General features: G+C 39.4%; 3 protein-coding genes and 2 pseudogenes across 3 annotated transcripts; 4 read left to right on the forward strand and 1 right to left on the reverse strand.

Annotated features, from left to right (window-relative positions):
* The first annotated feature begins 12,483 nt into the window (after positions 1 to 12,483).
* LOC100676493 (olfactory receptor 1L8-like) lies at positions 12,484 to 13,705 on the forward strand. The gene has a single exon (XM_003407488.3). The coding sequence runs from the start codon at positions 12,614 to 12,616 to the stop codon at positions 13,589 to 13,591; it is 978 nt and encodes a 325-aa protein (XP_003407536.2). The 5' UTR covers positions 12,484 to 12,613; the 3' UTR covers positions 13,592 to 13,705.
* Positions 13,706 to 22,594: 8,889 nt separating this feature from the next.
* On the forward strand, positions 22,595 to 23,679 carry LOC100676778 (olfactory receptor 1L8-like). Its single transcript, XM_003407489.3, has one exon. The coding sequence runs from the start codon at positions 22,750 to 22,752 to the stop codon at positions 23,677 to 23,679; it is 930 nt and encodes a 309-aa protein (XP_003407537.2). The 5' UTR covers positions 22,595 to 22,749.
* An 18,931-nt stretch (positions 23,680 to 42,610) lies between these two features.
* On the reverse strand, positions 42,611 to 43,509 carry LOC100677059 (olfactory receptor 1J4-like; annotated as a pseudogene).
* Positions 43,510 to 56,382: 12,873 nt separating this feature from the next.
* LOC100677345 (olfactory receptor 1L8-like) lies at positions 56,383 to 57,767 on the forward strand. The gene has a single exon (XM_064290891.1). The coding sequence runs from the start codon at positions 56,563 to 56,565 to the stop codon at positions 57,499 to 57,501; it is 939 nt and encodes a 312-aa protein (XP_064146961.1). The 5' UTR covers positions 56,383 to 56,562; the 3' UTR covers positions 57,502 to 57,767.
* A 6,366-nt stretch (positions 57,768 to 64,133) lies between these two features.
* On the forward strand, positions 64,134 to 65,297 carry LOC100673075 (olfactory receptor 1L8-like; annotated as a pseudogene).
* Positions 65,298 to 72,089: the final 6,792 nt, after the last annotated feature.

Below are 72,089 nucleotides of genomic sequence, written 5' to 3' on the forward strand. Positions count from 1 at the left end.
TCAATTTCAGTTTCTGCATGTATAATTTCATTTTGTACTTTTGATAGTGGTTCTTTTTCCTCTCAAAGTCAGGGTGATGATAAGGTATGCTATCACAGAGCTCAGTTCACAGCGATGAAAATGACAGAGTTCAGGTAGCAGCACTACCTCATAAAAACAGATCCAATTTTTACAATGAATGGTATCTTAGTCACCTCGTGCTGCCATAACAGAAAATACCACAACTGGGTGGCTTTAAAGGACAGAAATTTATTTTATCACAGTTTAGAAGGCTAGAAGTCCCTTCCACAGGTGTTAGTCCCAACGGCACCACTTAATAAACATTCTGCAGGCTGATCTCCATTTCTAAGTCAGTTTCCCAGAGAACCCAACCTGAAACACTCCCTGTTCACCAAACACACACACACACACACACACACACACACAATATTCCACCACCTTAGACTACCAACAGTTCAGGAAATGAAGCATGCACTGGAGATGTTATGGTAAGTTCGAAAGCTCTGAAAATAGCCTCAGTATTCATAAGAAGGCCCCAGAAAGCCCTTGCCCCCAGAGGGCAGCAGCACTCAATTCTGATATCCATTGTGATTTCTGCACATAGGGAGTTCACAGCGGAAACTCTCCTGAGGGATCAAAATGATGTAGCTCAGCACAGTTCCCTCAGCTCATCAAGGACCCCAAGGAGGTTGGAAAAGCAGACTTCAAATCCATAAGAAACTAGTGGGGCTTTTCCACCCAAAAGAGTTCTTGCCACATGAATCTGGGCATTTCTGCCTTCTGTGATGGGAAGCAGAAAAAGATGGAATAATGCTGGGAGTCTAAGGTTGAGAAAGACAGGGCTATGAAGCAGTATCAGGAAAATGCTTTATCCCTCTGAAATCTAGATCAATCCATCTGCGCTTTCCTCTCTTATCTTACACTTCTTGTTTGTCACTGACTAGAAGGTCAGAAAGGTAAGGGAAAAAATGTGAGAAACCTTTGATCATTTTGGCTGAGATGTAGAACCAACTTGAAGAAGTGGTTCAGGAGAAAGATCAGTTTTAAAGAAACTGGGGAAAAAAAGATGTCTATATGGGGGGAGTAAATATCAGCACATTGTATGCCACTTACTTGGCCATCTCACCTCAATCAGGTCCTTATTTCAGCCTCCTTGGCAGTGAAGGTACCGGGTGGTATAAAAGGTTTGCTCTTGACCACTAACAGAAAGGCTGGTGGTTTGGATCCACCCAGCTGTGTCACTCAAGAAAGGACCTGGTTAAGAAACATTCTGCAGACTGATCTCCATCTCAAAGTTGGTTTCCCAAAGAACTCAACCTTCTGTAAGATGACAGCCAAGAAAACCCAGTGATGCCCAGTTCTACTCTGAATCACATGAAATCACCATGACTTGGGATTGACTTGATGGCAACAGGTTTGGTTTCTGGTTTTCATTTGGCAGTTCCGATCACACGGACACAGCTTGTCACAGAATTTAGCTTAACATTTAATTCAACATTTCAGTTTTATGTCCATCCTTCTTGATCACGGGGGCCAGCATGTGTCATTATCCCATGGTTTTAGAGGAAGTAGGATTCCTATAATCGGGTACTTGGAACTCAGTAAAAGAGACAAAAATAATAGACCCCATTCCACACACACACCAGGCTTTTACAATTGTATGCTTGGATTCTCACTTCCAAAACTGCCTTCCATTTTCCTATGTCTTCAGCACTGATGAGACATGGGAGTATCCAGCCTTACTTGATCACTCCAAAGATTCTTCTTCATTTTGCATTCCTTTCACAAATTATTCATGTTTGCTGCTATATGGTTTGTAAACTACAGCATGGTATTTCATTGGCTCTCCCTAAAACAAGATAACATCACTGAGTGAGCAAGTAATGGAGGTCAGATATAAACCCTCATCTTCTGCCTCCAAGTCCAGTGCACTTTCTATCAACCCACAACTCCATACACACAGACATGCTTCAGCCATCCAACATTAAATTGCCCTTATTGTTGACATGCAATCACATAAATTAGAATTTTCAAATTTCACAATCCATTCAACACAGATAGATTTTCCCGTTGAACAAAAAGGTCTATACTTTTTTTTACTCTTTTATAATTTAGTTTATCTTTTTTTTTGTAGTTGTTGAGACTATTCATAGCAAAACATACACAAATTCAACCATTTCTACATGTACACTTCAGTGACAGTGATTATATTCTTCAAGTTGTGAAACCATTCTCATCTTTCTTTTCTGAGTTGTTCCTCCCCCATTAACATAAAATTCACTACCCCCTAAGTTTCCTAGCTAATCTTTCAAGTTGCTGTTGTCACTTTGATCCTGTATAGATAGATCTTAACACCGAGTTGTGCTCAAGGCAGACATTTTTACTAGTTAAGCTAAACTATTGTTTAGTTTTAAGATTGCAGGAGATGTTTTTGGATTAAGTTTTAAATATTTTCTCAGGGCTGTGGTTTTGGGGGTTTATCCAGCCTGCAGTGCTCCAGAAAGTCTGAATTCTATGGGAATTTGAATTTTTATTTTATTTTATTGTGCTTTAGGTGAAAGTTTACAGCAGAAATTAGTTTCTCATTCAAAAAATTATACATGACCTTGGTGAAGGGTAATGTTGCCTGGTGAAAACCCCAGGTTTTGCTCAGTGTGATTTGTTATAGCCAATAAACAAGAAGCTGAGGTAGGAGGTCAGAAAGACACCTTTACTTCCTTGTACAGGGGAAGGAGCAATCCAGACTGCTGCCTCCAAGGCTCCTTGCAGGCAGCTTGGGGAGGTGGGCTTTCATGAGTATTCAGGATTGAACTTCACGCAGGTCCTCAGAGCTTGGGGATGACTATGCATTTTCTTTAGACATGGGTTCAATCTCCCAGGATAGAGGAAGGGATGAATTTTTCTTCATTAGGTTGTTAAGTCTCTACCCAGTGGCAGGTTGAGGCATCTATGGCCCACTCTGTGGTTATCTTGTCAAGGACAATTTCAGAAGAAAGGGCAGCTTATCTTGCTAGGTGTAGGAGGATAAGTGAGAGTATGTGTCTCTTAGAAGGGTTGGGCTCCAAGGCTGCCTGCTTCAGTAAGACAATACACAATACTGGGGAAGCCAGCACAACTTGTACAAGACAAGGTCATGGAAGCTCCATAGATACATCCAGTCTCCCTGAGGGATGGAATTGCTGGACTGAGGGCTGTGGAGACCATGGTCTTGGGGAATATCTAGCTCAATTGGCATAACATAGTTTATAAAGAAAATGTTCTACATTCTACTTTGGTGAGTAGCATCTGATGTCTTAAAAGCCTGTGAGCAGCCCTCTAGGATATTCCACTGGTCTCACTCCTTTGGGAGCAAGGGAGGCTAAAGAAAACTAAAGATAAAAAGGAAAAATTAATCCAAAGGACTAATGGACGACATTTACCATGGCCTCCACCAGGCTGAGTCCAGTACAACCAGATGGTGCCTGGCTACACCACTGACTCCTCTGACAGGGATCACAATAGAGGTTCCCGGACAGAGCTGGAGAAAAATGTCAAACAAAATTCTAACTCAAAAAGAAAGACCAGCTTGATGGCCTGACGGAGACTGGAGAAACCCTGAGATTATGACCCCCGGACACCCTTCCAGCTCAGTAATGAAGTCACTCTTGAGGTTTACCCTTCAGCCAAGGATTGGACAGGCTTGTAAAACAAAACGAGACTAAAGGGGCACACCCGCCCATGGGCAAGGACTAGGAGGCAGGAGGGAACAGGAAAGCTGGTAATAGGGAACCCAAGGTTGAGAAGGGAGAGTTTTGACATGTCATGGGGTTGTTAAACAATGTCATAAAACAATATGTGTACTAACTGTTTAAACCTTCATCTGATGTACAATAAAAAAAAATTATACACAAAATGTTTTGTGACATTTTTTGCAATTCCTGTATTGTGTCAGTATTCTCAGTATTCTCCCCCTCACCCTTTCCACCCCAGGTTCTCCATGTCCATTCAACCAGTTTTTCTGTCCCTTCCTGCCTTCTTGTCTTTCCTTTGGGCAGGTGATGCCCATTTGGTCTCCTGATGGATCTAAGAAGCATGTTCCTCACATGTATTATTGTTTGTTTTATAAACCTGTCTAATTTTTGGCTGAAAGGTGGACTTCGGGAGCAGCTTCCAATCTGAGGTAGCATAGTGTCCAGGGGTCGTAGTATGAGAGGTTCCACCAGTCTATGTAAGACCAGTAAAACTGGTCTCTTTTTTTTGTAAATTTGAATTTTGTTCTACATTTTTCCCCTGCTTTACTTGGGATTCTCTACTGTGAGCCCTATCAGATGGTCAGTGGTGATAGCTGGACACCATCTAGTTCTTCTGGGCTCAGGCTGATGGAAGCTGTGGTTCATTCCACTCCAATAATCCCTTGGACTAATATTTTCTTGTGTCTTTGGTTTTCTTCATTCTCCTTTGCTCAGGACAAATCAGACAAATAGATGTATTTTACTTGGCTGCTCCCAGGCTTTTAAGACCCCAGATGCTACTCTACCAAAGTAGGATGTAAAATGTTTTCTTTATGAACTACGTTATGCCAGTTGGCCTAGATGCTCCCCGAGACCATGGTCCCTAACCTTCAGCCCCAGAAACTCAGTCCCTCAAGGTGTTTGGGTGTGTCTAGGAAGCTTCTATGACTTTGCCTTGATCAAGTTGTGCTCACTTCCCCTATATTGTGTGTTGTCATTCCCTTTACCAAAATTAACACTTGTCTACCATCTAGTTAGGGGTTTTCCCTCCCTACCCGTCCCCTCCCAAGTAACCATCAAAAATTGTTTTTTTCTGTGTGTAAACCTTTTCTTGTGTTTTTATAACCGTGGTCTCATACAATATTTGTCCTTTTGTGATTGACTTCTTTCACTCAGCATAATGCCCTCCAGATTCAACCATGTTATAAGATGTTTCACAAATTCATCGTTGTTGATTATCATTGCATAGTATTTCCTTGTGTATACATACCATAGTTTGTTTATCCATTCATCTGTTGACCGGCACTTAGTTTGCACTTTTTACCATTGTGAATAATGCTGCAATGAACATGGATATGCGTGAGTCTATTCATGTGATGGCTCTTATTTTTCTAGGATATGTTCCTACAAGTAGGATTGCTGGGTTATATGGTATTCCTATTTCTAGCTTTTTAAGGAGGCACCATAATAGCATTTTCCATACTGGTTATACCATTTTACATTCCCACCAGAAGTACATAAAAGTTCCAATCTCCCTGAAGTCTTTCCAGCATTTGTTATTTTCTGCTTTTTTTAATTAGTGCTCATAATGTCAGGGTTAGATGGTATCTCATTGTAGTTTTGATTTGCATTTCTCTAATTACTAATGATTGTGAGCATTTCCTCATGTGTCTGTTACCGACTGAATGTCTTCTTGGTGAAGTGTCTGTTTATATCCTTTGCCCATTTTTAATTGGATTATTTGTCTTTTTGTTGTTGAGATGTTGAAGTATTCTACAGATTTTAGAGATTAAACTTTGTCAGATATGTCATAGCCAAAACTTTTTTCCCAGTCTTTAGGTTCTCTTTTTACTCTTTTGGTGCACTGTTTTATTTCTTATACTTTTTGATGAGCTTAAGTGTTTAATTTTTAGGAGCTTCCAGTTATCTAGCTTATCTTCTGATGTTTGTGCATCGTTAGTTATGGTTTATATTCTATTTAAGCCATGTACTAGGGTCCCCAGCATAGTCCTTATTTTTTCTTATATGATCTTTATCATTTTAAGTTTTATATTTAGGCCTGATCTGTTTTGAGCTAGTTTTTATGTATGGCGTGAGGGAAGGGACCTGTTTCATTTTTTTAAAAAGACTGTCTTTTCTCCATTTAATGGACAGGATCCTTTGTCAGTGATCAGCTTATCACAGGTGGATAGATTTACGTCTGGGTTCTTGATATTCTTCCATCAGTCTTTGTGCCTGTCATTGTGCCAGTACCATGGCTGTTTAGTAGGTTCTGAGATCAGGTAGTGTGAAGCCTCCTACTTTTTTCTTTTTTTTTTTTTTTAATAAATAATGCTTTGCTTATCCAGGGCCTCTTTCCTTTCCATATAAAATTGATAATTACTTTTTCCATCTCATTAAAGAATGCTGCTGGTATTTGGATCAGGATTGCATTGTATCTGTAGATTGCTTTTCACAATGTTGAGTCTTCCTGTTCATGAGAATGTTAGGTTTTTCTATTTATGTAGGTCTCTTTTGGTTTCTTACAACACTGTTTTGTAGTTTTCTTTGTCTAGGTCTTTTATGTCTCTGATTAGATTTATTCCTAAGTATTTTATCTTTTTAGAGCTATTATAAATGGTATTGTTTTCCTGATTTCCATTTCAAAGTTCTTTTTGTTGGTGTATAGGAATCCAACTGATTTTTGTATGTTGGTCTTGTATCCTGCTACTCTGCTAAATCTACTATTAGTTCCAGTAGTTTTCTTGTGAAATCTTTGTGGTTCTCAGTGTAGGACCATATCATCTATGAATAGGGATAGTTTTACTTCTTCCTTTCCAATGTGGACACCTTTATTTCTTTTTTCTTGCCTTTTTGCTCTAGCTAGGACTTCCAGCTCAATGTTAAATACGAGTGGGAATAAAGGGCATCCTTGTCTTGTTCCCATTCTCAGGGGCAACGTTTTCTGCCTCTCTCCAATGAGAATGGTGTTGGCTGTTCATTTTGTATAGATGGCCTTTATTAAGTTCAGAAATTTCCCTCCTATTCCTATTTTATTGAGTTTTTATCAGAAATGGTCGCTGAACTTTCTCAAATGTCTTTTCTATGTCAATTGAGACGATCAAGTGATTTTTTTCTTCTGTTGTTTTATCTGGTGGATTATGTTGTTTGATTTTCTAATGTTGAACGTCCTTGTATACCTCATAGGAATTCAACCTGGTCATTGTGCATTTTTTTATATATATGTAGATAGATGATATAAATATAGAGATAGAGATATGATGCTAAATTCTATTGGCTAGAATTTTTGCATCTATATTCGAGAGACAGATTCACCTGGAATTTTCTTTTTTTTCTTTTTTGTGGTGTCTTTGCCCAGCTTTGGTATCAGGTTTGTGCTAGATTCATAGAATGAATTCAGAGTATTCCTTCCTTTTCTGTGTTCTGAAATGGTTTGAGTAGTACTATTATGAGCTTTTCTCTGAATGTTTAGTAGAATTCTCCAGTATAGCTGTCCAGACCAGGGCTTTTGTTGGGAGTTTTTTTTTATTACCTCTTCAGTCTCTTCTCTTGTTATGGGTCTGTTCAGATTTTCTATCTCAGTTTGTGTTAGTTTAGGTAGGTAGTGTGTTTCGAGAATTTTGTCCATTTCCTCTACGTTCTCAAATTTGTTTGGAAAGGTCTATTCTTAACGTTGGATTAAAAAAAAAAAAATTCAGGGAGGAAGTGTATCGTGTGTCCAAGTAGAAAATAATCAAAGTGGAAAAAAATATAGCCAATGTTTATATCTGAAGCAGGTTTGTTTGAGATGTAAACATTTATAGCTTTTCAAAAACATTATAAGATGTAGCACAGTGGTTAAAAGAATGAGCTTCAGAATTAGAACTGCGTTTAAATCCTATTTCTGCTACTTTCTTGATGTGTGAAATCATTTTGTCTCTATTTCTCAGTTTTCTCTTAAGAAAAATAGGAAGAATAGTAGCTTATACTTGATAAGGTTGTCGTGAGGAGTAAACAAGACACTGCCTACCAGAAGCTAAATGATTAATTACTGGTTTACCCTCAGATTATTCCAACCACGGAAAAAAATGAACCTTCTAAAACAACTTTGTAAACTCCTATAAAGGTTAATCTGACAAAGTGTGAGGGTGTGGGCTTTGTTAATATTCACATCACTTACTTTTGAGAACATCCCAAATATTTGATGGAGGGAAAAAGCATCAGCAATGATTATGGGAGGAGAAGGTTGTGGTATCAAATATTTGCTTTGTGCCTGGACCATTCTAAGGGCTTTAAAAACATTATGTCATTAAAGCCTCGTAAAAATCTTATGAGGTATATATTAGTATCCCTTTTTTACACAGGAGAAAATTGAAGTTTAAACATATTTAATAATTTCGTTGTTGTTGTAGGTGCCGTCAAGTTGGTTCCAACTCATAGTGAACCTATGCACAACAGAATGAAACACTGCCTGGTCCTGCGCCATCCTTACAATCGTTGTTATGCTTGAGCTCATTGTTGCAGCCACTGTGTCAATCCACCTTGTTGAGGGTCTTCCTCTTTTCCGCTGACCCTGTACTCTGCCAAGCATGATGTCCTTCTCCAGGAACTCATCCCTCCTGACAACATGTCCAAAGTATGTAAGACGCAGTCTTGCCATCCTTGCCTCTAAGGAGCATTCTGGCCACACTTCCTCCAAGACAGATTTGTTCATTCTTTTGGCAGTCCATGGTATATTCAATATTCTTCGCCAACACCACAATTCAAAGGCGTCAACTCTTCTTTGGTCTTCCTTATTCATCGTCCAGCTTTCACATGCATATGATGCAACTGAAAATACCATGGCTTGGGTCAGGCTCACCTTAGTCTTCAGGGTGAAATCTTTGCTCTTCAACACTTTGAAGAGGTTCTTTGCAGCAGATTTGCCCAATGCAATGCATCTTTTCATTTCTTGACTGCTGCTTCCATGGCTATTGATTGTGGATCCAAGTAAAATGAAATCCTTGACAACTTCAATCTTTTCTCCATTTATCATGATGTTGCTCATTGGTCCAGTTGTGAGGATTTTTATTTTCTTTATGTTGAGGTGTAATCCATACTGAAGGCTGTAATCTTTGATCTTCAGTAGTAAGTGCTTCAAGTCCTCTTCACTTTCAGCAAGTAAGGTTGTGTCATCTGCGTAACGCAGGTTGTTAATGAGTCTTCCTCCAATCCTGGTGCCCCGTTCTTCTTCATATAGTCCAGCTTCTCATATTATTTGTTCAGCATACAGATTAAACAGGTATGGCGAAAGAATACAACCCTGACACACACCTTTCCTGACTTGAAACCAATCAGTATCCCCTTGTTCTGTCTGAACAACTGCCTCTTGATCTATGTAAAGGTTCTTCATGAGCACAATTAAGTGTTCTGGAATTCCCATTCTTCACAATGTTACCCATAATTTGTTATGATCCACGCAGTCAAATGCCTTTGCATAGTCAATAAAACACAGGTAAACATCCTTCTGGTATTTTCTGCTTTCAGCCAGGATCCATCTGACATCAGCAATAATATCCCTGGTTCCACGTCCTCTTCTGAAACAGGCCTGAATTTCTGGCAGTTCCCTGTCGATATACTGCTGCAGCTGTTTTTTAATGATCTTCAGCAAAATTTTGCTTGCGTGTGATATTAATGATATTGTTCTATAATTTTCCACATTCAGTTGGATCACCTTTCTTGGGAATACACATAAATATGGATCTCTTCCAGTCAGTTGGCCAGGAAGCTGTCTCCCATATTTCTTGGAATGGACAAGTAAGCACCTCCATTGCTGCATCTGTTTGTTCAAACATCTCAACTGATATTCCATCAATTCCTGGAGCCTTGTTTTTCACCAATGCCTTCAGAGCAGTTTGGACTTCTTCCTTCAGTACCATCGGTTCCTGATCATATGCCACCTCTTGAAATGGTTGAATATGACTAATTCTTTTTGGTATAATGACTCTGTGTATTCCTTCCATCTTCTTTTGATGCTTCCTGCGTCATTTAATATTTTCCCCCTGGAATCCTTCACTATTGCAACTCGAGGCTTGAATTTTATCTTCAGTTCTTTCAGCTTGAGAAATGCCGAGCGTGTTCTTCCCTTTTGGTTTTCCATCTCCAGCTCTTTGTACATGTCATTATAATACTTTTTCTTCTCAAGAGGCCCTTTGAAATCTTCTGTTCAGTTCTTTTACTTCATCAATTCTTCCTTTTGCTTTAGCTGCTCGACGCTCAAGAGCAAGTTTCAGAGTCTACTCTGACATCCATCTTGGTCTTTTCTTTCTTTCCTGTCTTTTCAGTGACCTCTTGCTTTCTTCATGGATGATATCCTTGATGTCATTCCACACTCATCTGTTCTGCGGTCGCTAGTGTTCAATGCATCAAATCTATTCTTCAGGTGGTCTCTAAATTGAGGTGGTATAGTCAAGGTCATATTTTGGCTCTCGTGGACTTGCTCTGATTTTCTTCAGTTTCAGCTTCAACTTGCGTATGAGTAATTGATGGTCTATTCCACAGTCGGGCCCTAGCCTTGTTCTGACTGACGAGATTGAGCTTTTCCATCGTCTCTTTCCACAGATGTAGTCCATTTGACTTCTGTGTGTTCCATCCGGCAAGGTCCATGTGTACAGTTGCCGTTTATGTTGGTGAAAGAAGGTATTTGCAATGAAGAAGTTGTTGATCTTGCAAAATTCTATCATTCGATCTCCAGCATTGTTTCTATCACCAAGGCCATATTTTCCAACTACTGATCCTTCGTCTTTGTTTCCAACTTTTGCATTCCAATCACCAGTAATTATCAATGCATCTTGATTGCATGTTCGATCAATTTCAGACTGTAGCAGCTGATAAAAATCTTCTTTTTCTTCATCTTTGGCCCTAGTGGTTGGTGCGTAAATTTGAGTAATAGTCGTATTAACTGGTCTTCCTTGTAGGCGTATGGATATTATCCTATCACTGACAGGGTTGTGCTTCAGGATAGATTCTGAAATGTTCTTTTTAACGATGAATGCAGCACCATTCCTCTTCAAGTTGTCATTCCCAGCATAATAGACTATATGATTGTCTGATTCAAAATGGCCAATACCAGTCGATTTCAGCTCACTAATGCCTAGGATATCAATGCTTATGCGTTCCATTTCATTTTTGGCGGTTTTCAATTTTCCTAGATTCATACTTCATACATTCCAGGTTCCAATTATTAATGGATGTTTGCAGCTGTTTCTTCTCATTTTGAGTCAGGCCACGTTAGCAAATGAAGGTCCCGAAAGCTTAACTCCATCCACATCATTAAGGTAGACTCTACTTTGAGGAGGCAGCTCTTCCCCAGTCATCTTTTGAGTGCCTTCCAACCTGGGAGGCTCATCTTCCAGCACTATATCAGACAATGTTTTGCTGCTATTCATAAGGTTTTCACTGGCTAATGCTTTTCAGAAATAGACTGCCGGGTCCTTTTTCCTAGTCTGTCTTAGTCTGGAAGCTCAGCTGAAGCCTGTCCTCCATGGGTGACCCTGCTGGTATCTGAATACCAGTGGCATAGCTTCCAGCATCACAGCAACACACAAGCCCCCACAGTACGACAAACTGACAGACACGTGGGGGTATTTAATAACTTACTTAATGTTAAATATCTGGAAGGCAGGCATTTAAATGTTGAACGAATGAGTAAATTGTCATTTCTTGAACTGCTAAGAAAAATGCTGATGCAATATACTCATTCTCAGGGTTTGAATGAATAACATAAAACACCTTGTGGACATGAAGATGCCTGAATCGGTTTTATCCATGGTAGCAAAGAGTTATAGGACATCTAGGGAGTAGAATTAAGTCAAGAGTGGTGCATGCATACAACGAAAGGGGTAAAAAGAAATGAACTAGGACATATATCTCAAAAATTTGTGTGGTTAAAAAAACAAAACAAAAGCAGAATGAGATATATACCACAGTATTGTTTATGTAAATGGAAAAATGCACATAAACAAAGAAAGAAACAAGTTTTTCAAGGATTTATACAAAGGTAAGTGAACAAATGGAAAATGGCATGGCAGAACATATTCTTAGTGGTGGGTGTCCACAATGTAGGACCATGATGAACTCTGGGGAAATTAGAGCAAAATAATAAGTAAAAAGTAAGTTTAAAGTTATAATTTTCTTCTAATTTACTTTTTCTTATTATTTATTTGACATTCACTAAGGAGTATGAACTTCTAAATAAGTGCCTCTGAGGATAAAACAAGCAACGAGAACAAAACTGTTGACCTGGGTTCATTATTCCTCTGATTGCCCTGCTGATTATTTTAGCAAGCCTCTTTTACTGCCAAGGAAGTTCAGAGATAAACCTTACCAGGACATAACTGAAAATTTGCTTTGATACAGAAAGAGAAAAATATAACCACCTGGTCTAAAACAGTTTCACTCACCCTACTGTTGTCAGCCTCTATTCTCTTACACTGCTTTTTTTTTTTTCCCATAAAATGTAGATTTACACACCCACACTCACCTATGCATATGTATGTATGCACACTTGTGTGTGTGTGGTCTCCCACATTAGAATACATGACCCACAAAGCCAGGCCTTTCTCTGTATACTTATAGTTGTGATCCCACCCCCAGAACAGTGTTTTTCACAGAGTAGATGTTCAATACACATTTATGATTTAAATTAAACTGAATGAGAGAGTTTCAACTCTGTTCCTGAAAGAAAGGTCTCCTGCCCAAGTCCATATTATCAACAGAAGAAGTTTGTGAAGAGTTAGCATTGGAAGGGGACGACAACATCAAAAAGCATCAGGCTGGCAAGTTGCTCACATGGTGGCTAATCATGAACCTAAGGATGGAAAGTAGAGGTAGGAAGAAGGATACATTTATTGGCTTGTTTGTGATTGAAGTTATAAAAGAGATTTATGTCAAACAGAAGAATCTTCTCTATTCTAGCTGGCTCCATGACCATGGAAACAGTCAACCAAACCACCAGTGTCTCTGAGTTCATCCTCCTGGGACTGTCCTCACGGCCCGAGGACCAGAAGCCACTCTTTGTCCTCTTCCTCACCATGTACCTCATCACCATAACAGGAAACCTGCTCATCATTCTGGCCATCTACTCTGATCCCCAGCTCCAGACATCCATGTATTTCTTCTTGAGTTTCCTGTCTTTCACTGACATTTGCTTCACAACTACCATTGTTCCCAAAATGCTGGTGAACTTCTTGTCCACTAAGAAGACCATCTCCTATGCTGGATGTCTGACACAGATGTATTTTCTCTATGCTTTTGGCAACACTGACAGTTGCCTTCTGGCAGCCATGGCCATTGACCGCTATATAGCCATCTGTAACCCTCTCCACTATGTTACCATCATGAGCCATCATCACTGCTTCCTGCTGTTGGCCTTCTGCTGCTCATTTCCTCACCTTCACTCCCTCCTGCATATACTTCTGCTGAATCTTCTCACCTTCTGTGACTCCAATGTTATCCAGCACTTCCTCTGTGACATCAACCCTCTCCTGAAATTGTCTTGCTCTTCCACATTTCTCAAAGATATCACAATAAAAACAGAAGAAGTGGTTATTTTAGTGACTCCCTTTCTATGCATTTCTTTCTCTTATATAGGAATCCTTATTGCGGTTCTCAAAATTCCCTCAGCTGCTGGAAAATGCAAAGCCTTCTCCACTTGTGGTTCTCACTTCACCGTAGTGACCATCTTTTATGGAAGTATCTTCTATGTCTACTTACAGCCCTTTTCTAGCTACACTGTCAGGGACCAGGTGGCAACAATTGGCTACACCATTTTGTCCTCCATGCTAAACCCTTTTATCTACAGCCTGAGGAACAAAGACATGAAGAGGGGCCTGGGGAAGCTGATGTGCAGGAGGAAATTCTAGCTAGCACCTCCAGGGACAAGTTCTTGAGTCCCCTACTCCTCTTGGCCCTGTCTCTGCTTGTTCCTGATAAGCATAACAAAATTTGTAAGTCAGCAGGCATAGTCCACATGAGTTGTGGATATTGGGTTGTACCCATTTGTTTATACTTGCAACTATCAACTATTAAGGCCTTATTATGTCTTCATCAGCAGCGTATTCTTGGCTTTGTAGTGAAAAAAAAAAACAGCTTTTTGCCCTTATTAACTAGGTGATGTAGCAGCGCAGCACAGAACTGCCCTGATGGTCAGGCCAGTGCAGGGTGGTGGTGGTGGTCAGTTCCTTATAGTTCTCTACCTTTGTCATCTGTTATTTGTCCTTCAAAAGCACTCACTCCTCTTCAGCTCCCTCTTACCTGCAGGGATTCCCACCATCACTACCATTCAGCAGTCTGTATGGTTTCCAGAGAAAGATTGAAGTATGTGCTTAGAATTATTTACATTATCTTTTGAAGAGAGAATTAAAGCCCGTATGTGGACATTGAAGACAGATATAACCCAGAGCCTCTGGAACCACACAGAGGTATATTGGGCCTCTCTTGGAAGTGAATTGGCCAAGACAACAGGCAAGGACTTCACTCTGCTAGCTTTTGTTTTCATTCGATAGTCTCTAATTTTCTCTCAGAGATTTTAGATTTTACTATAATTTACATCTTAATGCTTTTATCATTATTATCCTCCTATTTTTATCCCACTCCCATGGATATTATTCAGTAAGTCTCATGTGTAGCCTGAGAATCTGCATTTTAATAAGCACCCCTAGCAGTCCTTGAACAACACCTAGAGAAAACTACCTTGGCTCTTATATGAGAAGTTGCATGCTTGAAAATCTCTGATCATTCCTCATGTCTCAGTGGTTTATTTCTAGAATTCATGCCTATAATAATACTCCATTAAGTGCATAGAGACCTGGTGGCGTAGTGGCTAAGAGCTTGGCTGCTAACCAAAAGGTTAGCAGTTTGAATCTACCAGCCACTCCTTGGAAACCCTGTGGGGCAGGTCTACTCTGTCCCATAGGGTCACTATGAGTCAGAATGGACTCAGTAGCAACAGGTAAGTGCATACGGCAATATGTACACAGCCATTCATTATAGTGCTGTTTGTAATAGCAAAAAATAGAAGGGTTATAAACAAATGCCTATCAGTAGGAAAATGCATAAATAAATGATGATTCAATACTTCTATAGACTGGAACAATATGAAGTAGTTATAAATAATGGAGTAGATCTCTATCGCTAAGCTGAAAAGGCATTACGGATGAAAAACAAGTTGCAAAATAAAATGTTTAAGAATAAATATATTAGGGTAAAAAAACTTATATGAGTGTATATGTGTATATTATAAATAGATGAGAATATATATACACACACACATATATATAATCTGCAGAAAGGAAACCTCCAATTAAAAATGATTAATTCTTGGAAGTGACAATGGAATAGGGAAGAAGATAATATTTGCTTTTTATTTTATATGAACCTGCAATATTTGAATTTGTTAAAAGGAAATATGTACTGTTTGTAGAATAAAACTGATAATTATTAGGAAAAAGATTAATACAATCTGTTGTTCATTGCCATTCAGTTTTGTCTAAATAGTAATAATATCATTTTATAATAGGAAAGAGGTCAGACACCCGAAAAGACTCTCAATTCAATTGTCCAAATTCTTACTCTGGGGAAGAACCAGATAAAGAAGAGCCACGCCATGGGTGAAGCTACACAGTCGTAGGTCTGTGGCCAGCTTCTTGTGCACAGTCCTTAGAAAAAGTAGAAAGATTAGGGTCTCCTCTTCCAAGACCAAAGTGGTAGTAGCAATACGAGATCTCTATATGTTGTGTGGAGTTCCTGGGTGGTGTAAACAGTTAATGTGTTTGGCTGCTAACTGAAAGGATGGTGGTTTGAGTCTACCCAGAGGTGCCTCAAAAGAAAAGTTTGATGACCTATTTCCAAAAAAATCAACCATTGAATACCCTATGTATCACAGTTCTACTCTGACACATATGAGGGTGCCGTGAGTTGGTATCAACTCAACAGCAACAGGGTATTTTTTCAAATAGATTGTGTGGGAAGACATGTTGCCTACAAAAATGAAAGGCAGATTAAACTAAAATTTCTCATTGAAAATTATGATCCTCCAGACTTACTAGTCAGCAGAAACTGGAGAAACACAGAGAGTATGGCCCCCAGATGCCCTTTTAGCTCAGTAATGAAGTCTATCCTGGGTTCACCCTTCAGCCAAAGATTACACAGGCCCATAAAACAAAAGTAGACTAAATGGGCTCACCAGCCCAGAGGCGAGCAACAGAAGGCAGGAGGGGGCAGGAAAGCTAGTAATAGGGAATCCAAAGTGGAGAAGGGGAGAGTGTTGACATGTTGTAGGGTTGGTAACCAATGTCACAAAACAATATGTGTACTATTGTTTAATGAAAAGCTAGTTCTGTAAAACTTCACTTAAAGTACAATTGAAAAAGAAATTATGATCCATTCATTTATTCAGCAAATATTTGTGGAATGCCCACTCTGTACCAGTCTTGTGTGCTCTTGGGGATGGATCAGTTGCCAAAACTGATTTTTTGAAGCTTACATGGTAGCAGAGGGATACAGACACTAAACAACAGACGAAATAAATAGGTAAACTATATAATAGGATAAAAGGAGGGAAGTGCTACGAAAATGTAGAACAAGGTATGGGAGATCCGAAGTACTGGGGTAGAATAGGAAAACAATTTTAAAAAGAGTGATAAGACATTTAACAATATTTGAATATGGTGAGAGTGTTAGTCTTTGGAGCATCGGGGAGAAGAGCTTTCCAGTGCAATGAAACAACCAGTACAAAGACCTTAAAGTAGGGATACACCTAGCACATTCTCGGAGCAACAAGAAGGCCAGTGTGGCTGGAAAAGAGCCACAGGGGGAGTAGTTAGGATTGTGTTCAGAAGATAAAGGAAAACCAAATCACATAGGACCTTTTGGGCCATTGTAATTACTTGGCTTTTACTGAAAATTTTGGGAATGCATTAGATGGTTTTGAGCAGAGGATTGACATGATCAGAATTTAAGTTTAAAAAGCATTACTCTGGCTGCTATATTGAGAACATTCTGGGGTGACAAAGAGAAGCAGGGAGACAAGTTAGGAAGTTAATGCAATATGTCATGCAAGAGATGATGTTGGCAAAGACCAAGGTAGTAAAAGCAGATGTAATGAGAAGTGGTCAAATTCTGAATGTATTTTAAGAAAGAGTCAATGGAATTTCCTGACAGATTAAATGTGGAATATGAGGGAAAAAGAATAGACAAGTATGTTTCCAATGTCTTTAGTTAATGCAACTAGAAGGCTGAAGGTCCATCAACTGAGGGAAAGAATGCTGCAGATGGAGCAGGTTTTGGGGGAAGATCAGGAGTTCAGTGTACACAGGGTAAGGTTAAGATGTCAATTAATACAATCAGGTAGCAATATTCAGTATGCAATTGCACATAAGAATTAGGAGAAAGATCAGACCCAAAGATAGAAATACAGGTGTTTATCAATATATAGGTGGCAGTTAAAGCCATGAGATTAGATGAGATCACATAATAGGCACTCAATAAATATTTGTGAAAGAATGAATAGAAAGAAGGAAGGCCACATAAAAAGTAATTAGAGAAGTCAGGATGAAAATCATGGACTTTTTGTCTCTGTAGCACATACTTTTCATGAAAAAATTAAACTCAAGACTAAGGGAAAAAGTCACATGTGTATTTTGTGAGGCAGTGGTTTACATTGTGGGCAACAGCAGAATGTGTTTATATTTACCATAAGACATTGTGGATGATGTTCACCATAATAAGGAAATAAAAATCAAACAGTAATTTTCTCTTCATAAAAATCAAACAGTAATTTTCTCTTCGACTCCAGTGCCAGGGATAGTTGTTATTTTCATTTTTTGAAAGAAGAACTTGAGGCCTATAGAAGTTAATTTGTTAAAAGCAACTAGAAAATGACAAGCCCAGCACTGTAATAAATACCTTGTTTCCCCAACACTAGTCGTCAAAACACTGCTCTGGAACTAAACTATGAAAACACTACATTATTTTTCTAATATAAATACATATATATACATGTATATAAATATGAACATAATCTTTGCCTGACCCTTTGCTTTGAACACATACAAACTAACACCTTAGTTCCACAACGAAAAAGCTAATCTGCGTGCTTTCCCCGACACTGGAATACACATCCACACCGTGAACCTACTAAATCCCCTAAAAAACATGGCCCTCCCTCCCATATTGAATTATTACCTACCCAATTCCAGAATATACCTCTATTCACATCTCAATTCCCAAACATAAAAACATTCACCCAAATAAACTTTCATCCACTTTCAATGACCCATTCTTGGGGAAACTGAACAATGCCCTTGAGATGTTGCAGTGAGGTTAAGAGGCTCTAAGAACAGCCCCAACGAATGGGGAGCCTCAGAGGTTCCATGTCTCCTTGGAGTCAGCTGTGCTAGCTGTAATGCCCATTCATTTTCTCTACTTGGCGAGCTCACAGAATAAATTCCCTGGAGGAATCAGCCAGTCCACAACTACCTCAGCCCAGCAAAGGTCCCATATGCCAGGTGAGCAGAACTCAAAACTATGAGAAGCTGAGAGGGCTTCCGCAATCAAGAGAGTCCTTGCACTTAGTTCAGAACATCTCTGCCTTTTGAGACGTGGAGGTAGAAGAAACAGGATCATGGTAGGGCCAGAGTTTAAGAAAGAGACAGGGGTTTGAGACCAGAGGGAAGAACTGTGTTATTTCTCTTTTGTTGTTTTTAAGTGCTGTCGAGTCAATTCCAACTCATAGTGACCTTATGTACAACAGAACAAAATACTGCCTGGTCCTGCACCAACCTCACAATCATTCCTATGCTTGAGCCCATTGTGGCAGTCACTGTGTCAAACCATCTCACCAAAGGTGTTCTTTTTTTTCACTGACCGGGTACCAAACATGATGTCCTTCTTCAGGGACTGGTCACTACTGATGACGTGTCCAAAGTATTTGAGACGAAATCTCACCATCCTCACTTCTAGTGAGCATTCTGGCTGTACTTCTTCCGAGACAGATTTGTTCATTCTTTTGGGAGTCCATGGTATATTCAATACTCTTTGTCAACACCATAATTCAGAGGCATCTATTCTTCTTTGGTCTTCCTTATTCATTGTCAAGTTTTCATATGCATATAAGGTAATTGAAAACACCATGGCTTGGGTCAGGGGGACCTTAGTTCTTAAAGTGACATCTTCTGCTTTTTAACACTTTAAAGAGATCTTCTGCAGCTTAGTTTCCACTATCACAACAACATGCAAGCCCCCACGTTATGACAAACTGACAGATGTGTGGGGTTATTTCTCTAGAACAATGTATTAATTCCTCCCTCCTTTCCTACCCTTCTTCTTGCTAAACAGTCCAGAAATTGAAAGGAGGAACATGAAGAAACTGAGCTAATGCTGAGAAATAGACTTGGAGCTAATTAGCAAATGTGGTCCAGGAGAAAGGTCAGCTGCTGGAGAAACTGGAAATGAAAGAAAAGCTTCTGGATATGGAGGTAAGCTTCAGTAAGCTAGTCAGTTACCCACCCACTCGGCTATTTCAACCTGACATGTCACTTGCTCTTCCCTTCTTGATAGTTTTAAATATATGATGGATTAAGAATTCATAGAGTCTAACTGTGAGTCCCTGGGTGACACAAACAGTTAAGCACTCTGATACTAGCCAAAAGGTTGGCAGTTCCAAGCCCCCCCAGAAGCACCTTGAAAGAAAGGCCTGATGATCTACTTTCAAAAGATTACAGCCATTGAAACCACTATGGAGCACAGTTCTACTCTGAAATGTATGGGGTCTCCATGATTCGGATTTGGTTTGAAGGCAACTAGTTTTACTGGTTCAGTTAGAGTCCAAATGAAACCTCCATCTGGTTTTTGGTTTTAGGTCCATCCACCTTGATCTCTAGAGCAGAAATTGTTTTGGAAGAAACAAACCTCATCAGTAGTAAAGGGAAAAAAAGATTCTATTTTCGGGCTTTCCACTCACCCTTTGCTTTTATAGCTGTTCTCCCTGATTCTCACTTCCAAAACCTCCTTCCTTTTTCCTAGTCATCAACACGGATGACCTCACATTTGCGTCCTGGAGCACCCAACCTTGCCTAATTAAGCCAAGTCCCCACTAATTTTTTCTATTCTTCGTTACCCAGGTAACCTTTTCACAATCAACTTGTTTTTGAATACTGATCTGTTTTTGACAAACTGTCTTCAGACATGATGTCTCACTTGCTCTTTATAAAGCACCAGAGAATTGGCTTGTGAGCAGGTGGTGAAGGACAAATCACAACCCCATCTTCTGCCTCAAGTCCAGAACATCGTCCACGGTGCTACCTCAGCTCCACACCCCAGACACGCCCCAGCCATGCAAGGCCAATTGTTTCCACCTGAGTGTTGCCAGTAAGGGATAAATATTCAAAATTTCAAAGTCTACCACCCGCACAGCACAGAGGAATAAGTGGCTTCAACTATAAGAGTTGATTCCTAACATGGAAGGAAAAAAGCTTGTTATTCAAGGGGGAAAAGTAAGTTCATGTGGAAAATTACGAGAGAAGTGCCTGTGCCTGACTGTGACAGACAAAAATAATTGTGTCTTTGACATGAGGAGGTGTGGGCTTCAGAGCAAGTCAACTCAAAGTTCATATTCTGGTTGCTTTTTACCTTCTCAGGGACCTTAGGTAAATCACTTCACCTCTCTAAGCCTCAGTCTCCTGATATATAAAATGGCAATAACAGAACATGCCTCATAATCCTTTATGAGATTTAGTGAGATGCTTAGCATTGCCTTAAACAGAGTAAATTTTCAATAAATATTGGCTCTTACTATTGTTATTAACCTTAATAATTGATTCACTAAAATTGTTCAACATATAAACAAATATTCCTTCTATAAAATCTTGAAAAGTCATGAAATTGACAATTAGGCGGTGAGGGGTATGAATATTTAAAATACGTGCATTAATTAATTTTGAGAATATCCAGAAAGAGCAGATAAGGAAAGATGACAATGAAGATGATGGTGATCAACAGCTTATTCTGAGTATTTACAACACCTGCCTCTTTGAAGCACTGTACTTTAAATGTATTATCTCATTAAATCCTCATGACAGGATATTAATGATACAAGAATCCTCATTGCAGAATTTGTTGTGGTAGCAAGGAATGGAGGCCACTTTGATGTCCATCACTAGTTATATTAGTTTCCTAGGTCTGCCATAACAATGTCTCATAAAATGGGTGGCTTTAAAGAACAGGAATTTATTCTCTCACAGTTCTGGAGCCCAGAATTCTGAAATCAAGATGTCAGCAGGGTCAAGTTCCCTCCAAAGGCTCTAGGGAGAATCCTTCTGTCTTAGTTATCTAGTGCTACTGTAACAGAAATACCACAAGTGGATGGCTTTAACAAAGAGAAATTTATTTTTTCATAGAAAAGTAGGCTAGAAGTCCAGATTCAGGGTGTCAGCTCCAGGGGAAGGCTTTTCCTCTCTGTCGGCTCTGGAGAAAGGTCCTTGTCCTCAATCTTGCCCTGGTTGAGGAGCTTCTCAGGAGCAGGGACCCTAGATCCAAAGCATGCACTTGCTCCTGGCACTGCTTTCTTGGTGGCTTGAGGTCCCTCTGTGTCTCTGCTCGCTTCTCTCTTTTATATCTCAAGAGATTGCCTCAAGACACAATCCAATCTTGTAGATTGGGTCCTGCCTCACTAACACAACTGCCACCCATCCTCCCTCATTCACTTCATAGATGCAGGATTTTCAACATATAGGAAAATCACACAATACCAGGAATATGGTCCAGCCAAGTTGATACACACATTTTTGGGGGGACATAATTCAATCCATGGCACTTTCCTTTACTCTTCCAGCTCTTGGTGGCTCCTGGTACTCCTTGCTTTATGACAGCATTACTCCAGTCTTTGCCGCTGTCTTTACATGCCCTTCTTCCCTCCTGTGTCTCTGTTTCATCTCCTCTTCTTGTAAGGACAAGGGTCGTTGAATTTAGGGCCCACCCTAAATCCAGGATGATTCTCTCTTGAGACCCTTAACTAATTATATCTGCAAAGATCCCACGTCCAAATAAGGTCACATTCTGAAGTTTTCAATGGACATGAATTTTGGAGGGATGCTATTGAATCCACTATACTAGGTAACTGGATATAACTGGAAAAAATATACGTGCAAAAAATACATGTTTCTCATAGATATTTCTGGAGAAATATATGAAAGATGACTAGAAGAACGAAACTGAATACTTAACATTGGGTGGCCATCCTGTACCAATGCGAGTTAACATGGGGGATTAATGAGGGGAAAACAACTTATTAAAAAGGGGGCCTTGTGCAGATTGATCATTATAGATAGCATGCCATGAGCTAAGGAGAAGGAGCCTCTCATTCTGTGTTCTAGGGGCATGGGAGAATCACTTTATAAACAGGATTCAACATTACTCTTAGATTTATCCTGCTGTTTATTTTTGCAAACTCTTCCCTCCCCCCAAGGACAGATAGACTTCAGTGTGATAGAAATGAATTTGCTTTGATAGGAAAAAAGAATCCTACAACCTTCTTATCTAAAATATTCCCACCCCCAGTCCCCATCAATCTCCATTCCTCTCTACTATTTATTTTGTTCATAAAAGTAGTCCCTACCTGATATAATACTATATATTTTATGTGTTTGTGATCTATCTCCCCAACTACACTATAAACTTCACAAAGACAGGCATTTCCCTGCTGAATTGTTATGTCCGCATAGGAGAACGATGTTTTTTACAGGAAAGGAACTAATGAACCTACATTAGAGAGTTCTATCTCTGATGGTTTCTAAAGAAAAACTCTTCTGTTGCTCCAGCTTTCAACACATGGCCCTCGTGATGCTCATGGATTTTAGAAGGGAGTAAATCATCAAGAACCATGAGGTTGACAAGTTCTCTGTCCACAGGGGTTAATTGTAACCACATAGAGGAAACAAAGACTTGCGGGATTCTCATGATTTGGGTTATGGAGTCGTAAAGTATTAAATAATAACGCATCTTCTACATAACTGGGTCCAGGTCAATGGAAAGAGTCAACCAAACCACCAGTGTCTCTGAGTTCATCCTCCTGGGACTGTCCTCATGGCCCGAGGACCAGAAGCCACTCTTTGTCCTCTTTCTCACCATGTACCTCATCACCATAACAGGAAATCTCATCATTCTGGCCATCCACTCTGATCCCCAGCTTCAGACACCCATGTATTTCTTCTTGAGTTTCCTCTCTTTCACTGACATTTGCTTCACAACAACCATTGTTCCCAAGATGCTGAGGAACTTCTTGTCTGAGAAAAAGACCATCTCCTATGCTGGGTGTCTAACACAGATGTATTTTTTCTATGCTTTGGGCAACACTGACAGTTACATCTTGGCAGCCATGGCCTTTGACCGTTATGTGGCCATCTGTGATCCCTTCCACTATGTCACGACCATGAGCCACCACTACTGTGTCCTGCTGCTGATCTTCTCCTGTTCCATCTCTCACCTCCATTCCCTTCTGCACATTCTCCTGCTGAATCTTCTCACCTTCTGTGACTCCAATGCTATACACCACTTTCTCTGTGATATCAATCCTTTGCTGAAATTGTCCTGCACCTCCACATTTGTCAATGAAATTGTGATAAAGACAGAAGGGCTGGTTATTTTGGTGACCCCCTTTTTATGCATTTCTTTCTCTTATATACAAATCTTCATCACAGTTATCAAGATTCCCTCTGCTGCAGGGAAACACAAAGCTTTCTCCACCTGTGGTTCTCACCTCACTGTGGTAACCCTATTTTATGGAAGCATCTTCTATGTCTATTTACAGCCCCTGTCCAGCTACACTGTTGGGGACCAAGTGGTAACAATCGTCTACACAGTTTTATCCTCCATGCTAAACCCTTTTATTTACAGCTTGAGAAACAAAGACTTGAAACGGGGCCTAAAGAAGCTAATGAGCAGGAGGCAATCCTAGCCAGCTCCCTCTTGACAAGCACAGGAATGGGATCTGCTTCACTTGGATCCGCTTGTCACTGGCTCTTGGTGTACATGTCAACCTGTTGGAGATTAGCATGTTTATTCCACATGAAGCAAGGCTGTCATGGGCACTTATAACCATTTTTCATGGCTCATAAATTGACCCCACATCTGCTACAATTTTTGTTTTCTTCCTCACTTCTTCTCCCCTTTCTCTTCTTCCAAATACTGCTGTAAACTAATCCTTTTGCCACAAATATTTCCTGAACAAATTTCTCTGTTAAGACTGATCCTTTAAAATTCTTCACATTTCGGCATACTGATGAAAATAATTACTCAATATGTAGCTGTTTGACTGTCTTTTTGAACATTTGAACAGCGGGAAGAATGGAGGGAGAAAAAAAAAGAAGGGAGATGGAAGAGCATAAGAGAGAGAACTAGTTTGTGTCTTCCGCAGAGCCCTGGAGATGTCCCTGACAGGAGGTAGTTAGTGTCTCTTTCCCATCAGCCTGGGCAGAACCATGTCTCCTCCTTCCTGTGCATTGCTCATTGTATCTTGTTCTGGGCCTTGTAGCAAGCAACAGCTCAATAGTAAATCCAAATGAGCTAAGCAATTTAGTAATTCAGCTCTCAGGTATTCAGGTGACTTCTGTATCTCTGCTCTGGTTATCTGGTATTTGTTCCTCATAGACTTGCTTCCACCTCTCCAGTGCTTCCTATTAAAAACAATTTTCCATACAGGTGTCTTTGCTCTAACCACAAAAATCCCTCAGCACACTGTTTTCCAAGTAAGATATTTTATGTGTACTTAAATTTATATTCAGTGCCTTAAAGTCAGGTGGCTAGAATTTTAAGGGAAACAATATTTGAAGGAAAACAATTCCTGGTTCAGATCTGTAAGGAGAAATCAGTAGGCAACAGAGCCACCCAGAGATCCAGTGGACTTTTCTGGGAAGTAAAGTATGCTAGGCACTAGAGACAGGATCTCCAGTCTGGTCTGCTCTGTTGCTTTTATTTTGTTTTATCGTGTTTTACTTTGGTGATTTATTATTTTAGCTATTTTTTTTCATAAGGAAGATGTCTATAGCTCTTTAACTTTTCTCTTTCTAAAAAAAGTTTTATTATTTATTAGTTGTGACATAATTTTCCTAGTTTCCTTTAGTTCTTTGTCCATGACTTCCTTTAGCTCTTTGAGCATATTTAAGACAGTTGATTTAAAATTTTTGTCTAGTAAGTCAAAAGTCTGTGCTTTCTCTGAGACAGCTTGTGTTAACTTCTTTTTCCCGTGAATGGGCCATACTCTTTTCTTTGCATGTCTCATAATTTTTGGTGGAAAATTGAACTTTTTAAATATATAATGTGCTTACTGTGGAAATCAGATTCTTCTCCCTCCTCATGGTTTGTTGTTTCTTACTGTGGGTGATAGAAATTTTTTTGTTTAGTGACTCATTATCTATTTTTTAAAGACTGTATTCTTCATCCTCTTTGGTCTCTGAAGCCTCTGTGTCTTTAACTTATGGTGAGCTAGCGGTTTAGCAGAGATTTACATAAATGCCTTGAGCCAAAAAAATGAAAGAAAAAAATATTCTCCAAGTCTTTGCAGATTGACTTTGTTGGGATACTCCTTCAGCACTTAGCCAGTCCATTATAGCTCTGCCTTAGCCTTCAATTCCTGCTTACGCTGAGCCTAAAGATCAGTCAGAAATGAATGTTTCAGGTCTTCTCAATATTTTTTGAGCATGCATCCTGCCCTGGGCATGCATGTGACTTTTGAGAGCCCCTGTTATATGGCGAAGCCTTTCAAAGTTCTTACTCCCCAAAGTAACTCTCTTCCCAGATTTCCCTCCCAGGCTTTGGGCACATCTATTTTTTGCCCAGTTGTAATCTTCTCCCCCACCCCCGTGTCTGTGACTTGTTCATTTACCTTTCAATGTTTTAAAACACAACCTTCACTTTGTTGCTTTTCTCCCCTGACAAACTTTAGATTTACGTGAAACATAGGCAAGCTCTTTGTATCAGTCTTTTGAGAAATCCTCAGATAGGTCAAAACAGACAAACATAATTCTTGGGGAATGAGGTTTATTCTCCTCTCTCCAGAGCCATGTACCCACAGCAGGAACACAGACCAACATCTTCAAGACCACCACTACACCAGGGAGGGAAGTGGGAGAAGGCTAACTTAAAACACCGCATAGTTCTCCTACCATCATGTTTTTCTTTAAGTCACCTTTCTCTTGATTTGGCATTTTCCTTGTTGCTATAAACCTTTGACCATTTTCCAGAGTTCTAGAGCTGATTCTGATAGTTTTTGCTTAGTTTTTTTCTTTGCATTTTACATGTAAAAAATGTTAAGTTGGTGACTGCTGTGTTATATATTTTTTACCACAATAAAGATTTTATTAAAAGGCAACAAACAAAAAAAAGTTAAACATAGAATTATCATATGACCCAACAATTCCACCTCTATATGTATACCCAAGAGACTTGAAACCAGGGATTGAAACATGTATGCCAATGCTCATTGCAGCATTATTCACCATAGTCCAAAGGTGGAAACAACTCAAGTGTCCATCAACAGATGAATGGATAATAAAAATTTATTAGATATATACAATGAAATATTATTTAGCCATAAAGAGAAGTGAAATTCTTATACATGTTATGACTTGGATGTATTGAAAACATTATGTTGAGTGAAGTAAATCAAACACAAAATGACAAATATTGCATGATCACACTTATGAAATATTGAGAGTAGGCAAATGCATAGAAACATAAATTTATTAGTGTCTTCTAGGAGCTGGAGGGAGAAGAAATTGTGAGTTATTGTCATAGCAGTACTGTTTTCTGTGTTGGGTAATGTAAAACTTTTGGAAATGGATAGTGGTGATGCTGGCACACCGTTGTGAATGTAAATGTCACTGAATTGTACACTTAAAAATGGTTAAAATGCCAAGTGCTTTGAAGGCCAGAGTAGCAGGGATGGGCATCTAGGAACCATGGTTTCAGGGGACATCTAGGTCATTTGGCACAACAAAACATATTAAGAAAACAGTCTGCATCCCTCTTTAGTGCAAGGTGTCTGGGGTCTTAAATGCCAGCAAGCAGCCATCTAAGATGTATCATTCAGTCTCAACCCACCTGGAGCAAAGGAGAATGAAGAATACCAAAAACATACAGCAAAGATGAGCCCAAGACACAGAAATGGCCACATAAACCAGAAATTCCATCAGCTTGAGCCCACAAGAACTAGATGGTGCCCAGCTACCAACGATCACTGTCCTGACAGGGAACAAAACAGAGAATCCGTAATGGAGCAGGAGAACAGTGGGATGCAGATCTCAAATCCTTGTAAAAATACCAGGCTTAATGGTCTGACTGAGACTAGAGGGACCCTGGAGGTCATGGTTCCCGGACCCTTTGTTAGCCTAAGATTGGAACCTTTCCTGAAGCCAACTCTCCAGACAGGGATTGGACTGGACTATAAGATAGATAGTGATGCCAGTGAGGAGTGAGCTTCTTGGCTCAAGTATACACATGAGACTATGTGGGCAACTCCTGTCTGGAAGTAAGATGAGAAGGAAGAGGGGGACAGGAGCTGACTGAAAGGACACTGGGAATACAGGGTAGAGGGGAAGAATATGCTCTCATCAGGAAGAGAGCAGCTAGGAGTACATAGCAAGGTGTGTATAACTTATTGTATGACAGTCTGACTTGATTTGTAAACTTTCACTTAAAACACAATAAATAAATAAATATTTTTAAATGGTTAAAATGACAAACTTTTCATATACGTACATATACACATACACATACATATATATATACATGTCTTGGAAACCCTGGTGGTGTAGTGCTTAAGTGTTACAGCTACTAACCAAAAGATCGGCAGTTCAAATCCTCCAGGTGCTCCTTGGAAACTCTATGAGGCAGTTCTACCCTATCCTATAAGGTCACGTGAGTTGGAATTGACTTGATGGCAATGGATTTGGGTTATATACATATATATTTATATATATATTATTTATATACATATTCATATTTTTATATATATATATATCTTACCACAATAATTTTTCATTAAACAGACAAATGCCCTTTGTCTACAAAAAACTCATGTGAGAATATTCATAGCAGTTTTATTCATAATAGACCAAACTGGAAATAACTCTAATGCCCATAAGCTGGGAGATGGATTTTAAAAATCAACAATAAAAATCTTTACACTTAAGATTTGCGTCATTTATTGTATACAAATTCTGCTTCAGTTTAAAAGGAAGTTGAATGACCTGGAGATGATGAGGGAAGACTGTTGGGATGACTAGACACTGGTGCACGATATACATTAATATCATGGGAATGTGCACTTCAACTGAATATAAGAGGTAACGAAAGGGATATATCTTCAGAACTTTGGGGGAATACAGAGGTAGAAGTGAGAGGATGAGGGATAATGCTATCACCTCACAAAAAGGATCTTCACCTCACAAAATTTTTTTCTTTTGTCAATTCAATTGCCTTGAGTCCAGGATTACACTTGCATACCCTGACAGAAGGAAACATTGCTGCTCAGAACTCTATTTAAATTCCATATTTCTAAAGGAATAGTAGACCGAGTAACAACTTCACTTCGTGGGCTAAATTAGCATTTACTGCATGTGATGCTTCATTCCCTCATGGTAGAGATAGTCCTTTAATCCTTTACCTTTCCAAACCTACTTCTTCTTCCTGAAAATACAATATCAAGCAAACGGCAACCAAAAAAGGCAGGAGAAGCAATACTAATAGCAGATAAAATAGACTTCAAGGCAAAATCAACCATAAAAGACAACAAAGAACATTATATAATGACTAAAGGGACAATCCACCAAGAAGACATAACCTTAATAAATATCTACACACAACAACGGGGCTCCAAAGTACATGAAATGAACTCTAACAGCAGTGAAATGAGAAATTGACAGTTCCACGATAATAGTAGGAGACTTCAACACACCACTCTCGGTAAAGGGCAGAACATCTAGAAAGAAACTCAGCAAAGATACCAAACCAAAAACCAAACCCACTGCCGTCGAGTGGATTCTGACTCATAGTGACCCTATAGGACAGGGTAGAACTGCCCGATAGAGTTTCCAAGGAGCGCCTGGGAGATTCGAACTGCCGACCTCTTGGTTAGCAGCTGCAGCACTTAACCACTATGCTACCAGGGTTTCAAAAGATCTAAAGGCCACAATCTTGACCTCATAGACATATGTAAAACACTCCACCCAACAGCAGCATAGTAAATATTCTTTCCAACACACAGGGAACATTCTCCAGAATAGACCACATTTTAGACTACACAGCAACCCTCGATAAAATCCAAAGCATTGAAATAATACAAAGCATTTACTCTGATCACAACACCATAAAAGTAGAAATCAACAACAGGAAGAGCAAGGGAAAAAATCAAATACATGTAAACTGAAAAATATGTTGGTTAAAAAAAACTGTAATAGGAGAAGTCAGAGAGGGAATAAAAAAATCCTACAATTAAGTGAGAATGAAAACACATCGTACAAAAACCTGTGGCACACAGCAAACACAGTGTGCTCAGAGGTCAATTTATAGCAATAAACTAACTCATCAAAAAAGAAGACTGGGCCAAAATCAAAATGTTATCCCTACAACTCAAACAAATAGAAAAAGAACAGCAAAATAAGCCCACAGTCACCAGAAGAAGGGAAATAATAAAAATTAGAGCAGAAATAAATGAAGTAGAGAACAGAAGTAATCAAAAAGACCAAGTTGGTTCTTTGAAAAGATGAACAAAATCGAAAAACTATTGGCCAAACTGAAAAAACAGGAGAGGAAGCAAATAACACAAATAAGAAATGAGATGGGGGACATTATAGCTGACCCAACTGATATAAAAGTCATAATAACAGAATATTATGAAAAATTGTACCCCTATAATTTGAGAAACTACAGGAAATGGACAAATTTCTGGAAACACACACCTACCTAAACTAACACAAGATGAGTTAGAAAATCTGAACAGACCTATAACAAGAGAAGAGACTGAAGAGGCAATTAAAAAACAAACAAAAAAAAAAAACTTCCAACAACAACAAACAAACAAATGCTCTGGCCCTGATGGCTTCATTGGAGAATTCTACCAAACATTCAGAGAAGAGTTCACACCACTATTACTGAAACTATTTCAGAGCGTAGAAAAAGAAGGAATATTCCTGAATTCATTCTATGAAGCCAGTATACCCCTGATACCAAAGCCAGGTAAAGACACCACAAAAAAGAAAATTACAGACCAATATCTCTCATAAACATAGATGCAAGCATTCTTAACAAAACTCTACTCATTAGAATTCAGTATGATATCAAAAAAATAATGCGCCATGGCCAAGTGGGATTCATACTAGTTGCAAAAGGATGGTTCAACATTAGAAAATCAAACTGCATAATCTGGCACATAAATAGAACAGAAGAAAAGAATCACATGATCATCACAATTGAACTAGGAAAGGCATTTGGTAAAGTTCAACACCCATTCCTGATAAAAACTCTTAGCAAAATAGGAATAGAAGGGAAATTTCTCAGCATAATAAAGGGCATCTATACAAAACCAACAGCCAACATCATTCTCAGTGAAGACAGGCTGAAGGCATACCCCTGAGAATGGGAACAAGGCAAGAATGCCTTTTATTGCCACTCTTAACTTTGTGCCGGAAGTCCTAGATAGAGCAATAAGGGAAGAAAAAGAAATAAAGAGCATCCAGATTGGAAAGGATCAAGTGAAACTATCCCTATTCACAGATGACATGATCCTATATGAAGAGAACCCCAAAGATTCCACAAGAAAACTACTGGAAAGATTAAGCAGTGTAGCAGGACACAAGACGAACATAAAAAATCAGCTGGATTACTAGCCACCAACAAAAAGAACTTCAAAAAGGAAATCAGGAAAAAATGCCATTTATAATAGCCCCTAAAAAGATAAAATACTTAGGAATAAATCCAACCAGTGATATAAAAGACCTATACAAAAAAAAACTACAGAAAAACTACTGCAAGAAACCAAAAGACATATACATAAATGGAAAAACATACCATACCCATGGGTGGGAAGGTGCAACATTGTGAAAATACCAATCCTACCCAAAGCAATCTACAGATATAAGGTAATCCAGATCCAAATACCAGCAGCATTCTTCAAGGAGATGGAAAAATTAATCACCAACTTTACATGGAAAGGAAAGACGCCCAGGATAAGCAAAGCATCATACAAGAGAAAGAACAATGTACAAGACCTCATACTACCTGATTTCAGAGCCTGCTATACAGCCACAGCAGTCAAAATAGCCTGGTATTTATACAACTACAGACACGTGCCAATGGAACAGAATCGAAAACCCAGATGTAAATACATCCACCTGTGGTCAGCTGATATTTGACAAAGAGCCAAAGTCCATTAAGTGAGAAAAGACAGTCTTTTAATAAATGATTCTGGCAAGACTCAATGTCCATCTGTAAAAAAATGAAACAGGACCCATACATCACACCATACACAAAAACTAAATCAAAATGAATCAAAGACCTAAATATAAAACATAAATGATAAAGAGCTGGAAGAAAAAAATAGGGACAATACTAGAGGCCCTATACATGGCATGAATAGTATACAAACCATAACTAACAACGCACAAACACCAGAAAATACATTAGATCACTGGGAGCTCCTAAAAATTAAACACTCGTGGTCATCAAAAGACCACTAAAAGACTAAAAAGAGAACCTACAGACTGGGAAAAAAAAAATTGGCCACAACTAATCTGACAAGGGTCTAATCTCTAAAATCTATAGAATAAGTCAACATCTGAAAAACAAAAAGACAAATAACCCAATTGAAAAATGGGCAAAGGATATGAACATACAGTTCACCAAAGAAGATATTCAGTCAGCTAACAGACACAGGAGGAAATTCTCGAGATTATGAGCCATTGGGGAAATGCAAATCGAAACTACAAGAGATACCAACTCACCCCAACATTAATGGCACTAATCAAAAAAACAGAAAATAACAAATGTTGGAGAGGTTGAGGGGAGATTGGAACTCTTAGGCACTGTTGGTGAGAAGGTAAAATGGTACAACCACTATGGAAAACAATACGATAACCCTTTGAAAAGCTAGAAACAGAAATACCATGCAAACGAGCAATCCCACCCTTAGAAAAGTATCCTAGAGAAATAAGAGCTATCACATGAATAGACGTATGCACACCTATGTTCATTGCAGCATTATTCACAATAGCAAAAAGATGCTGGTCAGAGGTGGGGCCATGATGGCTGACTAGGTAGAAGCTACCTCGGATCCCTCTTGCAACAAAGAGTCGGAAAAACAAGTGAATCGATTACATGCATGACAATCTACGAACCCTGACCATCAAACACAGATCTAAAGAGCTGACCTGAGTGACAGAGACTGAGAACGAACAACCACGGGGAAGCAGCGACTGTTTTCGGAGCCTGGAGCCAGCGTCCCAGTCAGGAAACCTTGGCACCGGGCTTTGGACTGGGCTCAGGGGAGCTGAGCACGGCATCCTGAGATGGCGCAAACACGGGATGCAGCCCTAGCCCGCAGAAGTGACCTCGGGGGAAGCCCAGCCAGTGCATGCAGGCAGTGCAACGACGTGGCTGACAGGAGGAGAAGTCACCAGGAGGCAGTGACTGGTTTTGGAGCCTGGAGTGCGGCGTCCCAGCCAGGGAACCTTGGCGCTGGGCTTTGGACTGGGAGCGGAGGAAATGACCATGGCTTCTGAGACAGCACAAACACAGGATGCGGGCTTGACCCTCGGGGGCAATCTCTACCCAGCCAGTGCACACAGTCAACACTCCCCTCAGGAATCTCACATAAAACAGTCATCCCAAGCAAGATAAGTCACTTTGTCTATATTCCGGGGAGCTACTCTCTCCTATTTATCTGAACCTCCCCTCCCCTTCCCAGGCGGCTTCAGTAACATTGGAATTTCCTGAGCCAGAGAGTCAAGTGTGCTGTGTTTTTTCTTTCTTTTACTCTTTTTTTTTTTTTTTGGTCTTTTCCTAACCCATTCTCCTGGCCTGAAAGAAGCAGCTACAAAAAACCCAGGGACCAAAAATCCTTCCCTAATTGGACTAAAAACACAGAACCAGCTCCAGCCAAACATATGTGATCCACAGTATTGGGCTTTCATCCGTGCAGGGAACAAGGTGGCTATTATAATGCAAAGGCAATTCTGATAGAGATCTGACTGTAATTGTTTTAGCGGATTACTGGAAAGACAAGTTTCCCAGGTCGGATATCTCTGCATATTCAACAGAGCCCTCACTGACCCACAACACGGAACTCAGGGCTGAAGCTCCCCCCAAACCACCTTGCCTCCTGCCTTAGGGGTCTAAGGAGGGTGACACCTACCAATCTGTAGAGGTACTTGCATTGGGGGCCTAAGGTACACCTGCAGAGCCCACCCACCAAAGTGCTTTAGGAATAGAGACACATCTACCTCACTGGCACTTGGGGGAAGCCTGTCAGCATCCTGCCTCCCCTGGAGTGTGCACCCCTGCTGCTACTAGAATCTGGTGCACACAACTATCACCACTACTTCTCGAGGTGGATAGGTGACAGTCTGCACCACACACTTGATGACCCAAAATCAGATTCTACTCAAGAATAGTGAATGAACTCTTAGGCTTACATATCTGTTAACAGCCCAAACCAGCTGGTGATAGGACATAAGTGACTCAAGGGCTACAACAATCAAGACAGCGCAATCTAGTAGCCCATCTACATATATTGAAAGAAAACAAAACAAGATAAGACTCAGTGAGCAAATATAGAATAAATCACTACAATATCTTAGTGATGGCTTGGAGACAGCAGTCGATATCAAACCACATAAAGAATCAGACCATGATTGCTTCTACAACTCACCAAACTAAAGAATCAAAATCTTTCCCAAATGAAGATACAATCCTGGAATTGCCAGATACAGAATATAAAAAACTAATTTACAGAATGCTTCAAGACATCAGGGATGACCTCAGAAATGAAATAAGGCAATCTACAGAAAAAGCCAAGGGACACACTGATAAAGCAGTTGAAGAACTCAAAAAGATTATTCAAGAACATAGTGGAAAAATTAATAAGTTGCAAGAATCCATAGAGAGACAGCATTCAGAAATCCAAAAGATTAACGGTAAAATTACAGAATTAGACAACTCAATAGGAAGTCAGAGGAGCAGACTCGAGCAATTGGAATGCAGGTGGGGGATCTGGATGACAAGGGAATTGACACCTATAGCTGAAAAAAATCAGATAAAAGAATTTAAATAAATGAAGAAACCCTAAGAATCATGTGGGACTCTATCAAGAAGAATAACTTGCATGTGATTGGAGTCCCAGAACAGGGAGAGATTACAGAAAACACAGAGAGAATAGTTGAAGATCTGTTGGCAGAAAACTTCCCTGACATCATGAAAGACGAAAGGATATCTATCCAAGATGCTCATCAAACCCCATTTAAGATTGATCCAAAAAGAAAATCACCAATACATATTATCATCAAACTTGCCAAAACCAAAGATAAAGAGCAAATTTTAAAAGCAGCCAGGGAGAAAAGAAAGGTCTCCTACAAAGGAGAATCAATAAGAATAAGTTCAGACTACTCAGCAGAAACCATGCAGTCAAGAAGGCAATGGGATGACATGTATAGAGCACTGAAGGAGAAAAACTGCCAGCCAAGGATCATATATCCAGCAAAACTCTCTCTGAAATATGAAGGTGAAATTAAGACATTTACAGATAAACACAAGCTTAGAGAATTTGCAAAAACCAAACCAAAGCTACAAGAAATACTAAAGGAAATTGTTTGGTCAGAAAATCAATAATATCAGATACCAGCACAACACAAGGTCACAGAACAGAACATCCTGATATCAACTCAAATAGGGAAATCACAAAAACAAATTAAGATTAATTTTAAAAGAAAAAAATGCTCAAAACAGGGAATCATTGAAGTCAATATGTAAAAGATCACAATAATCAAAAAGAGGGACTAAATACAGGTGGCATAGAACTGCCATATGGAGAGGGAAACAGGCGATATAAGACAATACAAGTTAGGTTTTTACTTAGAAAAATAGGGGTAAATATTAAGGTAACCACAAAGAGGTATAACAACTCCATAACTCAAAATAAAAACCAAGAAAAACATAACGACTCAGCAAACATAAAGTCAAATACTATGAAAATGAGGAACACACAATTTACAAAGAAAAACGTCTCAGCACAATAAAGTAAGTGTAATATGAAATTGTCAACAAAACACATAAAAAGGCATCAAAATGACAGCACTAAACACATACTCATCTATAATTACGCTGAATGTAAAGGGATTAAATGCACCAATAGACAGAGAGTCTCAGACTGGATAAAGAAACACGATCCATCTATATGCTGCCTACAAGAGACACACCTTAGACTTAGAGACACAAACAAACTAAAACTCAAAGGATGGAAAAAATATATGTCAAGCAAACAACAAGCAAAAAAGAGCAAGAGTAGCAATATTAATTTCTGACAAAATAGACTTTAAAGTTAAATCCACCACAAAGGATAAAGAAGGACACTACATAATGATTAAAGGGACAATTGACCAGGAAGATAGAAACATATTCAATATTTATGCACCCAATGACAGGGCTGCAAGATACATAAAACAAACTTTAGCAGAACTGAAAAGTGAGATAGACACCTCCACAATTACAGCAGGAGACTTCAACACACCACTTTCAGAGAAGAACAGGACTTCCAGTAAGAAGCTCAATAGAGACACAGAAGACCTAATTGCTACAACCAACTTGACCTCATAGACTTATACAGAACACTCCACCCAACTGCTGCAAAGTATACTTTTTTTCTAGCACACATGGAACATTCTCTAGAATAGACCACATATTAGGTCATAAAACAAATCTTTGCAGAATCCAAAACATCAAAATATTACAAAGCATCTTCTCAGACCACAAGGCCATAAAAGTGGAAATCAATAACAGAAAAATTAGGGAAAAGAAATCAAATACTTGAAAACTGAACAATACCCTGCTGAAAAAAGACTGGGCTATAGAAGACATTAAGGAGGGAATAAAGAAATTCATAGAATGCAATGAGAATGAAAACACTTCCTATCAAAACCTCTGGGACACAGCAAAAGCAGTGCTCAGAGGTCAATTTATATCGATAAATGCACACATACAAAAAGAAGAAAGAGTAAAAATCAGAGAACTTTCCCTACAACTTGAACAAATAGAAAGTGAGCAACAAAAGAATCCATTAGGCACCAGAAGAAAACAAATAATAAAAATTAGAGCTGAACTAAATGAATTAGAGAACAGAAAAACAATTGAAAGAATTAACAAAGCCAAAAGCTGGTTCTTTGAAAAAATTAACAAAATTGATTAACCATTGGCCAGACTGACTAAATAAATACAGGAAAGGAAACAAATAACCCGAATAAGAAACGAGATGGGCCACATCACAACAGACCCAACTGAAATTAAAAGAATCACATCAGATTATTACAAAAAATTGTACTCTAACAAATTTGCAAACCTAGAAGAAATGGATGAATTCCTACAAAAACACTACCTACCTAAACTAACACAATCAGAAGTAGAACAACTAAATAGACCCATAACAAAAAAAGAGATTGAAACGGTAACAAAAAACTCCCAACAAAAAAAAAGCCCTGGCCCGGACGGCTTTACTGCAGAGTTCTACCAAACTTTCAGAGAAGAGTTAACACCACTGCTACTAAGGGTATTTCAAAGCATAGAAAAGGACGGAATACTACCTAACTCATTCCATGAAGCCACCATCTCCCTGATACCAAAACCAGGTAAAGACACCACAAAAAAAGAAAATTACAGACCTATATCCTGCATGAACATAGATGCAAAAATCCTCAACAAAATTCTAGCCAATAGAATTCAACAACATATCAAAAAAATAATCCACCACGACCAAGTGGGATTTATACCAGGTATGCAAGGCTGGTTTAATATTAGAAAAACCATTAATGTAATCCACCATATAAATAAAACAAAAGGCAAAAACCACATGATCTTATCAATTGATGCAGAAAAGGCATTTGACAAAGTCCAACACCCATTTATGATAAAAACTCTCAGCAAAATAGGAATTGAAGGAAAATTCCTCAACATAATAAAGGGCATCTATACAAAGCCAACAGCCAACATCACTCTAAATGGAGAGAGCCTGAAAGCATTTCCCTTAAGAACGGGAACCAGACAAGGATGCCCTTTATCACCGCTTTTATTCAACATTGTGCTAGAAGTCCTAGCCAGAGCAATTAGGCTAGACAAAGAAATAAAGGGCATCCGGACTGGCAAGGAGGAAGTAAAATTATCTCTATTTGCAGATGACATGATCTTATACACAGAAAACCCTAAGGGATCCTCCAGAAAACTACTGAAACTAATAGAAGAGTTTGGCAGAGTCTCAGGTTATAAGATAAACACAAAAATCACTTGGATTCCTCTACGTCAACAAAAAGAACATCGAAGAGGAAATCACCAAATCAATACCATTCACAGTAGCCCCCAAGAAGATAAAATACTTAGGAATAAATCTTACCAAAGATGTAAAAGACCTATACAAAGAAAACTACAAAGTACTAGAGCAAGAAATTAAAAAGGACCTACTTAAGTGGAAAAACATACCTTGCTCATGGATAGGAAGACTTAACATAGCAAAAACGTCTATTCTACCAAAATCCGTCTATACATACAATGCACTTCCGATCCAAATTCCAATGACATTTTTTAATGTGATGGAGAAACAAATCACCAACTTCATATGGAAGGGAAAGAAGTCCCGGATAAGTAAAGCATTACTGAAAAAGAAGAAGAAAGTGGGAGGCCTCACTCTACCTGATTTCAGAACCTATTATACAGCCACAGTAGTCAAAGCAGCCTGGTACTGGTACAACAACAGGCACATAGACCAATGGAACAGAATTGAGAACCCAGATATAAATCCATCCACATATGAGCGGCTGATATTTGACAAAGGCTCAGAGTCAGTTAATTGGGGAAATGATAGTCTTTTTAACAAATGGTGCTGGCATAACTGGATATCCATTTGCAAAAAAATGAAACAGGACCCATACCTCACACCATGCACAAAAACTAACTCCAAGTGGATCAAAGACCTAAACATAAAGACTAAAACGATAAAGATCATGAAAGAAAAAATAGGGACAACCTTAGGAGCCCTAATACAAGGCATAAACAGAACACAAAACATTACCAAAAATGATGAAGAGAAACCAGATAACTGGGAGCTCCTAAAAATCAAACACCTATGCTCATCTAAAGACTTCACCAAAAGAGTAAAAAGACCACCTACAGACTGGGAAAGAATTTTCAGCTATGACATCTCCGACCAGCACCTGATCTCTAAATCTATATGATTCTGTTAAAACTCAACCACAAAAAGACAAACAACCCAATCAAGAAGTGGGCAAAGGCTATGAACACGCACTTCACTAAAGAAGATATTCAGGCAGCTAACAGATACATGAGAAAATGCTCCCGATCATTAGCCATTAGAGAAATGCAAATTAAAACTACGATGAGATTCCATCTCACTCCAAGGCTGGCATTAATCCAAAAAACACAAAAGAATAAATGTTGGAGAGGCTGTGGAGAGATTGGAACTCTTATACACTGCTGGTGGGAATGTAAAATGGTACAACCACTTTGGAAATCTATCTGGCGTTTTCTTAAACAGTTAGAAATAGAACTACCATACAACCCAGAAATTCCACTACTCGGAATATACCCTAGAGAAATAAGAGCCTTTACACCAACAGATATATGCACACCCATGTTTATTGCAGCTCTGTTTACAATAGCAAAAAGCTGGAAGCAACCAAGGTGTCCATCAACGGATGAATGGGTAAATAAATTGTGGTATATTCACACAATGGAACACTACGCATCGATAACGAACAGTGACGAATCTGTGAAACATTTCATAACATGGAGGAACCTGGAAGGCATTATGCTGAGTGAAATTAGTCAGAGGCAAAAGGACAAATATTGTATAAGACCACTAGTATAAGATCTTGAGAAATAGTATAAACTGAGAAGAACACATACTTTTGTGGTTACGAGGGGGGGAGGGAGGAAGGGTGGGAGAGGGTTATTTACTGATTAGTTAGTAGATAAGAACTACTTTAGGTGAAGGGAAAGACAATACTCAATACACAGAAGGTCAGCGCAACTGGACTGGACCAAAAGCAAAGAGGTTTCCAGGATAAACTGAATGCTTGGAAGGTCAGCGGAGCAAGGGCGGGGGTTTGGGGACTATGGCTTAAGGGGACTTCTAAGTCAATTGGCAAAATAATACTATTATGAAAACATTCTGCATCCCACTTTGAAGTGTGGTGTCTGGGGTCTTAAATGCTAACGAGCGGTCATCTAAGATGCATCAATTGGTCTCAACCCACCTGGATCAAAGAAGAATGAAGAACACCAAGGTCACACGATAACTAAGAGCCCAAGAGACAGAAAGGGCCACATGAACCAGAGACTTACATCATCCTGATACCAGAAGAACTAGATGGTGCCCGGCCACAACCGATGACTGCCCCGACAGGGAGCACAACAGAGAACCCCTGAGGGAGCAGGACAACAGTGGGATGCAGACCCCAAATTCTCATAAAAAGACCAGACTTAATGATCTGACTGAGACTAAAGGAATCCCAGCAGTCATGGTCCCCATACCTTCTGTTGGCCCAGGACAGGAACCATTCCCAAAGACAACTCATCAGACACGGAAGGGACTGGACAATGGGTTGGAGAGAGATGCTGACGAAGAGTGAGCTACTTGTTTCAGGTGGACACTTGAAACTGTGTTGGCATCTCCTGCCTGGAGGGGAAATAGGAGGGTAGAGAGGGTTAGAAACTGGAACATTGTCACGAAAGGAGAGACTGAAAGGAGAGAGCGGGCTGACTCATTAGGGGGAGAGTAAGTGGGAGTATGGAGTAAGGTGTATATAAGCTTATATGTGACAGACTGACTTGATTTGTAAACTTTCACTTAAAGCACAATAAAAATTATTTTTAAAAATATGTAAAAAGATGCTGGTCAACAGAGGAGTTATAATACATACACACAATGGAATACTATGCAATATGCAATGATAAAGAACAATGATGCATCTGCTAAACATCTCAAAACATGAATGAATCTGGAGGGTATTATGTTGAGTGAAAGAAGTCAGTCACAAAAGGACAAACATTGTGTAAGCCCACTATTATGAAAACCCAAGAAAATGTTTACACACAGAAAAAAACAATTTTAGGGGGAGGGTTGGGGAGAGGGAACCACTAACTAGATAGTAGACCAGTGTTAATTGTGGTAAAGGGAAAGACAACAGACAATATAAGGGAAGTCAGCACAGCATGACCAAGGCAAAGTCATAGAAGCTTCCTAGACACATCCAAACACCTTGAGAGACTGAGTTACTGGGGTTGAGGGCTGGGGACCAAGGTCGCAGAGAACATTTGTATCAATTGGCATAACGTAGCTCATAAAGAAAATGCTCTACATGGTCAGCACAACTGGACTAAACCAAAAGCAAAGAAGTTTCCTGAGTAAACCCAACGCTTTGAAGGCCAGAGTAGCAGGGTCAGAGGTCTGGAGACCATGGTTTCAGGGTACATGTAGCTCAACTGGCATAACAAAATGTATTAAGGAAACATTCTGTATTCCACTTTGGTGAGAGGTGCCTGGGGTCTTAAACACTAGCAAGTGGCCATCTAAGATGCATCGATTGGTCTCAACCCACCTGGAGCAAAGGAGAATGAAGAACACGGAAGACACAAGGTAAATATGAGCCCCAGAGACAGAAAAAACCACATAAATCAGAGTCTACATCAGCCTGAGACCAGAAGAACTAGATGGTGCCCGGCTACAACTGATGACTGCACCGACAGGGAACACAACAGAGAACCCCTGATGGAGCAGGAGAGCAGCGGGTTGTAGACCTAGAATTCTCTTAAAAAGACCAGACTCAATGGTCTGACTGAGAGTAGGAGGACCTTGGAAGTCAAGGTCGCCAGACGTTCTGTTAGCCCAAGACTGGAACCATTCCCAAAGCCAACTCTTTAGATAGGGATTGGACTGGACTATAAGATAGAAAATGATACTGATGAGGAGTGCGTTTTTTGGCTCAAGTAAACCCATGAGACTATGTGGGCAGCTCCTGTCTGGAAAGGAGATAAGAAGGCAGAGGGGGACAGCAGCTGGTTGAATGGACACTGGGAATACAGGGTGGAGAGAAGGAGTATGCTGTCTCATTACGGGGAGAGCAACTAGGAGTACACAGCAAAGTGTATATAAATTTTTATATGAAAGACTGACTTGATTTGTAAACTTTCACTTAAAGTACAATAAAAATTAGAAAAAAAAAGGAAAATGGTCTACATCCCACATTGGTGTGTAGCATCTGTGGGATTAAAAGTTTGCAATTGGCCATCTAAGATACATCTGTTGTTCCCAGCATGTTAGGAGCAAAGGAGAATGAAAAAAACCAAAGACACAAGGAAAATGTTAGTCCAAAGGATTAACAGACAACAAGAACCACAGCCTCTACCAACCTGAGCACAGAAGAACTAGATGGTGCCCAGCTACCATCACTGACTGCTCTGACTGAGATCACAATAGAGGGCCCCAGGCACGGGGGAGAAAATGTAGAACACAATTCAAATTCACAAAAAAAGACCAGACTGACAGAGACTGGTTGGACCCCCAAGACTATGGCCCTCAGACATCCTGCTAACTCAGAACTGAAGCCACTTCAGAAGTCTACCTTTCAGCCAAAGATTAGACAGGGCTGTAAAACAAACAATAATACATATAAGGAACACACTTCTTAGATCAACCAAGTGTACAAGACCAAATGGGCAACACCTACCCAGAGGCAAAGATGAGAAGGCAGGAAGGGACAGGAAAACAATCTATGAACAGTGATAACCCAGGGTAGAAAGGGAAAGGGGGAGAGTGCTGACACATTGTGGGGATTGCAATTAATGTCATAAAACAATTTGTGTTTACATTTTTTGAATGAGAAACTAATTTGTGCTGTGAACTTTCACCTAAAACAGAACAAATTAAAAAAAAAAAAAGAATTACTTAGGTTACTTTTTGCTTTTTTTTTCTCTTCATTCAGATGATGTTATTCATTTGATATATAATTAGGTTCATTTGTTCTGTTTTATTCTATTTTACTTCATTGTCCATCCTTTTTTATTTGTTTATTTTGGTAGACAAAAGAATAACATGACCACAATTATCAAAGAGTTATACCCACCTCCCCATCTTTTCCACCCCATTCTCACTCACCCTCTTTGGGTAACAAATCTCATTAGTTTACAATTTATTCCTCCTGTTTTGGGATTTTTTGTCTGACTGGTGGGTTGTTTATATCCTGGAATAAACAGATACATGTATATCTTCAGCTGGAACATCTTGGTTCTCCTCCATGTGGCCTCTTTTCTTCCTGCAACCTATCATGGTCTTGTTCACATGGAAGTCTCAAGGTTCCAAGAGCAGGAAGAACAGAGTCCGCTTAGGCTTGGAATTCTCACAATATCACTATTATAAATAATCTCTTAGTCAAAGCAAGTCAAAAGACCTGCCTAGATTCAAGGGGTGAGAAAGTAAACTCCGCACATGAAAGGAAGGGATACAATCTACCATAGTCACTGACACAACTTTTCAAGAAGGCATCACTGGGAGCATCACAAGGAGAAGAAAAAACATGAATGGGTAACTGTCACTTGGCAAAAATATTCCCCCCTTTGTAAAGCATCCACAGAGTCAATTTCATGTCTCTGTTTCACAGGCTATAGATGAAGGGGTTCAGCATGGAGGTCACTACTGTATACATAACTGAAGCAATTATGTCCTTGATTTTGGAATAGTTCGATGAAGGAAGAAGTAAATAATTGCATGAGTTCCATAATACAGAAATACCACCAAGAGGTGGGAGCCACAGGCAGACAAGCTTTTACAGATCCTCTTGGTAGAGGGGACCTTTAGGTTGGTGGGCCCAGTGCTGACATAAGAGCCCAAAACAGCACTCAGTGACAGAAGGACAAGCACTCCCCCCTCAGTGAAGATAATTAGCTCGTTGAGGGAGGTGTCTGAGCAGGTCAGCTTAAGGAGGGCAGTGAGGTCACAGAAGAAGTGGGGGATGGTGTTGTCAGCACAGAAGGACAAGTGGGACAGGAGAAGGGTGTGTAACAGGACATGGGCACAAAAAAAGAACAAGGATCCATCCACCAAGAAGATGCACAGCTCCTCCCTCATGAGAGTGGTGTAGTACAGTGGGTGACAGATGGTCATGAACCTCTCATATGCCATCATTGCAAGAAGAAAATCGTCAAGACAAACAAAAAGTATGAAAAAATACATTTGTGAAATGTACCCCACATAGAGAATGAACTGATCCTGAGTATGCATGTTTATCAATATCTTTGGGACAGTGACAGATGAGAAAGAGACATCAGAAAATGCCAAGGGGCTGAGGAAGAAGTACATGGGGGTGTGCAGGCAACAGTACAACCTGATGAGCAGATTCTCCAACATCTTGGTGAGGTTCATGCCCAGGAACAGGGTGAAGAACATACCTTGCTGCTCCTCCAAGAGGAGGAGCGCCAGGAGGAAAAATTCAGACAGGCTGCTCTGGTTCTCGGACCTCATACTGCTCCTCTCTCTGCTGGGAATAAGAGGAGTAAGAAATGTCAGGGACTGAGATGTGGCAGTTAGCATCACCAGGAGTACCAGCATATTGCAGCCATGTTTTTTTTTCTTGAAGACTTGTGTCAAAAATCAGAAGAACCTGCACGTTTAATTGTGGGAATCTTCAGTCTGCCCCTTTCTATTATCAGTGACAAACAAGATTTCCTTCAAAAGAAACCAGTCTAAATTTATTCATTTATTCAGCCATGTTCCAGACACTGTTGTTGACACTGGGATAGAACAGAAAATAAAATAGCCAAGCCCCTTCCCTCTTGGAGCTCACATCATATGAACATTCATAGAGTACTGAGCAAGAGCTGCAGCTTTGCAGTGAGGAGGCTTGAGTTGGATTCCTGCCTCAATGATTTGCTAGCTGGGTGGTGGTGGGCAACTTTATATATGTACCTCAGTTTTATCCCCTATACTGAAAAAATATTACCTACTTATGGGGCCATTGAAGGATTAAATGAGTTAATACATGTAATGAGTTTAGACTGTGTCTTGGAGTAGTAAATACTCAACAATGTGAACTATTAATATTAACAGGATTTGTTCAACAGAGAAACTGGGCATCAAACTCCAAGAACATAATAGTACAGAAAAATTAGATGAGCATCAGACAAGCCCCAGTTGCTGATCAAAAAGTTTTGACTTCCTGGGTTTTCATACTCCCTGTCAAACTGTGGAGGCCCAGACCTTGGACCAAAAGGATTAATTCCTCGATGGCAAATGATCTTATCGTTATTTCTTCACTTTACCCAACATAGCTATTTCTCCCTCTTTGTCTGTCTCTCTCTCTTACTTTCTTTGAATTTATCTCCAGTCTTCCAGATCAGATTATCTATCTCTGGTACTTCAATCCAGGTTACAAGTGTTACAGTCTGAGCATACATATGCAGAGAGTGACCTGAGAATTTTCCAAGGACCTTACCAGGAGCCTAAGAACTTGCTGATGCTGTAAGATTTGGAGTGTCTTTTAGAATTCATAGTCATCTGATTAACTATGAAAAATTTACTTTAGCACTGATAATAGTTGACATTTAATGAGAACATAAGCATTATTAACATCAAATTTAGGTACTGAATAACTAAATCTCAGTGTGGTTAGTAACTGGCCCAAGATCACAAATAACTGACACAATGATTCCAATCAATGTCACTATGATCAGAAACTACTCTTCACCATTCCACTGGTCCTGCCCTTCATTCATTAGGCAGAAAACCTTGCACCTTATGTAGAATTATTTCAGGGCTTCAAACTGACCTCAGTCATTCGCTTCGTTATCAGCCAACATGCATACATAAAAAGACCCTATACTTTAGTATCTAAACCAGGACACTTTCAGAATGAAAAGAGAAGCTATATAATAATTATGATGGAACAATACGTGTACACCCAGGCTTCCAGGGGCAAACCAGAATGGTCACCTATTTATGCCAACCTGTACAATTTGCAGGTAATGAGGACTGGTGGTACACTGGCTAACAGCTTGGCTACTAACACTAAGGTTAGCAATTCGAATCCACCAGCCCCTCCGTGGGAGAAGAAGTGGCAGTCGTCTACCGTAAAGATTTACATAAAGATTGGAAACCCTTTGAAGCAGTTCCACTTTGTCCTAGAAGGTCGCTATGAGTTGAAATCAATTCAAAAGCAGTGGGTTTGGTTTAGTTTGGTTTGATTTGGTTTGGTTTGGGTTTGATCTTAAGTGTGAGACTTCACATAGTCTGCATTAGCAACCTGGCAACTCTTTCTCTAGGAGTCAAATCAGAGTTAGAGTTTGCATACAGGAGGCCTAGAGGGGGAACCCAGTGAAAGATTATGATTCTAAGACAAAAGTATCTGTTAGAAGAGCCCCTTTCAAGAACATAGAGGAGCTCAACCAAGAAGGTCACGTCAGTCAGTGGGGACCAAGGAAAAGGAGTAAGAAGTGACTTAAACCTTTTGCTGAGGGCTGGCTGCTCATTGGCACGTATTGGGCCAGACTTCTCCCTCGAGCTCAAGCATATCTGGGGGGGGATCCAGAAGGTAGGTGTCAAACAGAGTCCATACTTTTAATGGTTGGATCAGAAGGGATAAAACCCTGATTCAAGTCATCCCCTGTGTGAAAGAGGAAGCTGGACACATGCTCAAATACGAAGAAGGGAAGCTGTGAGTTGGAGCTTGAAAGAGACTCTTTAGATGGACCTGTTGCATTTCTCCTTGCACAAAACACTCTCACTTGGACAATCAAAAAATGACTAGAGAGTTGAGAATCTCATGCACCTGAGGAATAATCATGATGCTAACACCTACTTATTCCATGCTTATAGCATGACATATACTGGATTAAACCCTTACTCATTTCATTTGACAGTTCAGGCTGCTGGGCCTCACAGATATTGAGCCCAAAATCATAAGGTATTAAGTATAAAAATAGAGATTTGAACCAAGATTGTGTGACACCAGAGTCTAATCACTTAACCACTACCATGTTCCCCGCATAGAAATACGGCATTATTGAAGGCTGTCTTGGTCATCTAGTGCTGCTATAGCAGAAATATCACAAGTGGATGGCTTTAACAAAGAGAAATTTATTCTCTCACAGTCTGGTAGGCTACAAGTCCAAATTCAGGGTGTCAGCTCCAGGGGAAGGCTTCCTATGTCGGCTCTGGAAGAAGGTCGGTGTCATCAATCTTCTCTAGGAGCTTCTCTGCTCAGGAACCTCAGGTCCAAAGGATGCGCTCCACTCTTGGCATGGTTTTCTTGGTGGTATGAGGTCCCCATGTCTCTCTGCTTGTCTTTCTCTTTTATATCTCATCAATATAACTGCCACTAATCCATCTCATTATATCATAGTTATAGGATTTACGATACATATGGAAATCACATCAAATGACAAAATGGTAGACAACTATACAATACTGGGAATCATGACCTAGACAAATTGATAGATATTTTGGGGGGTACACAATTCAATTCATGACAAAGGTCAATGAAGAAAATATTTGGCCCTCAGAGCACTTTTGGGAGCTTCAAATAACATGGACAAATGTCTAAGACCATAAAATTTTTAGAGGAAAATATAGGGATAATGTTTTGCGATCTAGCTATTAACAATGGATTCTGAGATATGACATTGAAAACATGAGCAACAAAAGACAAATAAATAAATGGGACTTCATCAAAATTAAAACTTTTGTTCATTAAAACCAAAAACCAAATCGGTTGCCATAGAGTCAATTCTGACTCATAGCAATCCTATAAGACAGAGTAGAACTGCCCCATAGGGTTTCCAAAGATCAGCTGGCAGATTCCAACTGCCGACTTTTTGGTTAGCGGCAGAGCTTTTAGCCACTGTAGCACCAGGGCTCCTTGTGTATTGAAGAACTTACAAAAAAAAGTGAATATACAACCTACAGAATGAAAGAAGATTTGGGAGAATCATATCTCTGATAAGGGTTTAATATCCAGAATATATAAAGAACTCCTTCTACAACTTAACAACAGAAAGACAATCAGATCAAAAACTGGTCAAAGGACTTGAATAGGTGTTTCATCTAAGAAGATATACAAATGGCAAACAAGCACATGAAAAGATACTCAATGTCATTAATGATTTCAAAAACCCGAACCCACTGCCATGGAGTCAATTTTGACTCATAGCGACCCTACAGGCCAGAGTAGAACTGCCCCATAGAGTTTCGAAGGAGTGCCTGGGGATTCGAAATGCAAGGAAATGCAAATCAAAACCACAGTGAGTTATCCATCACCTCCACAGGAATGACTGATCAAAAAAACAGAAAACAACAGGTGCTGGGGAGGATGTGGAAAAATTGGAACCCTCCTCCATTGCTGGTGGGAATGTAAAATGCTACTGCCACTGTGGAAAATAGATGGGTGGTTCCTCAAAAAGATAAACATGGAATTACCATTTGATCAAGCAATTCTACCCCTGGGTATATACCCAAAAGAAAAGAAAGCAGGAGAGCAAACAGATACTTGTACATCGTGTTCATTGCAGCACTACTCACAACAGCCAAAAGGTAGAAATGGCTTAAATGTCCATCAATAGATTAATGGCTAAATAAAATGTAGTATAGTCATACAATGGAATATTAACCATAAAGAGGAATGAAATCCTAATACATGCTATAACACGGATGAAATTTGAAAACTTTATGCTGAATAAAATAAAAAACCAAACCAAACCCGTTGCCTACCACTTGATTCTGACTCATAGTGACCTGGTAGGACAGAGTAGAACTGTCCCAAAATGTTGCCAAGGAGCAGCAGGCAGATTCCAACTGCTGACCTTTTGGTTAGAAGTCGAGCCACTGCGCCACCAGGGCTCCATGAATGAAATAAGTCAGTCACAAAAGGATAAATATTGTATGATCCCACTTATGAAATATCCAGAATAGGCAAGCGTATAGAGACCAAAGATATTAGTGATTACCAGGGGTGAGCAGGAAGGAGGGGAAAAGGAAAGCTCATTGCTTAAGGGACACTGAGCTCCTGTTAAGGGTCATGAGAAATTTGGAAACAGAGGATGGTGACGGTTGAACATGATGAACATAATATGTTTTGTCACATATCTTTATCACACTAAAAAAAATAATAATATTAAAAATTGAAAAACAGGGAGAAGAGAAGGAAGATAGCATAATAATGCTAAATTTTTCTCTCATAAGAGAAAATAAGTAAAGCAGATGAATGATTACTTGTACATTGATTTAATTTTAAATTATGATACTAACTAGTAGACTATAAACAGATTGTGGATGGAAAACAAGAACACAAAACTGTTACTTTTCATTTTATACTTTTTTATTGTATATTTTATTGAAAATATACGCAACAGAACATTCATCAATTTAACAGTTTCTACATGCGTAATTTCATTTTATACTTTTGATAGTGGTTCTTTTTCCTCTGAAAATCAGACTGATGATAAGATATGCTATCAGAGAGCTCAGTTCACTAATAGAAATGAGAATGACAGAGTTCAGGTAGCAGCACTAACTCACAAAAATGGATCCAATTTTTATAATGAATGGTATCTTAGTCACCTAGTACTGCCTTAACAGAAAATACCACAACTGGGTGGCTTTAAAGAACAGAAATTTATTTTGTCACAGATTAGAAGGCTAGAAGTCCCTTCCACAGGTGTTAATTCCAATAGCACTCCTTAATAAACACTCTACAGGCTGATCTCCATCTCAAAGTCAGTTTACCAGAGAACCCAGCCTGAAACACTCCCTGTTCACCAAACACACAGGCACACATGCACACAATATTCTACCACCTTTGATTACCCACAGTTGGGGAAACTGAAGCATGCCTACAGATGTTATGGTAAGTTTGAAAGCTCTGAAAATAGCCTGTTTCCAGGAGGCCCCAGAAGGCCCTTGGCCCCAGAAGGGAGCTGCACTCAATTCAGATGTCCATTGTGATTTCTGCACTTCGAGAGGTCACAGAGGAAACTCCCCTGAGGGGTCAAGATGGTGTAGCTCAGCACAGTTCCCTCAGCTCATCAAGGACCCCAAGGAGGTTGGAAAAGCAGACTTCAAGCCCATGAGAAACTGGTGGGGCTTCCCCACCCAAGATAGTTCAGGCCACGTGAATCTGGGCATCTCTGCCTTCTATGATGGGAAGCAGAAAAAGAATAATGCTGGGAGTCAAAGTTTGAGAAAGAAACAGGGCTATGAAGCAGTATAAGGAAAACGCTTTATCCCTCTGAAATCTAGATCAATCTGCTCTTTCCTCCCTTAATCTTAACACTTCTTGTTCGTCACTGACTAGCACACAGAAAGGTAAGGGGGAAAACGTGAGAAAACTTAGATCATCTTGGCTGAGTTGCAGAACCAATTTGAAGAAGTGGTTCAGGAGAAAGCTCAGCTTTAAAGAAAGTGGGAAAAGGGAGAAGGTGTCTGGACGTGAGAAGTGAACATCTGTACACTGGATGCCCACTTACCTGGCCATCCCACTTCAGTCAGGTACTTATTTCAGCCTCCTTGGCAGTGAACATACCTCGGTGGTATACACAGTCTGCTCTTTACCACTAACCAAAAGATTGGTGGTTTGGATCCATCAGCTGCACCACACAAGAAAAGACCTGGTAAATAAACATTCTGCAGACTGATCTTCTCAAAGTTGATTTCCCAGAGAACTCATCTTCTGCAAGATGACAACCAAAAAAACCCTCTGGTGCCCAGTTCTACTCTGAAGCACATGGAATCACCATGAATTGGAAATAACTTGATGACAACAGGTTTGGTTTTTAGTTTTCATTCCACAGTTCCACTCATATGAGTACAGCTTGTCACAGAGTTCAGCTTAACAGTTAAATTAGCATTTTAGTTCAATGCCCACCCTCCTTGATCACTGGGCCAGGATGTGCCATTATCCCATGGTTTTTGAGGAAGTAGAATTCCAATAATTGGGTACTGGGAACTCAGTAGAAGAGACACACACCAGGCTTTTAGAACTATATCCTTAGATTCTCACTTCCAAAACTGCCTTCCATTTTCCTAAGTATTCCGCATTGATGAGACATGGAAATACCCAGCCTTACTTGATCCGTCCAATTATTCTTCTTCATTTTATATTCCTTTCACAAATAATTCATTTTTGCTGCTATATAGTTTGCAAACTGTACTTTGCATGGTATTTCATAACTCTTCCTAAAACAATTTAAGATCACTAAGTGAGCAAGTAATGGAGGTCAGATATAAACCCTCATCTTCTGCCTCCAAGTCCAGTGAACTTTCTACCAATCCCCAGCTCCATACACACAAACAAGCCTCAGCCATCCAAGATGAAATTCCCCTTATTGTTGACATTTAATCACGCAAATTAGAATTTTCAAGTTTCACAATCCATTCAACACAGGAAGATAGATTTTCCCATTATAACAAAAAAGTCTGTATATTTTTTTATAATTTATTTTATCTTTTTTGTGGTTGGGAATATTCACAGCAAAACATGCACAAATTCAACATTTCTACATGCACAGTTCGGTAACATTGATTACATTCTTCAAGTTATAAAACCATCCTCATCTTTCTTTTCTGAGTTGTTTTCCCCCATTAAAACAAAACTCACTGCCCCCTAAGTTTTCTATTTAATTTTTCCAGTTGCTGTTGTCACTTTGATCCCATACACATAGATCTTAAAAGAGCATAATACTCAAGGCAGACATTTTTACTAGTTAAGCTAAACTATTGTTTGGTTTTAAGATTTCAGGGGGTATTTTTGATTTAAGTTTTAAAGGTTTTCTCAGGCCAATGGTTTTGGGGTTTCATCCAGCCTCCAATGCTCCAGAAAGTCTGAATTCCATGAGAATTTGATTTTTTTTTTTAATTTTACTGTGCTTTAGGTGAAAGTTTACAGTGAAAATCAGTTTCTCATTCAAAAAATTATAAACAAGATGTTTTGTGACACTTGTTGCAATTCTCGTATTGTGTCAGTACTCTCCCTTTACAGTTTCCACCCTGGGTTCCCCATACCCATACATCCAGTTTTTCTGTCCTTTCCTGCCTTCTTGTCTTTCTTTGGCCAGGTGCTGCCCATTTGGTCTCTCATGCTTGATTGATCTAAGAAGCACGTTCCTCACATGTGTTATTATTTGTTTTATAGGCCTGTCTAAACTTTGGCTGAAAGGTGGACTTCGGGAGTGGCCTCCATTCTGAGGTAGCATGGCCTCCAGGGGCGGTAGTATCAGGGACTCCTCCAGTCTATGTCAGACTAGTAAGTCTGGTCTCTCTTTTTTTTCTTTGTAAATTTAAATTTTGTTCTACATTATTCCCCTGTATTACCTGGGAGCCTCTATTGTGATCCTTGTCAGAATGGTCAGTGGTGGTAACTGAGCATCATCTGGTTCTTCTAGGCTCCGGCTGTTGGAGGCTATGGTTCATTTAGTCCAATAATCCTTTGGACTAATATTTTCTTGTGTCTTTGCTTTTCTTCATTCTCCTTTACTCCAAATGAATGGCATGAATAGAATTATCTTAATGGCTGCTCGCAAGCTTTTCAGACGCAGATGCCACTCACCAAAGTAGGATGTAAAACGTTTTCTTTATGTTCCCCAAGACTGTGGTCCCCAACCCTCAGCCCCAGTAACTCCATCCCTCAAGGTGTTTGAATGTGTCTAGGAAGCTTCTATGACTTTGCCTTGATCAAGTTGTGCTCACTTCCCCTATATTGTGTTTTGTCTTTCCCTTTACCAAAGTTAACACCTGTCTACTATCTAGTTATTGGTTTTCTCTCCCTACACGACCCCTCCCTAGTAACCATAAAAATTGTTTTTTTCTGTGTGTAAACCTTTTCTTGGGTTTTTATAATCATGTTCTCATACAATATTTGTCCTTTTGTGATTGACTTCTTTCACTCAGCATAATGCCCCCCAGCTTCATCTATGTTGTGAGATGTTTCACGAATTCATCATTGTTCATTATCATTAAGTACTATTTCTTTGTGTGTATGTGCCATAATTTGTTTATCAATTCATCTGTTGACTGGCACATAGGTTGTTTCCAGCTTTTTACTATTGTGAATAATGCTGCAATGAACATGGGTGTGCATGTGTCTATTCATGTGACAGCTCATATTTTTCTAGGATATATTGCTAGGAGTAGGGTTGCTGGACTGTATGGTACTCCTATTACTAGCTTTTTAAGGAGGCACCATACGGTTTTCCATACTGGTTTTACCATTTTACATTCCCACCAGAAGTACATAAAAGTTCCAATCTTCCCGCAGTCTCTGCAGTGTTTGTTATTTTCTGTTTTTTTTAATTAGTGCTCATAATGTTGAGGTTAGATGGTATCACATTGCAGTTTTGATTTGCATTTCTCTAATGGCTAATGATTGCAAACATTTCTTCACGTCTGTTACTGACTGTCTTCTTGGTGAAGTGTCTGTTCATATCCTTTGCCCAATTTTAATTAGATTGTCTTTTTGTTGTTGAGATGTTTAAGTATTCTATAGATTTTAGAGATTAGATCCTTGTCTGATATGTTGTAGCCAAAAATTTTTTCCCAGTCTGTAGGTTCTCTTTCTACTCTTTTGGTGAACTCTTTCGGTGAACTCTTTCGGTGAACTCTTTCGGTGAACTCTTTCGATGAGCGTAAGTGTTTAATTTTTAGGAGCTCCCAGTTATCTAGTTTATCTTCTGGTGTTTGTACATTGTTAGTTATGGTTTATATTCTATATATGCCATGTATTAGGGTCCCCAGTGTTGTCCCTATTTTTTCTTACATGATCTTTATCATTTTAAATTTTATATTTAGGTCTTTGATTCATTTTGAGTTAGTTTTTGTGTGTGGGGTGAGGGAAGGGCCCTGTTTCATTTTTTTACAGACGAACATGCAGTTTTGTCAGCACCATTTTTTAAAAAGACTGTCTTTTCCCCATTTAATGGACCATGGTCCTTTGTTAAAGATCAGCTGATCACAGGTAGATAGGTTTACATCTGGGTTCTCGATATTCTTCCATTGGTCTATGTGCCTGTCATTGTACCAGTACCAGGCTGTTTAGATTACCATGGCTGTTTCGTAGGTTCTGAGATCACGTAGTGTGATGCCTCCTATTTTGTTCTTTTTTTGTTTGTTTGTTTGTTTTTAATCAATTATGCTTTGCTTATCCAGGGCCTCTTTTCTTTCCATAGAAAGTTGATAATTACTTTTTCCATCTTATTGAAGAATGCTGCTGGTATCTGGATGGGGATTGCATTATATCTGTAGATCGCTTTTCACAGTGTTGAGTCTTCCTGTTCATGAGCATGGTATGTTTTTCCATTTATGTAGGTCTCTTTTGGTTTCTTCCAACATTGTTTTGTAGTTTTCTTTATGTAGGTCTTTTACATCCCAGATTAGATTTATTCCTAAGTATTTTATCCTTTTAGGAGCTATTAAAAATGGTATTGTTTTCCTGATTTCCATTTCAAAGTTCTTTTTGTAGATGTATAGGAATCCAACTGATTTTTGTATGTTGGTCTTGTATCCTGCTGCTCTGTTGAATCTACTATTAGTTCCAGCAGTTTTGTTGTTGTTGTTGTTGTTGTGTGTGTGTGTGTGTGTGTGTGTGGAATCTTTGGGATTCCCTAGATATAGGATCGTATCATCTGAGAATAGCAATAGTTTTACTTCTTCCTTTCCAATTTGGATATGCTTTATTTCTTTTTCTTGCATTTTTGCCCTAGCTAGGACTTCTGGCTCAATGTTACATAGGAGTGGGGATAAAGGGTATCCTTGTCTTCTTCTCATTCTCAGGGGCAATGTTTTCTGCCTTTCTCCACTGAGAATGATATTAGCTGTTCATTTTGTATAGATGCCCTTTATAAAGTTCTGGAATTTCCCTCCTATTCCTATTTTATTGAATTTTTATCAGCAGTGGAGGCTGGACTTTATCAAGTGCCTTTTCTGCGTCAATTGAGATGATCGTGTGATTTTTTTTCTTCTGTTCTATTTATCTGGTGGATTATGTTGTTTGATTTTCTAATGTTGAACATTATTGTATACCTCATAGGGATTCCACCTGGTCATGGTGTATTATTTTTTATGTGTATATATATATATGGTGCTGAATTCTATTGACTAGAATTTTTGTATCTATATCCATGAGAGAGATTGTTCTGTAATTTTCTTTTTTTTTTTTTTTTTTCGGTGTCTTTGCCTGGCTTTGGTATCAGATTTGTGCTGGATTCATAGAATGAATTCGGGAGTATTCCTTCCTTTTCCATTTCCTGAAATAGTTTGAGTAGTACTGGTATGAGCTCTTCTCTGAATGTTTGGCAGAATTCTCCAGCGTAGCTGTCCAGGCCAGGGCTTTTGTTGTTTTGGGGAGTTTTTTTTTTTTTAATTACCTCTTCAATATCTTCTCTTGTTGTGGGTCTATTCAGATTCTCTATCTCAGTTTGTGTTACTTTAGGTAGGTAGTGTGTTTCTAGAAATTTGTCCATTTCCTCTAAGTTCTCAAGTTTGTGGAAATGTCTAATCTTAATGTCGGATTAAAAAAAATTTCAGAGGGAAAGTGCATTGTGTGTGCAAGTAGAAAATTATCAAAGTGGAAAAAAATATAGCCAATGTTTATATCTGAAACACGCTTCTTTGAGATGTAAACATTTATAGGTTTACAAAAACCTGAGAAGTAACATAGTGGTTAAAAGCATGAGCTTCTGAATTAGACCTGAGTTTAAATCTTATTTCTGCTATTTACTTGGTGTGTAAAATCATTTTGTCTTTATTTCTTAGTTTCCTCATCAGAAAAATGAGAAGAATAATAGCTTATACCTCATAACGTTGTCATGAGGAGTAAACAAGACACTCCCTACCAGAAGCTAAATGCCTAATTACCGGTTTACTCTCAGGTTATTCAAAGCATGGGGAAAAAAAAAACTTCTAAAAAAACTTCATAAACTCTTATGAATGTTAATGTGACAAAGTGTGAGTACATGGTTTTGTTAATATTCACATCAGTTACTTTTGAGAACACCCAAATACTTGATAAGGAGAAAAAGCATTAGCAATGATTATGGGAGAAGGTAGTAGTATCAAATACTTACTTGGTGCCTGGAACCATTCTAAATGCCTTAAACACATTATGTCATGAAAGACTCATAAAAACCTTATGGGATATATATTAGTATCCCCTGTGTACATATGAGAAAATTGAAGTTTAAAGATATTTAATAATTTGTCTAATGTTAAACAGCTGGAAAGTAGTCATTTAAATGTTGAATGAATGAGTAAATAGTCATTCCTGGAACTGCTTAAGAAAAATGCCCATACGATATACCCATTCTCAATGTTTGAATGAATAATTTAAAACATTTTGTGGACATAAAAATATTAGAATCAGTGTTATCCATGGTAGCAAAGAGTTATAGGACATCTAGGGAAAAGGATTAAGTCAAGAGTAGTGCATGCATGCAATGAAAGTGGTCAAGAGAAATGAACTAGAACATTTATCTCAAAATTTTGTGTAGATAAAAAATAAAACAAAAGCAGAATGAAATATATACCATAGTATTTTTATGGAAATAGAAAACTACACATAAAGCAATAAACATGTTTTTCAAGGATTTATACAAAGACAAGTAAACAAATGGAAAATGGCATGGCATGGCATGGCATGGCATGGCATGGCATGTGTCCATGATGTAAGATCATAATGAAGTTTGGAGAAATTAGAGGAAAATAATAAGTCAAAAGTAAATTTAAAGATATAATTTTCTTTTACTTTGCTTTCCACTTATTATTTGTTTGACATTCACTGAGGAGTATGAGCTTCTAAATAAGTGCCTCTGAGGATAAAACAAGCAACAAGAACAAAACTGTTGACCTGGGTTCATTATTCCTCTGATTGCCCTGCTGATTATTTTAGCAAGCCTTTTTTACTGCCAGGGAAGTTCAGAGATAAACCTTAGCGTGGCATTAATAAAAATTTGCTTCGATACAGAAAGAGAGAAATGTAACCATCTGATCTAAAACAGCTTCCGTCACCTACCATTATCAGTTTCTATTCTGGTACACTGTTTTGTTTTGTTTTGTTTTCATAAAATGTAGATTACACACACACACGCACACACACTCCCCTATGCATATGTATGTATGCACAGGTGCTTGTGTGATCTCCCAGTTAGAATACATGACCCACAAAGCCAGGCCTTTCTCTCCATACTTACAGTTGTGACCCTACCCCCCAAAAAAGTGTTTTCCACGGAGTAGATGCTCAATACATATTTATGATTTAATATTAAACTGAATCAGGAAGTTTCAACTCTGTTCCTGAAGAAAGATTCTCCTGCCGAAGTCCGTATTATCAGCACAAGAAGTTTATGAAGAATTAGAGTTGGGAGGGGAGGACAGCAACAAAAATCATGAGGCTTGCAAGCTGCTCACAGTGTGGCTAATCATGAACTTAAGGATGGAAAGTAAGTAGGAAGAAGCATAGATTTATTGGCTCGTTTGTGATTAAAGTTATAAAAGATATTTACGTTAAACAGTAGAATCTTCTCTCTTCTAGCTGGCTCCATGACCATGGAAAGAGCTAACCAAACCACCAGTGTCTCTGAGTTCATCCTCCTGGGACTGTCATCACGGCCCGAGGACCAGAAGCCACTCTTTGTCCTCTTCCTCACCATGTACCTCATCACCATAACAGGAAACCTGCTCATCATTCTGGCCATCCACTCTGACCCCCAGCTTCAGACACCCATGTATTTCTTCTTGAGTTTCCTGTCTTTCACTGACATTTGCTTCACAACAACCATTGTTCCCAAGATGCTGGTGAACTTCTTGTCCACTGAGAAGACCATCTCCTATGCTGGATGCCTGACACAGATGTATTTTCTCTATGCTTTTGGCAACACTGACAGTTGCCTTCTGGCAGCCATGGCCATTGACCGCTATGTAGCCATCTGTAACCCTTTCCACTATGTTAGCATCATGAGCCATCATCACTGCTTCCTGCTGTTGGCCTTCTGCTGCTCATTTTCTCACCTTCACTCCCTCCTGCATACACTTCTGCTGAATCTTCTCACCTTCTGTGACTCCAAAGTTATTCAAAACTTCCTCTGTGACATCAACCCTCTCCTGAAATTGTCTTGCTCTTCCACATTTGTCAATGATATCACAATAAAGACAGAAGGAGTGGTTGTTTTGGTGACTCCCTTTCTATGCATTTCTTTTTCTTACATACGAATCCTCATTGCAGTTCTCAAAATTCCCTCAGCTGCTGGAAAACTCAAAGCCTTCTCCACTTGTGGTTCTCACTTCACTGTGGTGACCATCTTTTATGGAAGCATCTTCTATGTCTACTTACAGCCCTTGTCTAGCTATACTATCAGGGACCGGGTGGCAACAATCGGCTACACCATTTTGTCCTCCATGCTAAACCCTTTTATCTACAGCCTGAGGAACAAAGATATGAAGAGGGGCCTGGGGAAGCTGATGTGCAGGAGGAAACCCTAGGCAGCACCTCCGTGGACATGTTCTTGAGTGCCCTGCTCCTCTTGACTCTGTGGCCATTGTGTAACACCACCCTAACCTACTCTGATGGGTTCTGGTTCTGTAAAAGCCCTAATACAACTATTGATTCTAATGCTAATACTTCTACAATTTCTACTGAACTCCAAACAAATATGACTTATCAAAGTATCTTTAAGCCAATCTTAGTTTCCTCCAACTTCCTATTTAATCAGACACAGAGGTCAATATTTGTTACGCCAAAAAAAGTCTTATAATCCTGGCCTTCAAACCACTCAGGTATTTGTACCCTGGGATGCTTATGGCCAGCAGGGACTCAGCTACTGCCTAAACTACAAGCTTTATACTCAACCCAAGGCCTCCAGAGAAACAAGAGGTCAGACTGGCCTGATATTACCAAATCAGCTTGGGAAAAAGCCCAACATATACTCCTCCCAATGTCAGTTGTTGGGAAAAACTATGATGATTTACATGCTCTCTTTGATTTCATAAAAAATACCTCCATTGAACTTGAAAGGTTAACTAATACCACAAAGCACTTGTCAGCCCACATCACTACCAAGATGGATTCCATTGCCTCCGTAGCTTTGCAAAACCAAGCAGATTTAGACCTACTTCTGGCAGCACATGGAAGTACCTGTGTATACCTTAATGCTACCTGCTGTTCACTTGTTAACGAGACAGGAATATTATTCAAGACCAACAAGAAATAAATAAAATAGTATAACAGCTACAGACAGACCACAAAAATGCTGAAGAGGCCCTAAAACCACAAGGCTCAGACTACCTGGTTGACCTCCTGGCTGCTGAATTTTGGCTGGTTAAGGGGTATCTTCCTGCTCACAATTTCCATTATAGCCTGTTTCATAATCCTAAATTGTTGCCTTGGCTGCTGTGCTTCTTCTGTAATTAAATCACCCAGAAAGACTATGGTAATGCAAAAATCCCCTCAGGCCTCCTGGCCACCACAGACTAGAGGTGAATTTCATGCCACCGCCCCTTTTCAGCTTGGAGTAGATAGGAAAGATGGACGGACCTTTGGCCCTCAGCTCCCCTATCCCAGGGTTCTGTCCTGTCAGAACCCTGAAAAGAATGGGAGAGAATAAGATGGTTGCTAACCTGCATTCCCGCCCTCACACAATAGGGGCAGGCTATATTGGAGATTCAGATCAGAGCTGTTTGACTAGTATTAACTACTTCCCTATATCGGGGCATCAGACCAGAACTGTTGGACTACGAATGACCATTTCTTCACTCTTTACATCGTTTTTAACTTCAGGAAATTCTGCAGGTAAGAGTCACAAACAAGTTCCAGGAGAACCGGCGCCGGACCCCCAGACATGTGTAGATAGATCAGAAAACTCATGCCAAAGAACCAAATGACTTATGTCAAGGAACGGAAAGTCACACCGGACGTATGTCATCTGCGATATCCGAGCCCATTTCAGAAAGGAGCGGTCAGTCAGACGCTTCCTGCGCATTCCTAGCCCTGCCCCACAATGAATAATCAGCAAGGAGTCATGAATATTTATAACTTCCTGATTCTGCTTACTGTAATGGACCCATAAAAGCTGGCCGCCACCCAGTTTCAGGTAGTCATCTTGGCAACGCAGGTCCCAGTGAGCTCCTTTACTTGGCCAACTACATAAATGCTTTCGCTTTTGCCTTAACAGCGTGTCTTCTCCATTTAGATAGGCTGTGCCGAGAGAGACCTGGACCTGACCCGGTCCTATTCCAGTTCCGGCGGTTGCAATTCTGTCTCAGCTGTTTTCTGATAAGAGTAACAAACTTTTGTAAGTCAGCAGGTATATTCCATATACGTCATGGGTGTTGAGTTGTATCCATTTCTTTACACTTGGAACTATCAACTATTGAAGCCTTATTATGGTTGGGCAATTGGCTCAAGCATAAATCGTGGCTTCCATGTCTCATATATCCCTCTCTCTTCCATCCTTCTCTTCTTCAGGAAGCCATATCTATTTCACTCCTAAATGCTATTGAGCACCTTTGTTTTCCACAAAATTTTCCTGGATTAATTTATACTTGTTTGATAACTTTGATCCCCCCAGTATCCTTTTTATTTTAGTGAACTTCTGTAATCAGCTTTTCAATATTTAGCTCTTTGAAAGTCTTTGCAGTGATTTAGGATGAGATAGAGGAAACGTTTTTTTTTTTTTTTTTTTTTTAGAGAGACAGAGGGGAGAGAAAGGGAGAAGAGAGGAGGGGAGGGGAAGGAACAAATATTGAGACCTCCACCAATGCAAAGAATATGTCTGACCATCAGTCTATGCAGGGGTCACATTTCTTCCTTCCTCTATATCTTCAACAGCAGCATGTTCCGGGCTGCATAAAAAAAAAAAAAAAAAAGGGCTGCATAGTGAACAAAAACCCAACTGTTAGCCCTGATTAGCTAGGTAATGTAGCAGCTCAGCACAGAACTGTCCTGATGATCAAGCCAGTGCAAGGTGGTGGTGGGGGTCAGATCCTTATAGTTCTCTACCCTGGTCATCTGTTATTTGTCCTTCAAAGGCACTCACTCTTCTTGAGCTCCTTCCTAGCTTCAGGAATTCCCACCATCACTACCATTCAGCAGTCTGTATGGTTTCCAGAGAAAGATTTATCACATGTGCTTTGAGTTATTTCCAGTATCTTTTGAAGAGATAATTAAAGCCCATATGTGGACACTGAAAGTAGATATAACCCAGAGCCTCTGGAACCACACAGAGGTATACTGGGCTCCACTGGGAAGTAAAGAGTTGGCCAACACAATAGGCAAGGACTTCACTCTGTTAGCTTTTGTTATCATTCGATATTCTCTAATTTTCTCTCAGAGATTTTAGATTTTACTGTATTTTACATCTTAATACTTTTATCATTATTATCCTCCTATCCCACTCCCACAGATATTATTCAGTAAGTCTCATGTGGAGCCTGAGAATCTGCATTTTAATAAGCACCCCTGGCAGTCCTTGAACAACACCTAGAGAAAATTACCTTGGCCCTTATATGAGAAGTTGCATGCTTGAAAATCTCTGCTCATTCCTCATGTCTCAGTGGTTTATTTCTAGAATACATGCCTATAATAATACTTCCTTGAGTGCATACAAGGAGCCCTGGTGGCGTAGTGGCTAAGAGCTTGGCAGCTCACCAAAAGGTCAGGGGTTTGAATCCACCAGCCGCTCCTTGGAATCCCTATGGGACAGTTCTACTCTGTCGCATAGGGTTACTGTGAGTCAGAATTGACTCAATAGCAACAGGTAAGTGCATATGGCAACATGTACACAGGCATTCATTGAGGCATTGTTTGTAATAGCAAAAAATTAGAAAAGGTATAAACAACCTAAATGCCCATCAATAGGGGGATGAGTAAATGAATAATGATTCAATACTTCTGTAGACTGGAACAATATGCAATAGGTATAAAAAATAGGGTAGATCTCTATCGCTAACCTGAAAAGCATTATGGATGAAAAACAAGTTGCAAAATAAAATGCTTGAGAATAAATATATTAGGGTAAAAAAAGTATATAAGTGAATGTGTATATTATAAATAGGTGAGAATATATATATATATATATATATAATCTCCAGAAAGAAAACCTCCCATTAAAAATGATTAATTCTTGAAGGTGACAATGGAATAGGGAAGAAGACAATATTTGCTTTTGATTTTATATGCACCTGTAATATTTGAATTTGTTAAAAGGAAACATGTATTGTTTGTAGAATAAAGCTGATAATCATTAAGAAAAACAAATACAATCTGTTGTTCATTGCCATTGAATTTTGTTTAAACAGTAATAACATCATTTTGTGGTAGGGAAGAGGTGATAGGAGGGAGGTCAGACACCCAAAAAGACTCTCAATTCAATGTCCAAATTCTTACTCTGGGGAGAGGCCAGATAAAGAGAAGCCACGCCATGGGTGAAAGGACACAGTCATAGATTCATGGCCAACCTTTTGTGCACCGTCCTGGGGAAAAGTGGAAAGATTAGGGTCTCCTCTTCCAAGGCCAAAATGGTAGTAGCAACAAGAGACCTCTACACGTTGTGTGGAGTCCCTGAGTGGTGCAAACAGTTAATGTGTTCAGCTGCTAACTAAAAGGTTGGCGGTTTGAGTCTACCCAGAGGTGCCTCAAAAGAAAGGCCTGATGACCTATTTCTAAAAAATCAAGCATTAAAAACCCTATGGATCACAGTTGTCCTCTGACACACATGAGGGTGCCATGAGTTGGAATCAACTCAACAGCAACTGGGTTTTTTTAAATAGATTGTGTGGGACAACAGATTGCTTACAAAAATGAAAGACAGATTAACCTAAAATTTCTCATTGAAAATTGTGATCCACCAGACTTACTGGTCTGGCAGAGACTGGAGACACCCTGAGAGTATGGCCCCCCAGACACCCTTTTAGCTCAGTAATGAAGTCACTCCTGAGGTTTGCCCTTCAGCCAAAGATTATACAGGCCCGTAAAACAAAAGTAGACTAAATGGGCATACTAGCCTACAGGCAAGGAACGGAAGGCAGGAGGGGACAGGAAAGCTGGTAATAGAGAATCCAAGGTGGAAAAGGGGAGAGTGTTGACATGTTGTGGGGTTGGCAACCAATGTCACAAAACAACATGTGTACTATTGTTTAATGAGAAGCTACTTTGTTCTGTAAACCTTCGTCTAAAGTACAAAAAAAAGAAGAAAAATTATGATCCATTCATTTACAAAACAAATGCTTGTGGAATGCCCACTCTGTACAAGTCTTGTATGCTTTTGGGGATTGACCAGCTGCCAAAACTGCTTTTTATGAAATTTGCACACGAGCAGGGGGATACAGACACTAAACAATAGACAAAATAAATAGGTAAACTATGTAATAGGATAAAAGGAGTTAAAAAAAAAAAAACCCACTGCCATCAAGTCAATTCCGACTCCTGGTGAACTTACAGGACAGAGTAGAACTGCCCCATAGGGCTTCCAAGGGGCACCTGGTAGATTCGAACTGCCAAACTTTTTGTTCAGCAGCCATAGCTCTTAACCACTACACCACCAGGGTTCCCACTATAATTTGCAAATAAATGCTGGCATTTAACTTTTAAATGAATGAACATACAATGGCCAGTGTTTTAAAATGTGTGCAAATTCCAATGAAATGGGCTCATTCACAATGTGTGAAAGAATATGCTGACTCTAAAGAAATTACTTTAAATACTTTGCTGATACAAGTATTTTCATTATAGAGATTTTTATGGTAGCCAAGAATGCCTAAATAACTAGTATCTTAAAATGTTTGAAAATCCCTATGTAGTATGTACATTCACAAGTTATGAATGAATATGCTGCCTCTAAGGAATTGATTTAAAACACTGGTACAAGAATCCTCATTACGGAGATTTTTGTGGTAACAAGGAATGGAGGCCACTTTAATACGGTATATTAGTTTCCTAGATCTGCCATAACAATTTCTCATAAACTGGGTGGCTTTAAAGAACAGGAATTTATTCTCTTACAGTTTTGGAGACCAGAATTCCATAACCAAGATGTCAGGAGGGTCAAGCTCTCTCCAAGGCTCTAGGGAGAATCTTTCCTTGCCTCTTCTAGCTCTTGGTGGCTCTAGCATTCCTTGGCTTATGACAGCATCGCTACAGTCTCTGCCACCATCTTTACATGGACTTCTTCCCTCCTGTGTCTCTGTGTCATCTCCTCTTCTAAGGACACCGGTCATTGGATTTATGGCCCACCCTAAATCCAGGATGATTTCCTCTTGAGATCCTTAAATAATTACATCTACAAAAATCCTATTTCCAAATAAGGTCACATTCTTAGGTTCTGAATAAACATGAATTTTGCAGGGACACTATTGAATCCACTATACTAGGTAACCAGATGTAACTAGAAAAAAAATTTGTGCAAAACATACATGTTTCTCATAGATATTTTTGGATAAATATATGAAAGATGATTAGAAGAACATAAATTGAATACTCAACATTGGGTGGCCATACTGTACAAATGCAAGTTAATAGGGGGATTAAACAGGGGGAAAAAACTTATTAAAAAGGGGGCCTTGTGTGGATTGATAATGTTAGCATGCCAGGAGCTAAGGAGAATGATTCTCTTATTCTGTGTTCTAGGGGCATGGGAGAATCACTTTATAAATGGGATTCCACATTTCTTTTAGGTTTACCCTGTTGTTTATTTTTGACAGTTTTTTTTTTTTTCCAAAAACAGATAAACTTCAATGTGATAGGACTGAATTTGCTTTGATAGGGAAGGAGTATCATGCAATCTTCGTGTTTAAAATATCCCCAACCCCAAACCCCATTAAGCTCTATCCTCCTGTACTATTTATTTTGCCCATGAAATTGATTCCTGCCTAATATTATACTATACATTTTATGTGTTTGTGATCTATTTCCGCAACTGTACCATAAACTCCACAAAGGCAGGAATTTCCCTGCTGAATTGTTATGTCCCCACAGGAGAACTACGCTTTTCACAGAGTAGGAACTAATGAACCTGAATCAGAGTTCCACCTCTGGTAGTTTCTAAGGGACAGCTCTTCTGATGCTCCAGCTTTCAACATAAGACCCTTGTGATGCTCATGGATTATGGAAGGGAGGAACTCATGAAGGACCATGAGGTTGACAAGTTGTCCCTGCACAGGTGTTAATTGTGATTACATGGAGGAAACAAAGACTTGCTGGATTCTCATGATTTGGGTTATGGAATTAAAGAGTATTAAATAGGAACACATTCTATACAACTGGGCCCAAGTCAATGGAAAGAGTCAACCAAACCAGCAGTGTCTCCGAGTTCATTCTCCTGGGACTGTCCTCAAGCCCAAGGACGAGAAGCCACTCTTTGTCCTCTTCCTCACCATGTACCTCATCACCGTAACAGGAAACCTGTTCATCATTCTCGTCATTCGCTCTGATCCCCAGCTCCAGAACCCAAAGTATTTCTTCTTGAGTTTCCTGTCTTTCACTGACAGTTGTTCCCAAAATACTGGTGAACTTCTTGTCCAAGTAAAAGACCATCTCCTATGCTGGGTGTCTGACACAGATGTATTTTCTGTATGCTTTGCGTAACACCAACGGTTGCATCTTGGCAGCCATGGCCTTTGACCATTATGTGGCCATCTGTGATCCCTTCTAGTATGTCACTACCATGAGCCACCACTGCTGGGTCCTGCTGCTGGCCTTATCCTGTTGCATCTCTTATCTCCATTCCCTCCTGTACATTCTCCTACTGAATCTTCTCACCTTCTATGACTCCAATGTATCCAACACTTCCTCTGTAATATCAAGCCTTTGCTGAAGTTGTCCTGCACCTCAACATTTGTAAATGAAATTGTGATAAAAATAGGACTGGTTATTTTGGTGACCCCTTTTTTATTCATTTCTTTCTCTTATGTACGAATTCTCATCAGGGTTATCAAGATTCCCTCCACTGCAGAGAAACACAAAGTGTTCTCCACCTATTGTTCTCACCTCACTGTGGTAACCCTCTTCTGTGGAAGCATCTTCTATGTCTATTTACAGCCTCTGTTCAGCTACACTGTCAGGGACTGAGTGGAAACAATTGTCTGCACAGTTTTATCCTCCATGCTAAACCCTTTTATTTACAGCCTGAGAAACAAAGACCTGAAACGGGGCCTAAAGAAGCTGATGGGCAGGAGGAAATCCTATCCAGCTCCCTCTTGACAAACACAGGAATGGGATCTGCTTCATTTGGATCTGGTTGCTACTGGTTCATGGCATACATGTCAACCTGTTGGAGATTAGCATGTTTAATTCACATGAAGTAAGGCACTTACAATCATCTTTCATGGCCCAGAAATTGGCCTTGCATCTCCTAAAATTTCAATATTCTTCCTCACATCTCCTCCTCTTTCTCTTCTTCCAAATATTTCTGTACACTAATCCTTTTTCCCACAAATATTTCCTGAACAAATTTTTCTGTTTATTAAGACTGATCCTCCAAAATTCTTCACATTTCAGTATATTGCTGAAAACAATTACTCAATTTTTAGCTATTCGAATGTCTTTTCAAACATTTGAAGAGGCAGAAGAATGGAGGGAGAAAAAAAGAGGAGAAGTGAGGAGGAAGAGGATGAGAGAGATAACTAGTTTATGTCTTTCCCAGAACCCTAGAGATGTCCCTGGTGGGAGGTAGTGTCTCTTTCCCATCAGCTTGGGCAGGACCATGTCTCTTCCTTCCTCTGTATTGCCTATTGTATCTTGTTCTAGGCCTTGTATCAAGCAACAGCTCAATAGTAAATCCCGATGAGCTAAATGACAGTAATTCAGCCCTCAGCTATCCAAATGACTTCTGTATCTATGCTCTGATTATCTAGTATTTTTTCCTTGTAGGTATACTTTCGCTTCTCCAGAACTTTCTTTTAGAAATAATTTTCTATGGACATGTCTTTGCTGTAATCATAACAATCCCTCAGCACACTGTTTTCCAAGTAAGATATATAATGTGTACTTAAATTTATATTCAGAGTCTTAAAGTCAGATGGCCAGAATTATAAGAGAAACAATATTTGAAGGGACACAATTCCTGGTTCAGAACTGTAGGGAGAAATCAGTAGGCAACAGAGCCACCCAGAAAGCCAGTGGATTTTCTGGGAAGTAAAGCATTCTAGACACTTGAGGCAGGAACTCTGGTCTGATTTGGTCTGTTGTTTTTATCTTCTTTTTTTATCATGTTTTACTTTTATAATTTATTGTTTGTTATTTTAGCTTCTTTTTCATAATGAAGATTTCTATAGCTCTTTAATTTTTCTCTTTCTAAAAACATTTTCTTGTTTATTAGTTTTGACATAGTTTTCCCGGTTTCCTTTAGTTCTTTGTCCATGATTTCCTTTAGATCTTTGAGCATATTTAAGACAGTTGATTTAAATTTTTTGTCTAGTAAGTCCAGTATCTGTTCTTTCTGTGAGACAGTTTGTGTTAACTTCTTTTTTGCTGTGAATGGGCCATACTTCTTTCTTTGCATATCTCATAATTTTTGGTGGAAATTGAAGATTTTTCATATTATAATGTGCTAACTCTGGAAATCAGATTCTTCTGCCTTCTTGTGGTTGGTTGTTTCTTGCTGTGGGTTATAGTTACTTGTTTGTTTAGCAACTCATAACTATTTTTTTAAAGGCTGTATTCTTCATTCTGTTTGGTCCCTGAAGTCTCTGTACCTTTAGCTTGTGGTCAGCTGGCAGTCTGACAGAGATTAAATGCCTGGAGCCAGAAAAAAAGAAAAGAAAAAAATACTCTCCAAGTCTTTGCAGATTGACTCTGTGTTGGACTCCTTCAACACTTAGGCAGGCCATTTACAACTCTGCCTTAGCCTTCAATTCCTGCTTAAAATTAGCCCAAAGATCAGTCAGAAGTGAAAGTTTAAGGTCTTCTCAAGTCTTTTTTGAGCACACATCCTGCCCTGGGCAAGAATGAGGCTTTCTAGAGTCCCTGTTATACACTGAAGCCTTTCAAAGGCCTTATTCCTCAAAGAAATTCTCTTCCCAGATTTTCCTCCCAGGTTTTGGATGCGCCTATTGTTTCCCCAATTGTAATCTTTTGCCCCAGGTGGCAGCAACTTGTTCATTTGCCTTTCGATGTTTTTGAGGAACACTCTCCACTTTGTCACTTTTCTCCCCTGAAAAAATTTACATTTAGGTGAAACAGAGGCAAGCTCTTTCATGGAATCCTCAAATAGGTCAAAAACAGACAAACAATTCTCAGGGAACAAGATTTACTGGGCACCCTCCAGAACCATGTACCTGCATCAGGAACACAGACTGACATCTTCAAGACCACTGCTGTACCAGGGAGAGGAGTGGAAGAAGGCTAACTTAAAACATTGCATAGTTCTCCTACTATCACCTTTCTCTTTAAGTCACCTTCTTCTTGATTTGGCATTTCCTTGGTTGCTATAAACCTTTGGCTATTTTCCAGAGTTCCAGAGTTGATTCTGACAGTTTTTGCTTAGTTTTCTGTCTTCATTTTACATGTAAAAAATATTAAGTTGGTGAATACTGTGTTATATATTTTTTACCACAATAAATTCTTTATAAGAAAGGAAGTAAACAAAAAAAAAGTTAATCATAGAAAAATCGTATGATCCAGCAATTCCACCTCTAGGTAAATACCCAAGAAACTTGGAATCAGGAACTGAAACACATACGTGAATGCTCATTGCAGCATTATTCACCGTAGTCCAAAGGTGGAAACAACCCAAGTGTCCATCAACAGATGAATGGTTAATGAAAATTTATTATGTACATACAATGGAATATTACTCGACCATAAAGAGAAATGAAGTTCTGATACATGCTATGACGTGGATATATTGAAAGCCTCATGCTGAGCGAAGAAAGTCAAACACAAAAGGACAAATATTGTATGATCCCACTTTTGAAATATTGAGATTAGGCAAGTGCATAGAAACATAAATTTATTAGTGGCTGCCAGTAGCTGGAGGGAGAAGAGATAGAGAGTTATTGCTGTAGGGGTACTGAGTTTCTCTTTGGGGTAATGTAAAACTTCTTGAAATGGATAGCGATGATGGTAGCACACGTTGTGAATATAATTAATGTCACTGAATTGTACCCTTAAAAATCATCAAAATGGCAAACTTTTTGTATATAGATGTTTACCACAATACTTTTTTAATTAAACATACAAATACCCTGTGTCTACAAAAACCTTGTGTGAGAGTATTCATAGCAGTTTTATTCATAATAAGCCAAACTTGAAACAACTCTAATGCCTATCAACTGGAAAATAGGTTTTAAAAACCAACGATAAAAAGCTTTACATTCAAGATTTGCGTCATGTTGCTGTATATAAATTCCACTCCAATTTGAAAAGAAGTTGAACGACCTGGAAAAGATGAGTGAAGGCTGTTGCGATGACTAGATGTTGGTGCACAATATAGATTAATACCAGGTGAATGTGTACCTCATCTGAATATAAGAGGTAATAAAATGGAGACATCTTTGGAAGTTTTGGGGGATACAGAGGTAGAAATGAGAGGATGAGAGATAATGCTATCACCTCACAAAAATGATCTTCATCTCACAAAATTTTTCTTTGTGAATTTGGTTGTCTTGAGTCCAGGATTACACCTGCATACCCTGATAGAGGGAAACATTGCTGCTCAGAACTCTATGTAAATTCCTCTGAATTTGCCTGTCTATATTCCTAAGGAATAATGAAAATGGGCTGAGTAGTGACTCCACTCCATGGGCTAACGTAGGACTTACCATATGTGATGCTTCACTCCCTCATGGTAGAGATAGTCCTATCATCCTTTTTGTTTATAAATCTACCCCTTCTTCCTGGAATTGGACAAAACAGAAGCTCTGGCAAACCTAATCCTGCTGCATGCTGTTTGGGGCAGTATAGCTGAACTGGAGATTTCTACACAGAGAGGCCCAGTCCAGGTTAAGACAAGTAATAAGCGGAAAAGCTGGGGGAACTGTGGTAGATGGAAAGAGATCACATAATGGGAAATAATGTTGGAAAAGGGAGTCATCATTCTTTTCAGAGCAAGAGAGTAATATTTTCATGTTTCTCTCTTATGTGGTGCTGAGTCATGGCTAATATAGGAAGATGCTCCAGGATTTGTTTTCCCCTGAGAAGAAGCATTGGACTGAAGCCAAACTATAACGATTACCTGAGAACTTACCTGTGTGATTTGGAGAGAAGGGATCAACTAGAGTTCCTTAGGGACCTGCCTGGATAATAATAAGTTGGTATTATCGTTGTAGTCATGTTTTGTGTTATGTTGGTCATGCTGATTCTCTATAGCCTTAAGAAGATGCCTTCCTTTGAACTCCACTGGGCATACTATGACTGGCACTGTTATGTTATTATAGACCAGGAAGACACCAATTAAAGCAAATACGTGAGTATGAGGAAAACATATTGCTGTCTTCTGCTCAGTGTATTGCTGTCCAGTTTCCTCTTTTAACTGCACCTAATGTGAATGTGAATGGGAAACTATACAGGCAGCATTCAAGGAATGCAACGATGTCCAAAAAGCGAGTATTGGCATGACATGGTTATAACATAATGATTTCACCCTGGAACTTCCAAAAAGATTGTTGTGGGAAGCCTTTGGGATACTTGAACTGAACTTCACCTGGGAATTGACTATGTTCAACTGGCAATCTCTTGAGGAACACAATCTTTTTTGGTACACATAGTGTATTTGAATTATACCCATGCCATGAGTTTTCATGGTAGCAATACTTGTGGTCAGTCATGCAACCAACAGTGGCCCCAGAGTATTAAGAGGTACTTAAAAAAAAAAAAGTTGTCCTTGAGTTAGTTCTGACTCGTAGGAACACCATGTGTGTCAGAGTAAAATTGTGCTCCGTGGGATCTTCAATGGTTAATTTTTTGGAAGTAGATTGCCAGGCCTTTCTTTTGAGGCACCTCTGGGTAGATTCAAACTGCCAATCTTTCAGTTAGTAGCCAAATACTTAACCATTTGCATCACCCAGGGACTCCCAAGAGGGATCTACAGGGCTAGGAATTTGAGCATGTTGAGTAAAGCAGAAATGGCTTTCCTGGAGACTCATTACATTACCATGATCTGGAGGCTCACCATCCTGGTCTGAATGGTCACTAGACAGAGACTGCTTCTAGGCCAGAAAGATGATGAAACAGTATTTAAATGGACTATACATTTGCTAAGCTGACTCGTCGTCATCGTCTTGCTCAAGTCAGGCACATACCCTTATGCAGGAAGGAACGATTGCTATGTTGAGAGCTATAGCATCTGATATATTTGAGTAGCAGTGGCCAGTTGTGCTACAGACTCAGGTGACAGGGGTTTATTTGTGGGAACACTCTGGCCAGCCTAAACTATGGCAAAATGTTACTGATAAAAATGATACTTGCTGCTGCTCCTTCAGATTCACAGTACCAAGAATCAGAAAGGAGCTTCTGTTATCTGTGGTAAAATTGATAGGGTTTGGACAGATTAAGGATCAAATAGATTATTCCCATGGGAGGCAGATGAGCAGTGCTCCTGCAATAATACCTGGAAACTGAGTTAGTACAAAATGTGTTCTTTAGTGGATAAAATAAGGTTATGCCCTCCCAGACCAGATGCAACCAAGAGTTTACTGAGCAATGACCTCTAGTGATTACCGCAGTTATGAGAAATATACAGTATTTGTGTGTGCGTGTGTGTGTGTGTCTTGAGCCAATCTTTTTTTTTTTATTGTGCTTTTACAAATGAAGTCAGTCTCTGGTACAAAAACTTATACACACCTTGCTATATACTCCTAGCTGCTCTCCCCCTAATGAGACAGCACACTTCTCCTCTCCACCCTGTATTCCCCATGTCCATTCAACCAGCTCCTGTCCCCCTCTACCTTCTCATCTTGCCCCCAGACAGGAGCTGCCCACATAGTCTCCTGTGTCTACTTGAGCCAAGAAGCTCACTCCTCACCAGTATCATTTTCTATCTTATAGTCCAGTCCAATCCCTGTCTGAAGAGTTCACTTTGGGAATGGTTCCAGTCTTAGGCTAACAGAGGGTCCAAGGACCATGACCTCTGGGGTTCCTCTAGTCTCAGTCAGACCATTGAGTCTGATCTTCTTATGAGAATTTGAGGTCTGCATTCCACTGTTCTCCTGCTCCATCAGGGATTCTCTGTTGTGTTCACTGTCAGGGCAGCCATTGGTGGTAGCCAGGCACCATCTAGTTCTTCTGGTCTCAGGCTGATGTAATCGCTGGTTTATGCGGCCCTTACAGTATATTTTCAAAGTGGCATTTTTGCTTGAAAGGTTAGGAAATTAACATGGTAATATTAATTGATGCAGATGTAGTAAACATTATTTAATCTTACTGCCACAGCAGTAATAAAAGATTTATAGATCCTTTCATACAAATGAAATTGAAACCAAAAGTTAGGTTAACAAACTATCACCAGAATGAAAAGACATTTTGGGAAGTCAAACTAAAACCCTTAATTGATATAATACCATGGAGACTTATTGGTCAGAGAAAGAAAGAAATTTAGCTTTACAGAAGTGACACTGCAAGGCAGTTGTAAGAGAATGTCTTTCCAACAAACGGTTCTGGGTCAGTTGGCTATCCATATGGGGGTAAAAAAGCAGCGCCTATCTCAATAAAACAAGCAACTTGCACTTGTAGACCTAAGTGTGAAAGGTAAAACAACAAATTTACTAGAAAATATCTTTATGACCTTGGGGTAGGAAAATTTTTCCTAAATGAAGCACAAAATATGTTTTTTAAAAATCAATAAGGAAAAGACAGGACACCCAGCGGAAAGTGGGCAAGGGACTTGAACAGTCACTTCACAAAAGAGAATTTGCAAATAGCCAGGAAATAAAAGAACAGGGGCTCAATCTCATTAGTCCTCAAAGAAATGGAAAAAGCAACAAGTGCTGGTGAGGATGTAGAGCACTAGAACTCTTCTACTGCTGGTGGAAGGTAAATTGCTACTAGCACACTGGAAAACGATTTGACACTATCTGCTATAACTGAATATATATATATAATGACAAGTGCCTGGGGGCACAAATGGGTAATGTGCTCTGCT

This window comes from Loxodonta africana, chromosome 9, assembly GCF_030014295.1.
Source record: "Loxodonta africana isolate mLoxAfr1 chromosome 9, mLoxAfr1.hap2, whole genome shotgun sequence".
NCBI lineage: Eukaryota > Metazoa > Chordata > Mammalia > Proboscidea > Elephantidae > Loxodonta > Loxodonta africana.

Excerpts from the sequence above, each read along its gene's own strand:
- LOC100676778 (XM_003407489.3), top strand. The coding sequence starts at position 22,750 with ATGGAAAGAGTCAACCAAACCACCAGTGTCTCTGAGTTCATCCTCCTG.
- LOC100676493 (XM_003407488.3), top strand. The coding sequence starts at position 12,614 with ATGTCAAACAGAAGAATCTTCTCTATTCTAGCTGGCTCCATGACCATG.
- LOC100677345 (XM_064290891.1), top strand. The coding sequence starts at position 56,563 with ATGACCATGGAAAGAGCTAACCAAACCACCAGTGTCTCTGAGTTCATC.